At 36.2% G+C, this 60,948-nt stretch overlaps 1 protein-coding gene and 1 pseudogene across 1 annotated transcript; both read right to left on the bottom strand.

The window, feature by feature from the left end:
* Positions 1 to 5,872: 5,872 nt before the first annotated feature.
* On the bottom strand, positions 5,873 to 9,034 carry LOC143530038 (cytochrome P450 93B2-like; annotated as a pseudogene).
* A 16,201-nt stretch (positions 9,035 to 25,235) lies between these two features.
* On the bottom strand, positions 25,236 to 28,257 carry LOC143530037 (cytochrome P450 93B2-like). The gene is made up of 2 exons (XM_077025676.1): positions 27,329 to 28,257; positions 25,236 to 25,865 (listed from the first exon to the last, which is right to left on the bottom strand). The coding sequence occupies exons 1-2, from the start codon at positions 28,244 to 28,246 to the stop codon at positions 25,236 to 25,238; spliced, it is 1,548 nt and encodes a 515-aa protein (XP_076881791.1). The 5' UTR covers positions 28,247 to 28,257.
* Positions 28,258 to 60,948: the final 32,691 nt, after the last annotated feature.

Raw genomic sequence — 60,948 nt, 5'->3', positions numbered from 1 at the left:
TTTATGTCGACCGAATGCATGTCGCGTGATATGGAGTCGACGGTTTTGGTATTCTTGGCAGATGGTCGCTGGTATCCACTCATGGCTAACCCGTTGAAAGGGATATGCACTCATCGGGGTCCTTCGTCATCAACAAGTTACCTTCCGTAGTCGTGTCTAGCATGCTCTGCGTCGCGTATGTCACCCCATTATAGAAATTCTCAACAACTACCCACTCATTAAAATCGTGGTTCGGACATAAGGCTAGTAGAATTTTGAATCTCTCCCATGGACAACAAGATCAGCCAATCATCTCAAATGGGCAAAAACATATACTTAATAAAAAATTCATATTATTCATCCAAATCATAAGTAAACTCAATCCACAATCAAGTATAATCAAACACAACTTAATCCTTAACTTAATTGCAAAAGAATATGATTCCATGATCAAAAACAAAGTAAATATGAATCATAAACCAAACCAAAGTATATATTGATGTAAGATGATGATGATGATGATGATGATGGTTGATCTTGGCTGTGTAAACACTTGACAATTCTTCTAATCTTGGCTGCTAACACTCCTTCTTCTTCCTCATTGGCTGTTGCGATCGGATTCCACACCACCCTAGAGTTAGGGTTTATTATTTTTTTTCTTTTTCTTGGCTGCTAGCTGCTAATTTCGGCCAGAATAGTTTAGGGGCTGGTTAGGGTTTGTTTTCTTGTTGTTTATATATTATAACACATATGGGCGTCACAAAATGGATATGGGCCGGGCCTTTAACTTGATTCTTCAATAATAGTGAATAAAAGGCCTCCAAAACTCTTTCAAAGCTCGGTTCTTACTCTTTAAACCCGTAACCTACAATATACATATTCATGTAAGATCATACTAAAAGAAGTTAAAAACATTAAATATTAGATAAATAAGCGATTAAAACAATGATAAATAGCACGGAAAACTAGTGTGTTTTACAACACATTAGTATCCAACGTTTTCTTTAAACATTGCATATATTAAGTCATACTTTTGCCTTTGATACGTACAAGATCCATAGACCTTCTATATATCAAGTCGTACTCTTTCCCTTGATACGTACAAGATCTAAAAACCTTCCGTATATCAAGTCATACTCTTTCACGGTACGTTCAAGACCCGCCGACCTTCCATATACCGACTCTACTCTTCCTTCATATAGTAACTGCAAAGTTCCTTTGTCCTTTCCTATAGTGACACACTCTCTTTCAAAACACATGTAAGATCCATAGAGCTTTCACGTACCGACATGTACATATATTATATACAATTACGTATATATACACACTGGCATACAACATATATTAACTTACTTTCTTTATGAGTATGCACACAACTCTAAAACATTAAAATGAAAGGGGTTTAGAAAGTCGCGTGAGCTGCTTGACACGTTCCATACCAGTTAAACTTCTAACGGGTTGAACACTTGGACCACTGTACAAGGTTCGCCTAATAAATGTATCAATAAAAACTAGTTTCGCAAGAAACCTAAGAAGTTTTGCAGGAACTGCCAAGTGTCGCAAGAACCAACAGTTCCACAGTAACTTTCTCAAGAAGTTTCCATAACTGTTGCCTAACTTTTGTAAGGGCTTAGATTCGTATAAACTGCCCGGATTTGCAGGATGAACATGCTAGATTTGCAAGATGAACTTTAGAATCATACAGTTCTGATTTCATCTCAAAGTCCAAAATTTTTATGTCAAAAACTTGTATTCAACACTCAAAAGGTTGGAACCTCTCGGTCTCTAAGAAGATGTATACCTGCTTATTTTTATTAAATAACTCACTAAACAAAACCCTACAGTTGAATATACCGCAAACAAACCCTAAACACAAAGTCTAGAATCAAACATGCAAAAATCAATCATAACACAATCAATCAATCAAAGCATAAGGTTTATGAAGTAATATTAATAAAAACCCATAAAGTAAACACAACCTAATTGATATATAAAATCAAACTTTACAATAGCAATTCATGTTTTTTGATCAAACAATCCATAAAACTCATCAAACTATGATTTAAACACATATGTGATGTGTGGGTAAAAGTACACGCCTTAAGTGTTTTATATTGTGTGTTTTACTTGTTTATATGTATCAAACACAAATACTTTGAGAGGTTTAATGTTTACAGGTGTGTGGAGCTTAACGGAGCTTAAAGAAGCTAATTTGGAGCATTCATGATGGAGTGGAAATGAAAGTGATGATCTTTGAGGTGATAGAGAATTGAAATACGAACGTACCCGCAAACGGGGAGGAAAACGGAGTTGAAACGAAGATTCTATGAAGGAAACAGTGTTTTGGCCTAAAAGACCGTAAAGCAGATTGACCAGACCGTAGCTTACGGTCTGGTCTGACGGAAATTGTGATTTTGGTGATTTTTCTTCCATATTTAAGCCCCAAAAACCCTAATATCGAAGGCATTTAATAATTATCAGTAGAGGGACTTCTTGGAGGCCATATTCCACCATCATAACACACTTGAATCATCCAATTGATCCATGAAATCATTCCTCCACACAATCATCAAGAGCATGAAGATCAAGATGCAAGGCTAAAGGCTTCATAACCATCTCCGGGTGTAGGGTTGAGTTGCATAATTAGGTTTTGATATTCTAAACTTTAACTTTGATTTGGATTTGGTTAATCATTAGGTTGATCAATTCTTTGTGTTTGCTTTTGTGCTTAAACGGTTTTTATATATTGATTGCTTAATCTTTTGTCAGTTATTGATTTGTGGTCATCAACAATTAGGATTAAGTTCTTTCGTCATTGACCCGTTTATCATTAACCATATTATTAATTTTGTGTTTCAATGAGTAAATTCGATTATCAATTAGATTTTCATTAAGCCGTGTCAATTGTTTGGATTCAGTTCTGACGATCAACATAGCCAATAGTTAAGTCTTTTGATTTACATATTTTTAACAAGAAACCGTCCAAAGAAGTTTATCAATTCCTTAACTTGTTGCAAAACCCGAACCCTGGAGTTTGGTTATTTTCTCATTATTTTTTACAAACATTTCCAAGTAACCGTGTGTTTTTATTAAATCATCTTTTATAAACTGCTTGACATCGTTTGTCCACTTAGTTAATTAATTAATTATCATGAACTTTAATTGCACTTTCCACTAATTCCCTGTGGAGACGACCTTACTTACCCGTACTAGTTATAGGTATTTAAGCATCATAAATACTTGTTTTTGATTAGAGCACGACATCTACATCAATATACACATGTAAATATTGTACTTTTAGATGAAAACCCTAACTTTTGAAAAACCCCAAAACCCCATAACTTTGAGATCTCAACTAACAAGGTTTGAAGGTGTTTCTTACCTTGTTTTCATCATGAATTGATCCACAAACAAGCTTCTAACAATCCTTAGCTTGATTCAACTTTAAATTTCTAAGGTGGTGATGATTCTTGAACTTTTTCTCTCTAGGATGAAGGAGATGAAAATGGCTAGATATTTTCTTTGGGTGCTTATATAATAATTTAACTTTGATTAATATTATACCGACCCCCTCAATTTCCATTGCAAACACTTTGAGCTTAAACATAGAATACCCACTTTTATTTCATAAATCTTACTTTATTACAATTTTTAGTTCATTACAATAAACACACAACATAATAGACCTATGCGGTGGTTAATTTATTTTTGGGGGGAAGGTGTCCTAAGGTGTTGGCAGAGTTTGTTGCGTCTGCCCCACTTAAGCCGTTGCTTAAACCGGACAATGGGATTAGACCTATTGCCGTTGGGGCCATTTGGAGGCGGTTGGTCTCTAAGGTGGCTATGAGGGGTGTCGGGAAGGAGATGGTTAAATACCTCGGTGACTTTCAATTTGGGGTGGGAGTCCCCAGTGGGGCAGAGGCCGTGCTTCATAGCGCGAACAGGTTTCTAAATCAGTTTCATTCGGATGGGTCATTGGCTATGCTTACTGTTGATTTCTCCAATGCCTTCAACTTAGTAGATAGGACGACCCTTCTACATGAGGTTCGGAGTCGATGTCCTTCCATTTCTCTTTGGGTGGATTTTTTATATGGGCAGTCGGCTAGGTTATATGTGGGTGATACTTTCATTAAATCCACCACTGGGGTTCAACAGGGGGACCCTCTTGGGCCTCTCCTTTTTGCCTTAGCTTTGCACCCACTTGTTCACCAAATCAGAGATCGGTGCAAGCTTCTCTTTCATGCTTGGTACTTGGACGATGGCACGATTATCGGGGATACTAGAGAGGTAGCCAAAGCATTAGATATTATCAGGTCTGAGGGGCCTCGTCTGGGTCTTGAATTAAACGTTAAGAAAACAGAGTTATTTTGGCCAACATGCAATGGGGTGAAGGCACAGGAGGGGTTGTTCCCTTGCGAGATTGGAAGGCCGGTGCTTGGCGTGAAACTCCTTGGTGGTGCTGTAAGCCAGGATGCGGGGTTTATCAGCAGTTTGGCTATGAAAAGGGCATCTAGCGCTGTGGAACTGATGAGCTGTCTCCCAAGACTTCGGGATCCTCAATGCGAGCTTCTTTTGCTTCGCTTATGTATGGGAGTCGCCAAGCTTTTGTTCGGTTTGAGAACATGCCAACCTATGTATGTGGGGGAAGCTGTTTCTATATTTGACAATGGTCTTCGAAGGGCGATTGAGGACATCGTGGTTTGTGGAGGTCCGTTCTTTGGGGATCTCCAATGGAGGTTGGCGTCACTTCCGATCCGTTATGGGGGGTTGGGTCTCTGTTCGGCCGAGGATGTATCTACATATGCTTTTGTGGCTTCGAGAGCACAGTCGTGGTGTTTGCAAGACCATATTCTTCGGGATTGTGATATTTATGGGTTGGACTCTGATTATGGGTGTGCGATGGATCGTTTACGTACTTCACTTCCAGATTTTGATCTTAGCGGGTTCTCTAATAAGGACACCGCCCCCCCCCCTAAAGCCCAACATGTTGTGGCGAGTGCCTTATTTAGTGGAATCGTCAAGAGTTTAGAAGTGAAGTTTGATCTATCCCCTCGCCAAAAGGCTGTGTTTGAATGCCTTCGGGCTCCTCGGGCTCAGGATTTTCTAACGGCTATCCCCATTGAAGGATTAGGCCAACGTATGTCGGGTTTGGAGTATCGGGCTATCCTTAAGTACCGGTTAATGATCCCTATGTTCCCGACGGATGAGCCTTGCCCAATTTGTCGCAAGGTCTGTTTGGATTCTTTTGGTGACCATGCGGTGCATTGCAAAGAATTGTCTGGCTTTAAATACAGACATGATCTGGTTAGGGATGTTCTGTGTGATGTTCTTAAACGGGCAGGGATTTCTGCTAAAAAGGAGGCCCCTGTTAACTTTCTCACGGATCCTATTGAAGGGAGGTCTACTTTACGACCAGCTGATATTCTTGTGTTCGGGTGGGCAGGGGGGAAACACGCCTATGTGGATCTTACAGGAGTGTCTCCTCTTGTTGGGCTCAGGGACCGTGGGTTTGTTGTGGGTCAGGCTGCGTTGAAGGCTGAATCGGGCAAAGTTGTTAAACACGAGAAAGCTTGTTTAGATAATCAACATGTCTTTCTACCATTTGCCTTTGATACATTTGGTTTTCTGGCTCCAGAGGCTGTGAAATTTTTGAGTAGGGTTCAGCGCGTCGTACACGGAACCTCTTCAGCTTCTAGGTCCCAAAGCTTCGTTTTTAGCAGGATTGGCTTTGCTGTTCAAAAGGGGGTTGCGGCGCAGCTTGTTGCCCGTTTGCCTGCCACTTTATTGTAATCGTTTTATAGTAAATTATATAAAACAATTTGAAAAAAAAAAAAAAAAACATAATACAAACACACACATAAAAGTAAGATACAAACACTAACATTTAAGGCGCCATTAAGCATCGACCCTATTATTTAACACAATAAACAAAAGGCCATCACCAACAGTCATATCCGTTGGAATTTGGTTAATAAAATAGCTGCCATGCTATAGTAAACGTCAAATCTGGGGAGCGTTTTTGCGAAGAGAGGGAAAGCACACTAGATCTGTTGCTCTTGGTGCAGTGAGTCCAGCCCGTTCATCCATACTCAACATATGCTTATCCGTAACATTCCATTCAAAGCATTGTATGAGGGCAGCAATCAACGAAGGGACTTGTCTCATAACCATACTTACACCAGGACAACTTCTCCTCCCACTTCCAAAAGGCAAAAGTTGAAAATTTTGCCCCCTAATATCTAAAGAGGCTTTAAGAACACCACATTCTAAAAACCTGTCGGGTTTGAACTCCAATGGGCTTTCCCAATACTTTGGGTTTCTTCCAATTGACCAATTATTAACAAATAACATGGAGCCAGCAGTGATGTCATACCCAGCTTTAACACTCACAATTTCATTTGACTGTCGTATCACCAATGGAATCGGGGGATGAAGTCGAAAGGATTCTTTTAAGATTGCTTGAATGTATGGTAGGTTCGGTGCATCTGACTCATCGACTAACCTCGTATTCCGACGACGGTATCAATCTCTTGTCTTGCTTTTTCAACGACTTTAGGGTTGTTGATAAGTTCAGCCAATGTCCATTCGATGTTTGCAGCAGATGTATCTGTTCCAGCTGTAATAAAGTCATATAAAGTAGTTTAATTGAGTACTTATATGCCTTTTTATTATCGCAAGGTAATGAACATATTGTTATAAAGAGTATAATCTCGAAAAAAAAATACACACATGTAAACATAGTAAAAAAAACTTAATTTTTCCAATTAAACATCGCTGAAGAATCTATGGCCATAGTGATGTTGATAAAAGGCATGGGTGTGAATGTCTAACATGACACAAACCTATACAAAATTCTCGAGTTTGGGTTTCATCTAAATGAGTTTGTGTTGGTTTCGTGTCAAACCTGTGAGCATGTTAAGTAAAATGTCTTGTGTTCGTCTTAATTCGATATATTCATAGTTGACTCATTTAACTCATTTATATAACATTTTTAGTTTTTTAAAATATGTTTTACTTAATAATTAAAAGTCTTGGGGATTTTTAATGCTTTGAGTTAAAATATTATAAAAAAATATGACATAGTTTTAATAATTACTTCAAAAATAGAAAAAATAATATGTAATGCTAGAATTAAAGTATGTAAAAGAAAGTTAAAATATTAATTTATTTTTATAATTATTTTCATTGAAAATATTGTTAATAGTTTTTCATTTATAATAATATCAATATTAATATTGTATTGGTCTCTCTCATGCACTCTCTCTCATAAAAATATAGCTTTATAATTATAATAACGCATCGACATTAATAATAATATATATTACTATTATGATCAACAACAAGAAACATAAAAAAAGAGAAAATAAGAAAAATAAAATAAAATTTTATAGTTTTGTATTTAATATTTTTAAGAAAAACCATGAAATGGAAAAAAAATGCTAAATGTGTGTAATATGTCAAATAATTATTGTTAAATGAATTGAAAGTTTAAAGGAAATGGTATAAGACTAGACGTAGTGGAAGAAATTTATACGCTAAAACGCTTATGTGGCTGTGAACCTTTTGTTAAACACAACAATTCCTATTTTTTCGCTATCCTCATTGAGCGCCAATGTCTTAACGGGGTCCAAAGGTGACATTTGATGTAGAACTATTGGTGGGGGTGACTGGGTGAGGGGATTTTCCACGCTTCTTCAGCTATTAATTTCTTTTGAAAAAAGATTTATATAGAGAGATAAATTCCCTCTCTAATTCCCTCATATTTTATAAATGGATAAATGACCCAACAATTTTACTTATTGAGAGGTGGATGAGGCTTTGTAGGGGTGAAACATTTAGTCGAGCACGGACAAACATCATGACAAGATTCACGTGCTTAGATGACGACCGTCTGCTTTTATTTTGTTAAGGTGTTCTAGTAGTTTAACTAAACATTTAGCTAAAACTGCCACACATAGTCTAAGTAAGAGAGAGTATATTTAGCCTAACCCATAAATAAAACTTATCGGATCTATTTAAAAAAATCAGAATTTATGATTTAAAACCGTAATAAACTCCAATATATGACTAAACATCTGGTTGATATGTTTTAAAGCATCAAGGAGTAATTAAAGTTACCAAAATCAAGGCTTTGATGTGGTTTCTAGTAATCTTAATCTCAGCTTTCTCATCCTCCAAAACATCCAGCAACAAGTCTAGAAAATCTTTCCCTTTGCCAACTTTACCCTTCCCTTCGTTTCTTCGTCTCATTTCTTCCCTTTGAGATATGATCTTTTCAAGCAAAGCATCATACCTTTTACGTATATCCTCGTACCTCTTCTTAAACCCTTGCAAATCTAACTTCCTGCAAAACCATATGAAATCCGAAAGATTAAACTCTCCGAATATCGTTGTCACTTCCCGTACAAGGTTTTTAACTTCTTCCGCATCACTTTTGTTTAGAGAGTATCCGATTCCCATCATCATTTGACATATAACATTGCTTGATAGCTTTAACAACTCATTTGTCATATTCACACTCTCATTTTGTTTCGCTTTAACCGTTAACGTTCGTAAAAGCTCGTGTATTGCATGGGCTCAAATAGGGAGAAAATGACCGAGATTCTGGCTGCCTAGAAGCTCGACCGTAGACAATTTTTTTAAGAATCTCCAGTAAGGCCCATGCGGTGCGAACGCAAAGGCGACACCGTATGTAACATGTTCGACTGCTAACGTACGTGCTCTATTAGCAAATGCAAGGTCGCTTTTCTGGAGCAATTCTTGGACGACTTCTGGAGTGTCCACAATGACACACGACACCGAACCGAGGCGAATGTGGATTAGGGGGCCGTAGCGGGCGGACAGACGTTGGAACGACTGGTGGATGAGTGGACCGAGGTGGTGTAGGTGACTGATAACCGGTAACGATGGGGGGCTTGGTGGGAGACGATGGTTTGGTTTCCTTTTAGTGAATAATATTAATACGAGCAATGAGGAGATGAAGACTAAAGCTATCACTGCCGGTGTAACATGTGGCAACATTTGAAGTGTATTCATGGTAAGATAGTGATTGTATGAGTGAAATTGATGTTTTGTATTATTTATTTATAAGGTGAAAACTTAGGTTAGGTACCACCTTCCTTCCAAGCATTGAATTCCACATAAATGTAAAGGGCCACGTGCTTTTAATTCTAAACATTTAGTACGTTCAGGGTTTTTTTTTTTATTTTTTTAGAAGGAATTATAAAAAAAGATGATATTTCCGAATGTAGGTTTTCTTGTTTTGTATGATTTATTTATAAGGTGAATCCTCTTACCATATGGAGGTATATATAATAGCAGATAGAATCCTCTTACCCAACGTGGAATCGAAATGAGTCGGCACCTGGAGAAGTTCATCAAATGACTCGAACCCGGTCAAGTCCTAACCACACCACAAAGAGACATCCCTCCAAACCTCTTTAGCCCGAGCACGGTCAAGGAATACATGTACGGATGATTCAGGTATCAAAGAACACCAAGGACAAACCTCGGATCTCGAGGTCATACATTTAACAATTGAATTAACCGCGACCGGGATTCTATTTAAAAGCAGTCTCCAAACGAAACAATTCAATTTAATAGGAACCCAATTTTCCCACTCGCATATGCCCCCAAAGAATCACTGCCGTAAATCTAGTCGGCCATAACACTTATCAATACAGAACAACCAACATCAAAGACTATATATACTCTTACTTTACCGTCTGGAGGACGAAAACATCAATCGGAAATATGATGACTACATTAATTTATTCAGTAACATGAATAAGCAAAACTACAAACATATAACTAGAGGTGGCAATCTAACTGCTAGTATTTTATCTAGATTATGTTGTACCAAAAAAAGAATGCAACTTAGACAACCTGATCAATTGCTCTAGATCCTGTGTGTTTCTTTTTACCAGGGGCCGCACCTATAAGAATATGTAATATGTATTTGTAACTTGGGTTTGTATTTGATAAAAAATATATTTAATTAAATAAAAAAACAATTCTTTTTTATTAAAGATAACAACATTGATGGTGTGCTGTCATGAAAATGGAGTCGTAGGTTTAATAAGTTGTGTAGGCATATATACCACAATACTACGCACCTAAAAAAACCACAAAGTAACCATTTTGCAAAATTAATAAAACCAAACAAAATCGTTATCTAATATGCAATGATAGATCTGTAAAATCATATATCATGTACTTGTTCCGGAACTAAACTATTTATAAGCAATGTCTAACTAGAATTTTAGCCATCACGCGTTGCGCCGAGAGCACATTTTGGTAACAAAGCATATGCCAGATTTGTGTTGGATATTGCTGGTATGATAACACTCATTTGAAAAGTTAAGATAAAAACATGATAAGAATGTAAACCAACAACAATGATGTACATACTACTATTGTACAACTCTTTTTAACCAAACAAAACACCTAAAACAATTACACACCGCACTGTTGTTCATTTTCGAATGCAGCCCAACACCAGCGCAACTATGGAGCACCTGCACCTAAGTAAATGTAACTATATAATGTAAGATCAAAGGTTTGTTCATGAATCATGAAGATACTGTGTTTCACATAACTTTGATGTATATGTCCAAACACAAAGCTTCTCTTAAATCCATGTCCTCTTCTAAAGCAAAATATCAAAAGTCAAGTACAAAGTCTCTTTTTAAATTCATGTCCGTCTACTAATGCAATATATCATGTGGCAACTATGATGCATAAAGAAAAAAAAACTAAAAAACTCCTTAACCCATAACAAAACAAAAATAATAGAGAATAATGTTATAATTAATAGATATTAGAATATCATTTAAGGGTCAGAAACATCGCTGCAAGATTGGTTCCAAATGGTGTCACCAATTGCCATCCTATATAATTATGTGTACGCCAATCCAATTTTAAATCTGATTGTTGGTCAGATAACGTGCATTCATCACAGCCTAAAGTTTCAAGTGAAAATAAATCAAATGTAAATAACCTTGAAGGCCACTTAACTGATGAAGTAGTTGTCATATTGTATGTAAAAAAAACCTTTCTTCAAAGAAAGTACCAATCACAATCCTACGTATATATGAAAGTAAATTCTGAAAACAACCCCATGTGGAATTAAAATTAATTTCTCATTCGAACATAAGCATAACACTTGTTCTGAAACAAACTTGAACAATATTATGAACACCGAACCTGTAATCTTAATCGCAGAGCCATAATGTTTAACCGGCCTTTCTCGGCGATTATTATAGTTGGAGTTCGCATATCAGGGTTCGATTTTGCATATTAGAACGTAAATGGCTCAATCGAAACCTAGCCTGTAATATATCTGAATCGCCAACCCACAATCACACCTTAAGGCAAACAAAAACTAATATATTTGAGGTCATCTTAATTATAAAAATGACATATCAAGATACACTTTGCATCACAAATTTTGTTGATTCCAGTCTTACCTTCTTTTCCAATTAATGTAAGTTCATAAATTAATATAAAGACCAGGTTATTAATTATGCATTTTTTGTGAATGTTTTGCTTCATTATTATGTGCAATTACAATGAGCTGTACATGACATGCTATAACAGAAATAGAGTTTCACCCTAAATTTTATGTCAAATCGGCTGATGAAACCAAAATTTAACGACTTCTTCGATGAATCCCATTGTCTCTAAGTTAAATCAATCTTCTAACATTTCGATCCATTCAGATAAAAGCCAGTATAATTAAGAAAGCTTATTAATGGAGACACGTACCTGCAAGGCAAACGTGACTACATATTCTGTTTCTGGAGCTTCTAGTAACACGTACACCTGCAAAAAGAGACAACAACCAAAGAAAATAATAAGACAACACAAAACGAATAAGGATAAAGGATAATCATGAAACAACATAAAGATACACCATCGTCGATTATTAGGGCTGGATTTCATCAATTAGGGTTCCATGAATGTGAAGGGCTCAATCAATCGATTTAGTATTGATGTCTTAATTAGCAAGATGATAGTAACAAAGCCTCAAAAACCCAAGATTTAACAGCCATCAGTTCTCCAAACCGAAGCACTGCCACCACCACACGATTGCTGCCTAGGGTTGGTAGATTTAAACCCGGTAACAATCGACGACGATGGCAAAAACCGGTGGAAAACAAAGAGACACGGCCATAACCGGTAGAGAAAAACACAAAACCAAATGGAACAATCTGCAATGGCATTAAATGGAATGGGTTAATCGATAGAGTGCGCCTGTGATTTCAGAAAGAAGCGACACGCGTAGCCCTAGGCGGCAAGATGAAGACGCTATATAACTGCTTGTAACTCACGCATAAAAACAGTAACGAACTGAGTGTGGCAAGCAATTTGATAATTAATATATATAATACGTTTTGCAGCTTCATAAAGCAATCCGCCTGCTAGTATTAAAAAGAAAAAGTACCAATTGTTTAATGTTAATGTTACAAAAAAAAAGTCAAATGCATATATGATGGTTGGTCTAGATATGACTTGTGCAGGAATCAAATCGTTGAACCTGATTATTATACATGAGACAAATCGTTGGACCCATACCTATACTCTCCACTGTTTATCTTACCACACTTTTAACAAGCGTCTTGTCCCTTATCCACTTGCACTTGCCATCATCCATTTTTCCACAAGTCTTGCATGACTTTCTCTCCCAAACCTTAGGTTTCTTATCTTCGGGGTTCCAAATCTGACTATCGGACCGTTTAGCAGAGGCGGTCAATTTCTTATCCTTCTTCTCATCAAATTCGTCATTCTCAATGGCGAGGTTATCATAAACCGTCTCAGCCAGTAGCTGAATCAAATGTTGTTGGTTTATTATCCCTAACCAAGGTTCGAACGTTTGATGGCAAGCCTCTTATGTAGCACTTGATTCGTTTTGCTTTAGCATACCCCATGTCAGGCACCAACCTAGACGTGTGGTTGAACTCTATGGTATACTCTCAATGGGTTTTCTTACCTGCCTTCAGTTTTAGGGACTTCAGTTCTATTCTTTCAACCTCTACATTAGCACAAAAGTGTTTCATCACTAACTCCTTAAAACCGTCCCACCCCATATCCTTAACCTCCATGGGAGTCTTCCTTTGCTCAGTTGTCTCCCATCGGGTAGGGAGCCTCATCATCAAAAGATTGGGTAGCAAATCCCATTCCTTGATCGAGAAGACATTCACTAAGTCGGATGACTTTGTCGATAGCAGTTATCCATTGAAGATATCAGCAGCTACAACATCTCACATACAGTCAGCTTTGGTGGATCACAACTTTTGAATGACTTATAGTTGCACCCACCGACACCCTTCTTCTCTTTGTTAACTTTCACAGTCCTGACTACACTCAAGGAAATCCTTTCAGTCTCAGTATCATTCTCAGTATGCTCGGTGGTTTTAGTGTTGCCCTCACTAGGCTTCTTGGTGCTCTTTTTGTTACTTCTAGCAGACTTTTCTGGCTGCATGTTCTTTATTGCATTAGCCACGACTTGGGTAATGACAGCTTGAATAGCATGGTCGAGCTGGTACCCTTCGTTACTACTATGGTCTACCACGACGTCTAGTATGACCTTGAATTAGCAAACAATTCCTTAAAAGGCGACTAGTTAATAGATGGCCTACCACGACGTCCAGTATGACCTCCACGACCTCATATTTTCTTCACACCAGTCATTCGTATTCTAAAAGAAAACACAAACGTTATCACTATAGGAACCATTAGTACAAGAATATTAAGGTAAACAAGTTAATGACAATGGCTAGTTGTAATCAACTAATCACTTTATTCCATGTGTCATATACACTTCCCTTTATGACTTCACTTGTGTTTGGTTCTACAACTTAAACAGTCAAGTAATCAATCGACATATATGTTTGTAGCTTACAATCCTATTTTTAGCAAATAACTTAACAAATAAGCATTCATAGCTATCTCTAGCCTTAAAAGCTATCATACACATAATCTTTCCTCTTTCATATGAACTAAGTCATGTATCTTACCGTTCTCGAGCTTGCTTGAGTGACACATGACTTACTTGAACTGACATCTTCATTTCCTTTCTACTTTTTGTCTCATTATCTGTTCTAAGTTTAAGCGTGTAAGATGCTTATTTCTCTCAAAGTTATACTCTGATACCAACTTGTAAGGCCCTGAATCCCAACATCTTACCAAAAGTTGAACTTACTTATTAACACAGTTCTAAATACAAGAGTTAAATAAACCTTTCGCTTAAAACTTCAAACATTCTTTATAAACCCAATCAAATCTTAATTTAAACAAACATATGAAACTTGTCTTTTAAGTTCAAACATAAAAGAACATAGTAAACCTGTTCTTCCACAAAATTTCAAATCTCTTTATCCTTCTTCCATGTGTGCTCCTCAAGCCAACTATCTCATCCTATTTGTTTACGTGTATACTAAAAGTCAACTACGCTAAGTTATTTTTATTTTAGCAGGAAACATGTCATGCGTTCACATTCATTTACATATAAAATACTTTCTTACCATACTTATCTTACATAGCACTTACTCATTCAATGATTTTATAAGCATCTATAACCCAACATTCATTGATATTATACGAGTCTGCAGTCCTTCATTCACATATATTATAAGGGCATGTAACCCTACATTCACAAATATATAAGGGTCTGTAACCCTGATGTAACATCACAAAAATACCGGATAAATCGTTAAGTTTTCAAAGTATAAGGACCAATTTGAAAATTCTGCTTTCTTGAACCATCGTTATACGCGACGCCCTCATTACAACGTCATCGCGTATCGCTATGACGTGTTCTGACAGGCGATGACACATGCCTCCACGTGTCCCCACGTGGCACCGGGTGTCCAGCCACGTGGCACACGTGGCAAGTCTACTAGGTTACGCGACAATCCTAGTCACGATACGTGATGACCTCCGAATAGTCCCATCGCGTATCTCTATCTAGTAAAATAAATTATAAAGGATTCGTTAACCCATCGCTATACGTGATAGATCCTTGGTAAGACCCATCGCGTATCGCGATGGGTCAGCTGATCAGCGCCTATAAATAGGGCCACCAGTCCATTCTCTCCTCATGTCTCAAGTTATATTTCTCTATATAGAAATCTCTCCCTCTCACTACCTCGTTTTGTGTGCCACCGACCCGGCGTTCGTACCTCAAAATACGTGTCTGTAACATCCCGAAATTTCTAAAGTAATATTTAATATATTATTTTGTCGGGTGAAATAAACGAGTTAGTGGAACGATAATAATAATAGCAAAATATGAAGACTTAGTAGGATAATTAGATGGGATTAGATATAGACCAAAAGGAAATATGGGCCTTCGGTCCATGGCTTAATGGAGTATAAATACCCCCTTAAACCCCAATCCTTTCCATTCCATCCATTTATCCATCCTAATCTCTACACACTCCAAAACACATACGACCCGAACCAAGATCCAAAGGCAAGGACCCGAGCTCGTTGGTGCTAGATCGTCGTGACAAACCAAAGCAACAAGACCAGCTCGTGTTGGTAGTTCGACTCATTTACGGTACGTTTATATCGAGAACATGTTCGTTTAGGTTTGGATTAGTATAGAAATGATAGATCGGTGTTTGTATGGTAAAAACGAATCCTACAAAGCTAAACTTACTGAAAATGGTTAAGATTTGATGGGTTATCGATTGATAAAAGAACCTGTAACCTATATGCCTAAATCGCACCCCTTAAACATCGATGTTAGGCCGATTTGATGGTTGGGGTTTGTAGGCGCTGGTCAGACGATTCCGTGGATACCTAAATCGAGTTATTTGGTTAAGAAACGAAGATGATTAAGGACGAACAGTAGCTGCAGCCGACAACTTCGCCTGCAAGCTAAGTTCGCCTGATGAACTTCGCCTGCAAAGCTAAGTTCGCCTGATGACAACTTCTCCTAAAAGCTAAGTTCGCCTGATGACAACTTCGCCTAAAAGCTAAGTTCGCCTGATGACAACTTCGCCTAAAAGCTAAGTTCGCCTGATGAAAACTTCGCCTAAAGCTAAGTTCGCCTGATGACAACTTCGCCTAAAAGCTAAGTTCGCCTGATGACAACTTCGCCTAAAGCTAAGTTCGCCTAAGGTTTAACTTCGCATAAAGCTAAGTTCGCCTAAGGTTTAACTTCGCCTAAAGCTAAGTTCGCCTAAGGTTTAACTTCGCCTAGAGTCAAGTTCGATTAGAAAATAAATTAAAAACGATAAGTAAAAGTAAGCTAATACTAGGCCACCAGATTAAATCAGGCGAGTATTGATACGTGTAACTTATACAGTCAGCCGAGCTCAGTTAAAGAAGGGATTTACAACTATCGGAGGAAGAAGCAGAGTTCAGGTGAGTTTCTAGCCCCATTTCCTTGTTATGTTTTCGGGGCTGTGTGCATACTCGATGTGAAGTGTGAATACACTTACCTTAAGTGGTAAGTGTATGCTATAGATGTTATACGAGGTATATATTTGATAATGCTTGTCGGTACGTGAACGATCTTCGGATATTGCACGTATCGCCAAGGATAGTAAATTCCAAGTGGTTGATAGTGTGTATGAATGTTATGATGTGACTTGTTTATTACGTAAATACTGAACTGATATGAAGTGTGATATAGGCAGGTAGAGGTAGAGTGTGTTAGAAGTGGCAAGAGTCTAGTAAGGGTGTTAGTGGCATAACGTGAGCGCGTGATAGGGAAAGCCTGTACGTGCCATCGTTATTATGTGTGTATGATTGTTGATGTGACTTGCTTATTATGTAAATGATATGAAGCGTGTTGTAGACAAGTAGAGGTAGAGCGTGTTAGAAGTGGCAAGAGTCTAGTAAGAGTGTTAGTGGCATAACGATAGTACGTGGTAGGGTAAGCCTATACGTGCCTTCGTCATTAAAGTGGCAAAGTGGCATAACGTTATACGTTATTAAAGTGGCAAAGTGGCATAACGTTTGACGTTATTAAAGTGGCAAATGGCATAACGTTATACGTTATTAAAGTGGCAAAGTGGCATAACGTTATACGTTATTAAAGTGGCAAGGTGGCAAAGTGGTAGGCATAAATAAGAGGCTAAGTGGTAATGTAAGCAGGTTAGATAGTGGACTACGTGTCTGCGGATACGTATATGATGCATGTAGTGGTTGTATGATAAGTTGCTTGATTAACTAGAACTCACTCAGCGTAGCTGACTTTTAGTATGCACGCAGGTGATCAGACCAAAGAACTAGCATGAGGATGGCACATGGCATGGATTGAACGGCTGGCATCTTAAGATGGAAGAAAAGATGTTTTAAATATAATGATTTGTTTCATAGTATCAAAGAAGAGATTGAATGTTTTGTATCGAATGCTTCAAGTAAACGTTTCTGCGAAAGTTTTAATTAACTCTGATTGCAAGAACTGTGTTTATGAGTAAATCCGACGCTATAGTAGGGCTACCGGGTTCGGGGCCTTACAGTGTCCTAAGCCGACGCTGCCTCAAAGTACGTGCCAATCCAAGACGACCTGACACCCGCCTTGAAGTACATGCCAACGAAGACCAATGACCGATGTGCCTCAATTTGCGTGCAAGAGAATTATTGATTAAGATTCTCGATAAACATGAAAGCGTCGATGTGATGCCCGAAAGTCTAGGAAAATATAAGCCAAACAAGGTAGGGGGTATGCCAAAAGGTTTAGACCCTAGTCGAGGGTATACTCAATACCTCGAGAATATAACAAAGAAAATATAAATAAGAATTTGAATTTAAAATAATTCTTTGTTATAAATATTATTGTTATTTAAGTTTCTTAAATAATAAGTAAAGAAATAAAGTATACATTTCTTCGAGAAGAAGAAACGTAGTAAAACAGGTAAAAATTAAAGGTTTAAACATGTCAAATAAAGAAAAGATGTTTTGAACTAAAGGTTCATAAAGAAAATATACTAGAGGTAAAAATTATACAAAAAAAAGACTAAAGGTCTAAATCTAGATTATTGATCTAGTATTAACAAAAGGGTATACTCGTACTATAGGTCCAATATAGCTAAAGAAATATTAACCGATCAGTGAAGTGAAGCTGATCCTTTCAAGGTGAATACGCCCCAAACTTTTATATCTTGTTTAATCGAGTCAAAGTAAATTTATTACATGAGATTACGTATCTCTAAAACATTATGAACAAAAGTAATCACTGGCCCTCAGGCGGTCGTGTACATTTGTTTGGATCATTACATATGTGGCAGACGGTGGGCACACCGAACCACACCTGGTTATATGCCTCCGCCACGATGGGCCGGACCTAAGTTACATCCGAGAGAGGGTAATCATGTGTATACTGATGGTAGCTAAGTAATCTTGAAAGATGCGGTGTTTGCTAATTTGTTTCGAGTAGAGCTTAAGTTTATAATTGTGATTTAAGTTTTTAACTTGATTATTCCTAAGCCACGATGGGCCGAGACCTAAGTTATGTCTTGAGGGGTAATTAAGTAAATAAAATATTTTATGCGTCAGCTTATTCACCAGTATGTGTTGCTGATGTATTTTCAAACTGTTTTATAGGTAACGAAGGATAAGCACTTTGATGTGCGAAACGCGGTCTATAAAAACTTAACCTAACCTAGACACTCTAGTTTTAAATTTATAAATCTAGACTATCCTAATACTAGACCACTAGACATGCAAGTGTACCTATCAACTGTAGTAAAGCCTAATGAAGTCCGGATGTCGAACCCACGAGACACTAGCGACACCTAAACTAGACTCTAACTAATAACTTAAATAAATTGATTTTATTGATTTTTGTCTTTTTTATTATTAAATATAAAATAAATAATACTTACTCTAAACTAGACACGGACAAATCGGTTTAGAACTCAAATAGGGGAAACTACTACCTAGGCAAGGAATCCCACTAGTCAAGTCGTAAACTTTCAGAATTGGATTTATGATTGGTACCGTATTCTAAAAATATGAAATTTAAGGAATAACTAAAGTACGCTAGATCTCCTCCCGGTCTCACCAACAATACCTAAGAACCCTAAATATCATGTAAGCTCACGGTTTAATGGTTCGGATCACCTCCCGGTCTCACCTTGCCTAACTATGTTAAGGTACCCAAAGATTAAATCACATTCCGGTCTCTCTAATCACAAAACACCCTAAGGCGTAGAGGGGTATTTTTATTGAATTCGGCTATAACTCGGATCTGTAAAAATCTAAAGGAATCTAGGGTAACTTACTCCCGTGCAATCACTACCCAAACCCACAAAAAAAAAAAACAGACGACACTTAATTAGCTCCCGGTCTCTCAAGTGGCAGAATACTAGGTATCTCTACACTCTCGATTACCGTTCCTATGGAATACGTTAACAATATACCATAAACTAGTTGTAAACACACAGTAAACAATCTAATACGCATCCATACATGAAAGACATTCACAAAGACACATATGGAACAATAAATTGATTATAAATTAATACCAAATACGCATATGCTTCACAACCAAATAAAATAAAAACTTTACCAAAACATGAACCAATCAATAAATAATCCAAAACCAAAAATAAAACGAGTCTAAAAAGTATTCATCCAAACCCAGGCAGTATAACAGTTTAGCCAATCATAATAATCATCGATGAAACAAAGATATAACAAATAATACGGTTCATCGAAAAAGAAATAAACATAATTGAGCTAATAGCCTCTGAGCTTAAATTATTGAGTTGTGTGTCTGCTTGCTTAATTAATTCACTTTTTTTGAAACTTGCCGTGAGTCACTTTGACGTGTTTGCTTGCTTCTATTTTTTTCTTCTTCTCTGCTCGTTAAACACCCCCCCAACAGGGGCTGCCCCTCTTGTGCGTACTCCTCCTAGGGTTCTCCCAAAAATAAAGCCACGCTTGAATAATTATAATCCTATATCTTTTCCATTCTAGATCCACCGTCCTATTTTTTCTTCACACTCGTGGGCCCCTATCTTCATATGTAAATTGCAATTGACCATAATTAATTATTAAGCCTACATATTAAAATCCAACAATGTATACGTCAAATAAGTTGAACATAGAGAATATTAATTATTAATTAATTTAAATGAAATAACTTAAATAATTAACTAAACTTATTTTACGTGAGTAAGTCTAGAAAAACCTTAATTCAATTACTTTTCCTTATAACAAAATTTGAATTTTAAATACATAGTTTAAAATAACACTTGATGATCACAAGTTTATAAATTTAATCAATTTTAGCTCATCGTCTCGTGAAACCTTTAAAACTTTAATTATGAACCAATAAAAAATATTATTCCACAAAAACCAACTCAAAACAACTCAAAAGCGTAGGACATATTAATATAATTTATGTATATTTTAGACCACATCACACTTGAAGAATCGAAGTCTTCAATAAACGAGATGGATGGCTAAGATTATTTTGTTAAATGTTAAACTTAAATGGTGGTTTTGTTTAAACAAGTAATTTTTTTAAACATTAAACGGGTATTTTATAATCCCGTATTTTGTTATGTAAATATTAATATTTTAATCCACACTAATATATTTCTGCAATTAACCCTTAACTCTGATTTATTTATAAAAGCAGGTACCAATTGATGGTCACACGCCCAGGCATAAGATGAGGGTGTGACACCTACATTAATAGATATTATATGGGTTTATAACGCTTCATTCACAAATATTATAAGGGTTAAACCTAACGTTCACATACATACTCGTGATATTTTATTCAAAGACTAAATTGATTTGAGCATGGATTCGCTTGCTTGTGGTAGCAATGCCAAGAAAAGTTTGGCTTTGCTTGTGAAGTTGAAGCTTGCTTGAGAGGAATGTCTAGTTGTTGCCAAAAAGAAAAATGAAGGATTCAAGCATATTACTCAACTGATTTCATGGTACTATCTTAAAGATCGATTCATATACTAAATTCGAAAAATATTATTGAATTAAATTCATATTGAAAAAAATATATAACATTATCTTCCTAATATCTTAACAAATCATTTCATATAAACATATACTTATACATTATAGTTCAACAAATAGTTAATATTAATCATGACATCAGCAACCAACAAAACATGATAAAAATTACAAAGATCCACAAAAAATTCATCACCTTGGTATTCACTGCCATCGTCTTCTATTCACAAACCAAAAACAAGTTCTTTAACTTCCCAACATGAGAAAGAAATCATTCAATAAAACTTGTAACATCCGTTCCCTCACACCACCAATATTGTCTACTTTGCCCACGAAGAGCTCACGAATTTGTTTTTGTTTGCCCAGGTAGAGACTTCCCAGGAGGTCACCAATCCTGCTACTACTCCCATTTGAGCACGCTTAATAGTGGAGCTCTTCTCTTGTCCACTACCGTCAAGCTCAAAATGCGTTGGTGATTTAAGATGCAAGACATTTACTTATGAACCAAGGATTTCTTGTCAACAGCCAATATGGAATTTTCCTAGAATGTTACAAAACTCTTATTAGACATAGTCAATATGATAGTGAAAATAACTTTAAATGTCAACAAATAGTAACAAATTCTATGATATAGCATATAATACCAGATTTCCTATTGAACTAACTATTCTACTAACTTGGCAATTCTAATTGACAGCAAATCTATATCTCCTATTATGCTAACAATTCCATAATCTACCATGGAATTACACACAGAATATCCAAATCAATTTTACTAAACCCCAAATTGTTATACATATTCAAAAATTGTCCCTTCAAAATGATGGAGAACAATACAAACACCCAAAGAAGTGTTTAGATAAAAGAAAGTCAGTTTGATCATAATATTATATATGTATAAACAACAAAACAAATCCTTGCTTTTCCATAAGAAGCAACATATTTAATGAACATTCTAATTAGAACTACTAAACAAAACAGTACAACTAATTATGTGATTTTGTCATCAAAATGATGAAGAAGAATACAAACACCCAAAGAACACCTAAGATCAAAAAATAAAATTTGATCATAATGTTACATCTATATAAACAAAAAAACAAACACTAACTTTTCTAAAGAAGATAGATATTCAATTAACACTCTAATTAGATATACTAACTAAAAGAGAACAACAAATTATGTTATTATTTCTACTCATAACAATTTTACAACATTTATTTCCATCACACAGTTTCATTAACTGCAACAAATTAACAATTTTGAAAATACTCACCTTATGCTCTCTCTTTTCAAGACTTAACATACTTATCTCTTACAATGCTCATATACATTCAATTTCAAAAAAACTATTAAAAGTTTCGATTTAATATAATTTACATACCCAGAGCCCTGCTTGCGGTGCGCGCATATAATGTATATATGTGTGAACCCTCGGGTGGGCAAAAGTAAAATTGCACTAATTTTGACGTTAGTTTACTAATCTCGTGAAAATAACGTTAAAAGTGGCGGAAGGTCAATCAGGCATCATGTGGTGGCGTTGATAGCCGAAAGACAAGGGCACATGCACCAATCAGCCGGTGTCCCGATGATTGAGTGCTATGTGCCTTATATCCAAGGCTTGATGCAAAACTACTATCGAGCCGGGGGTCTCACCGGAAGCAGCCTCTCTATCCCTATGGGATAGAGGTAAGGCTGTCTACATCTTACCCTCCTCAGACCCTACCATAGCATTGCTATTGGTGGGATATACTGAGTACGATGATGATGATGATGATGATAATTTACATACCCAAGTAAATTTCGTTGATGATCTATAACTATGTAATCTAATATATTGATCCATATAATGAAAATCAATGCTGAAAATTATAAAATAAATTGAAGTTACCTTATTGTTCTTCATTATAATCCATATCATCAGGAAGATCATCAAAATCAGATTATGTGTTTAAAGGCCACTAATAATCACTTGACGCTTTTTACCGACTTCTTCCTCAAACTCATCTAATAAGTGCTCTGTCAATGTCTGGATTAAAAAAAATTACTCTCTAACATAAACAATCGGGCCCTCCTCTTCATTAATTGTTAGCTTCAATCATACCAGATATCCAGTATATCAATTCTCTTGCTAGATAAGAATATGATCGGATATGAGAATAGAGAGAAGATAGAGTTTCTTGAAAGAATTTTATCATGATAATACATGCACGAATTTCAAACGTCGGGTTGCAATTATCACATCTATTTTCCAATTAAAATAAATATTTTCCAATTAACATATTTAAAGTAAAACAAATAATCTTCATAAACATATGTTAAAACAAAACAAAAAGAAAACTATTTGAACTTGGAACGAGCATGAAGAGTATCACTCAAGATCTTTAATCTCTAACTGGACCGATAATAAGATCAAATTAACATTAACTAAATCTATATTGAGAATTCTAAAAGAAATATAAAAATATATGCAAAACCTATCACTCAAGATCTTTGATCTCCAAACAGACCCGATAATAAGATCAAATTAACATTAATTAGAAATATATTGAAGTTTTTAAAAGAAATATAAAAAATACATGCAAAACACTAAAACCAAGATCTTTCGTCTCTAACCAGAACATGATGAAATGGAAACATTGTTAAATTTGTTTGTAAAGAATAAAGTATATTTCACATTTAATAAACTTATATTGAAATATCTAAAAAAATATAAAAATATAACCAAAAGCTTAGCTTACATAAAATAATCTACCTCAATATCATTTTAATCATACACCGCTTATAGTAAAACCATTTATACAAATCTCCATAACTTGTACTATATAAGACAATTGATCTATAGCTAGTAGAAATGATATTGAATTACATTACTGTTTACTCTTTTGCTCATCCACATATGCCAATAAATAACTAAAATATAATACAAACACTTACAAGCATTATACAAGCAATATTAAAAAACATAAAAAATTAAAAGTAACCCGTATAACACGTGGACTATAAGCTAATATATATATATATATATGTATATATATATATATGAGACAATGTAAATTAAGACACTTGATTTTAAGAGTTCTACAAAGAGTTTTACAAGTGATAATGAATAAAGTACATTTGTTAGTAAGGGTAAACTTGTCTTTTAAACACAATCCATTCAACTTACAAGTTTGGCCCCTCATCTTTAACCATATTTTATTTTTAATTTAATTTTTAAATTAACTTACTACCCATAATATTTAAACGGCTATAACATTTTCATACATTGATAATTTAATAAAAAAAATTATATTATAAAAACGAGTATTTTATTCTCTTTAATTTGAATATGATATTGCAATAATTTTTTAAATTTAAATAAATTAGTATGTTATGTAAGGTGTTCAGTGTCGGTTTTGATGGTTTTGATGGTTTTGAAGTCGTTAAACTTGTGAGTCCAACCGTTAGTGACGATTTTTTTCGTCCAAAACCAAACTGAATCATTGATAGTCGAAACCGAATCGTTACCAACGATCTGGTTCCAGTTTGATTTTACAGTTTAAACTTTAATAATAAATTTAGTTTATAATGATTATTAATTTAACTATACCATAAATTTTAACTAAACACTAACATAATATGATACTTAAAAGGATCATAAATAAAGAATGATAATTTTAGCCACATAAATGATAAAGATTAATGGAAGACCTATGACACGAAATAATAAAAAAGATTAAAAAAATCATATTGCAATTAGGTTAATTTAAAGTTGTAATAGCAAAGAAATTTGTATTAAAAAGATTATATTCAATTGCATTTTAACTATATCTAATATATATATATATATATATATATAACAAAACATATCTAATAATTAATAATAAAAAAGATTAAAATGCATTCAACATTTACAGTTTGGTTTGGTTTCATATGGCCGGTTTTCAGTATAAACCGCGAACCAACCGAACCAACCGTTCACTACGTTTTGAAAATTTGAATCCGACCAACTAACCAAAAGTAGAAAAAAGAAAAGAAAAGAGAAGCCATACCAATGCACGGTTTAAACAATTTCAAGGTTTTAACCGAACCATAAACAATCATATTCATGATTAACGGGGTCTGTGTTCAAACACCTAGTGCATCGCGCGGGCACCCATCTAATATATATATATATATATATATATATATATATATATAAGAAAGATATTGTCACTACCAATATTGAAGTAGCCATTAAGCATAGGCCCCACAAGAAACAATATATTATTACAAACTAGAATCATATATATCATCATTTCGTTGGTAAAATAACAGCCATGCTAAAGTAAACGTCAGATTTGAGGAGAGTTCTTGCGAAGGGATGGAAAACAGATCAGATCCGTCGCTCTTGGAGCGGTGAGTCCACCCCGTTCATCCATACTCAACATTTGTTTATCGTTTACATTCCATTCAAAGCATTGTACAAGTGCAGAAATCATCCTTGGGAGTTGTCTCATAGCCATATTTATACCGGGACAACTTCTTCTTCCACTTCCAAAAGGCAAAAGTTGAAAATTTTGCCCCCTAATATCTAAAGAGGCTTTAAGAACACCACCGTCTAAAAACCTATCAGGTTTGAACTCTAACGGATTTTTCCAGTACTTTGGGTTTCTTCCAATTGACCAATTATTGACAAATAACAAGGAGCCAGCAGGGATGTCGTACCCAGCTTTAACACTCACGATTTCGTTTGACCGTCGTGTTAGCATTGGAATCGGTGGATGAAGTCGGAAGGATTCTTTTATGATTGCTTGTGTATATGGCAGGTTTGGTGCATCCGACTCATCGACTAACCTCGTGTTTCCGATGACTGCATCAATCTCTTTTCTTGCTTTTTCAGCGACTTTAGGGTTATTAATAAGTTCGACTAATGTCCATTCGATGATTGCAGTTGACGTATCTGTTCCAGCCGTAATAAAGTCCTACGAAACAAGTTCCTTCAGTAATTTGAGTTTTTCATATTCCTTTTTATATTCTCAAAGTAGCGGAACATGTTATTATAAATAGTACAATCTTGGGAAAAATATTCTTTAAAAAAAGGGATATTGGTTTTTAATACTCTCAACTTTCACCCGTTGGTTAATATTACTCCCAACTTTCACTTTGTCTCCCACAACTCCCAACTTTCACTTTGTTCAACCTGTTTGTATTTATCACTCCCCGTTAACCAACGACTAACGTCGTTAGTGAAGATGCTGACGTGGCTTTTTAAAACTTTTTTTTAGTTAAGCCAGACATAAGGTGGCATGCCTACTTGGAAATTACCGTTTTTTATATTAAACATTTTTATATATATCAAACATCAATAACAATATTTAAACAAAGCATGAGATTCAACAATCTGCAAATCAACCTCATCATCACCAACATCATCATCATCCCACTCGTCACCATCGGATTCTGAAACCCAAGCTCCGGATTCCGATAGCCCTGGAATCACAAAACCCACCTCCTATCATCTTCAATTCCAAAATTCTCATTCAAAATCTCACCAATTAGGGTTTCATCTAAAACCCTAACTCCTGTATCCACCAATGAAAACACATTATGGGTTTCAATTCACATTTATTCACAACCAAATTCAACTTCTTATCATCCAACTTTGAGCCTTATAGAATCTCATCATCTCATCATCATAGCTTGGAACCTAACGGTATCAATCAAACGAATATCTGGCGACGTCGATGACTTTACCAGCGGGACGACATCGACCGGAGTATAGATCGCCGAACTCATCGTCTTCTACTGGATTATGAAGCTAGTGTGAAAAAAACGGTGAAATTGGATTCCGGTGGTGAGTCATATGTGTTATGTGGGTTGAATCATGATTGGTGTGATGGTTTGAAGGTGAATGATAATGTGGATTATGTTGATTTTGATTTGAATTTAGGGTCTGATGGTTTTTAGGGTTTGAAGATGAATGATAATGTGAATTGTGTTATTGATGTTTGTTACAAAAAAAAAAAAGATAATTTCCAAGTATGCATGCCACCTCTTGTCTGGCTTAATTTCTTGCTTAATTGAAAAAATTAAATAAAAAAAAGCCACGTCAGCGTCTTTACTAACGAAGTTAGTCGTCGGTTAACGAGGGAGTGATATAAACAAATAGGTTGAAAATTAGGAGTGATGGTAGACAAAATGAAAGTTGAGAATGATATTAACCAACGGGTGAAAGTTGAGAGTATTAAAAACCAATATCCATTAAAAAAACACCTATAAAAACTAAATAGTAAGAAAACATAATTTGTTCCAATGAACGCCCGTGAAGAATATATGCTCATAGCGACGTCGATAAGAGACATGAGTGTCGATTTCTGGCACGAGACGAACCCATACAAAAACACTCATATTATTTTAAAAAAAAACAAATAGTAATTAGACTTACCAAAATCAAGGCTTTGATGTGGTTTCTGGTAATCTTAATCTCAGCTTTCTCATCCTCAAAAACATCTAGCAACAAGTCTATAAAATCTCTACCTTTGCCATCTTTACCCTTCTTCCCTTCTCTGCTTCTCATTTCTTCCCTCTCAGATATGATCTTTTCAAGCAAAGCATCATACCTTGTACGTATATCCTCGTATCGCTTCTTAAAGCCTTGCAAATCTAACTTCTTGCAAAACCATATAAAATCCGAAACATTAAACTCTCCAAATATCTTTGTCACTTCCCGTACAAGATTTTTTACTTCTTCTGCGTCACTTCTGTTTAGAGAGTATCCAATACCCATCATCATTTGACATATAACATTGCTTGAAATCTTCAACAACTCATTTGTCATATTCACACTCTCATTTTGTTTCGATTTCACCGTTAACGTTCGTAGAAGCTCGTGTAATTCACGGGTTCGAATAGGGAGGAAATGGCCGAGATTCTGGCTGCCTAGAAGCTCGACCGTCGACATTTTCTTTACAAGTCTCCAGTATGGCCCATACGGTGCGAATGCAAAGGCGACACCGTAAGTAATATGTTCAATGGCTAATGTGTGTTCTCTATAAGAGAAGGTGAGGTCATGTTTTTGGAGCAGTTCTTGGGCTAGTTCTGGAGTGTCCACGATGACACATGAGACCGAACCGAGACGGAGGTGGATTAGGGGGCCGTAGCGGGCGGAGAGGCGTTGGAACGACTGGTGGATGAGTGGACCGAGGTGGTGTAGGTGACCGATGATTGGTAACGATGGTGGGCTTGGCGGGAGACGATGGTTTGGCTTCCTTTTAGTGAATAATAACACGAACAATGAGGAGATGATCAAGACTAAAGCAATTACTACTGGAAAAACACTTTGGACCACTTCTAGTGTATTCATGGTTAGATACTAACATGAAGAGAGATGTGAGTGAAATTAAGAAGATATGAAGGAAGGGAGATGAGAGATTGATAACAAACAAAAAGGTAACAAATATCTCATTTTTTCATACTCTTGCAGAGGAGGACACATATGCTAATAACTGGCAACATAAACTCTTGCAAGAAGAGGACACGTATGCTAATAGCTGGCAACAATAGAATGTTATAGGTACTTGTAACTTAAGCATAAAAATTGATAGGGGGTATAAAGTAGCAAAATATGAGAGACCAGCAACTTTTAAATTAATATTTATATAATTAGTAAGACGCAGGGTACAAAATTAGCTTCTTCAATTATAATTATCCAGACATTATTTAATATATGCTATTGGCCTCACTAAATAAATTTAATGGACTTTATTAAAAACTTGATTGGGCCAACATGCATATGCATCCTTCCCATATAAAGCTGATCCTTCTCACCATATATATTTTCTCACATTCACTCACATCTATTTTCAAATTTAAAAAATAATTTTTGTATTTTATCATAATATTTTTTCTCTCATTCACTCACATCCATTTTCAACAAATATTTAAATTTGTAGTTTATAAATAGTGACTTGTCAAATATACAGAAAATTCACTATAATTATATTTTTTTCAATCATAACACCCTAAGTCACTTTATAGATTATAAGAAAGTAAAAAAACACCTCACAGAATATGTTGGATAGGAAGTGAATGCTTTCACGGATTAACGTTAGTTGATGAACTCACAAGACTAAATATTGTTCTCCGAAATGGCCAGGAAAGAGCTAATTAATTGGGCTATGGGATCAAAGAAAATACATATGGTCTGAAAATAAATATATAAAAATATAGACAATTAAACTTTGTTAAATAAACTTACATGGTCAACCGAATAGACTTACTTGGTCAACCAAAATTGTCTTTTTCTTTATTGAAAAACATTACAAAGGACTCAAAAATGATTGTTAGGAACCATAAACAAAAGTAAGAAAGCATCGGTAGTCGACTGGTAACAACCATCAGTCATAGTAACCGAATTCCTTGGCGGTATCATAACCACTTAATCAACCTTCACAAATACATAGAAGGTGATGCGTGCGTGTGAAATGCAAATGCGCTATCAAAACAATACATTACGCTTATAATATCACGACGTACTTAATCAACCTTCACAAATACATAGAAGGTGATGCGTGCGTGTGAAATACAAATGCGCTATCAAAACAATACATTACGCTTGTAATATCACGACGTGTACTTCGCACCCTTTTGGCTCCTACCATCTTCAATATTGCTATGGAAGTAATACCCAAGATATACTCCCACGTATACACCAATCTAAGGTTTACTCACTCACCTATGTTGGGCACGTGTTATCCATTACCTCCTTTCATGTTTCTTATCAAACTGATCACTAATTTGAACATCGGCCTCATCATATTAGCTCAACTTGACAACTTTTGACATATTTTGTCATACTCCCATCTACAGCCTAGGCGTGTGATCCATAGTTTGTACCGTTTTTTTAAATAAACCAGAGTTAAGGTTTATTAGCGGAAATATAGCATGGATATAATATATATATATATATATTTCAAAACACGGGATTATAAAAATGCCCGTTTAAAGTTTACAAAAGCTTTCTTGTCTGTTAAACCACCATTTACATTTATATGTATCAAAAGATTTATCTGAGCCAACAGATCGCCTAATAGCTACTTCGTTCCCAAGCACATATTATTCATTACCTGTAAAACAGTTTAAAAATACGTCAGCAACACATGATGATGAATAAGCTGACGTAAAAATATTTTATTTACTTAATTACCCTTGAGACATAACTTGGGTTTCGGCCCATCCTGACTTAGGAATAATCTAGTTAAAAAATCTAAATCACAATTATAAACTTAAGCTCAATTGAAACCGCTCAGTAAAAAACACCACATCGTTCGAGATTGGTTAGCTATCATCAGTATACACGTGATTACCATATCCCGGACATTACTTAGGTCCGACTCGTCATGGCGGAGGCATAACCAGGTGTGGCGCAGTGTGCCCAACGTCTAACCACATATGAAAGGATCATGACAAACGTACATGACAGCCTGAGGGCCATGATTACATTTGTTTATAACGTTTTAGATATATGTAATCTCATGTAATCAATTTAATTGACTTGATTAAACTAGTTATAAAATTTTGGGGTGTATTCAGCTTTTGTTTTATCAGCTTCACTTCATTAATTTTCTTTATCTTTCTTGTTACCTCGGACCTATTAACAATCTAGCTTTAGATCTTTAGTCTCTAATCGCATAATATTTACCTCGATTATCATTTCTTTCAAACCTTTAGTTAAAATTATCTTTTATTTATTAAACATGTTCGAACCTCTTGTTCGACTATTTATCTTTCAAAATACTACGTTTCTTCTTCTTGAAGAAACGTACATTTTATTTCTTATTTATTTAAGAAACTTAAATAATGTCTTTATTAATAACAAGAAATTATTTATATCAATATCTTTTATCAAATAATATTTTTCTTTTATATTTTCAAGATATCGGTATACCCTCGACTAGTGTCACACCCCAAACTACGATGGAATGTCGGGGCGTAACTGATTGCACAATAGCTCTTAAGACACTATTAATGAGATAGTGACAATAACTAATTATTAAATTTCAAAATAATCAAGTACATCACAAATTGAAATAAACATTGTCCAAGTAAAACGTAACTTAAAACAAATAAATTTCAAGATAAACGTTCGTTGATATCCTAATGGTATCAAATCTACTTGCTTCAACTTCTTTCATCAGATATATGTACCTGCAACATGCGTAAAATTATATATAGTTTGTCAACACAACAGTTGGTATAAACCCTAGTTTGATTTTGATCCCAATTGAGGATCAATTACCCTAAATTTATATAAAACCTAGTTTGATTTTAATCCCAATTGAGGATTAATTACCCTATGTCAGTAGAAATTGACTTAGGGCTTTTAATCCTTGTTTAATTCCATTTAAGAAGCATAATAAATTACTAGAAAATTATTTGAATTGACAGTGAATGATATGTTAGGGTTTCAGACAAGAACACGAACTCAATCTTGGTTTTAAACAATTCCTGGAATGAAACTGATATAAGGGATATGTTAGCGCTAATTAATTGAGTTTTGGACGTGTATATATAGCCTAACCATGACGATTTAACCGTGATTTGAGAAGGTCGAATATTTAAATCAAGTTTGCTGATATATGTCACACCCCCAACTTAGGCCTAGGCGTGTGACTCACAGTTGGTACCGATTTTGTAAATAAATTAGAGTTATGGATTAATGCGAAAATATTTGCGTGAATTAAAATATTAATATTTACATATCAAAATACAGGAATATAAAATACCTGTTTAATGTTTACAAAAGATTCAATGTTTATATAAAAACCACCATTCAAATTTAATATTTAACAAAATGATCTAAGCCATCAGATCGCCTAGTAACGACTTCGATTCTTCAAGCGCTTATCCTTCGTTACCTGTTAAACAGTTTGAAAATACGTCAGCAACACGTGCAGATGAATAAGCTGACACAAAAATATTTTATTTACTTAATTACCCCTCGAGACATAACTTAGGTCTCGACTCATCGTGGCTTAGAAATAAGCAAGTTAAAAACTTAAAACACAATTACAAACTTAAGCTCAAATCGAAACCGCTCAGCAAACACCGCAACGTTCGAGATTACTTAGCTACCATCAGTATACATATGATTACCCTCTCTCGGGCATAACTTAGGTCCGGCTCGTCATCGCGGAGGCATATAACCAGGTGTGGCGCGGTGTGCCCATTGTTTAACCACATATGTAAGGATCCAAACAAACGTACACGACATCCTGAGGGCCAACGATTACTTTTGTTCATAATGTTTTAGAGATATCTAATCTCATGTAATCAATTTACTTTGACTCGGTTAAACAAGTTATAAAAGTTTGGGGCGGATTCACCTTTAAAAGGATCAACTTCACTTCACTAATCGAGTTGTCTTTGCTATCTCGGACCTATAGTACGAGTAGAACCATTTGCTATTACTAGATCAAAAATCTAGCTTTAAACCTATAGTCAATTTTGTATAATTTTTACCTAGATTATATTTGCTTTTCGAACCTTTAGTTCAAAATATTATTCCTTTATCATATATACTCAAACATTTAGCTTGATCATTTTATATTTCTAAATACTACGTGTCTTCTTCTCAAAGAAAACGTATATTTTATTTCTTTACTTTAATATTTAAGAATCTTTAAATAATATTTTGTTACTAACAAAGAATTACATCTATATCCTTATCTTTTATATATATTTTCTTTGTTTTATATCTTCTTCATTTATTTTCTCGAGGTATCCAGTATACTCTCAACTAGGGTGCAAGCCTATTTTAATATTATAATATTATTTTACTTGGGAAGAACCCCTACCTTGATTGGCTTATATTTTCTAGACTCTCGGGCAGCACCTCTACGCTTGCACGTTTATCGAGGAATCTTGGGCAACACTTCTTTTGGCACGCAAATCGAGGTATGTCGATCGTCAATCTTCATCTGCACGCACTTCGAGACAGGGTCTCGGCTCGTCGCGTGGTGGAACGTACTTCGAGGCAACTTTGGTATTTGGGCACGGTTTACGAGGTATGAACGTCGGGTCGGTGGCACACTTATTGAGGTAGAGAGTAGTATTTCGAGAGAGAGAGAGAGAGAGAGAGAGTGAGTGAGTGAAAGGTGTGAGTATGAATGAAGGGCCGATGGCCCTATTTATAGGATGATCGAGCTAACCCATCGCTGCACGCGATGGGTCTTTGCCTTGGGTCCATCATGTTTGGAGATGAATCATCGGCAGATTTATTATTATTCTATTTCATAGCGATACACGATGGAACCTTTATAGGCTATCGCGTATTGTGACTAGCCTTGTCGCGTAACCAGTAGGCTTTCCACGTGTGTCACATGGCTAAACACGTAGTGCCACTTGGAGACACGTGGCGGGGCATGTGTCATCGTCTGTTAGACCACGTCATCGCGAAACGCGATGACGTTGAGGCTTAGGGGAATCGCGTATCGTGAAACCTCTTATTATGGGGTTCTGTGACATACCCATCATTATACGCGATGGGTTATCTTTTTGATCCATTGAGCATCGCGATGGGTCAATTGATAAGATTTTTCATTTCTGGTCCTTTAACTTTGAACACTTGATGAATTTGGATCAAAATTTTCATGATGTTACAATATATCTAAAGATAAATGATGTGATAAACGTGTTTTTGTTAGATAATGGTGAAAGATTGTTTCATAAGTTTTAAATTTGAATCATAGCTCGAATTGGATAGAGATTTGAAGATAAAAAGAACCTAGATGGGCTAAACAAGTCATAAACGAGCAGACGCAGCTGCGAAACGAACCAGAAGCTGAAAACCGGGTTAAACGAGCTGAACACGAACCAACTGAACCTGCTGCAATTTATACATTTGCTTATAATTGCTAAAACTTGATTTTTAACGTACAACATAACGAATCGTAACGATACTAACAAACAATAAATAAATAAACTTCCATTAATAATACCAAGGCCCGATTTATAATACGGGTCGGGTACAACGAAAACGAAAAAAACGAATGCTACAACTAGGGTCTAAGCCAATTTAATAATAATATAATAATGTTTTATTTGAGCAGAACCCCTACTCTCGGGCAGTATTTTCACACTTGCACATTTATCGAGGTATTCAATCATACCAGAAATCCAGTTAATCTATTCTCTTTCTGCAACAGATGAAAAATCTTTCTTAATCCAATAGAATGGATATGTGAGATGTAACATCCTACTTTTGGTTATATTAATAAAATAAATTTCGTCTAATTTATAGTGGGTCGTTATCGGTTTAAATAAATAGAATATGAGTTGGGCTAGTGTTGGGTAAATGGATATGGGTTATGGACTTGGGTTATGAAAGAAAGAACGAAAGGCCATGGGCTTAAGCCCATGATCCATAAATATGTAAACCATTTAATCCTCATTTAATCTTCATTCACACATATTCCATACACCACCAAAACACACGCTTAAGCATTCTCTCTAGTTCTCTCCCTATCTAAACTGAAACCAAAAAGGAAACCGAGCACCGACCCGAGGTAATGATAGTATGATGTTGTTTTAGCTTAAACCCGTTAGATATAGTCACGAAACGATAAGTTGACACCGTTAAACCATTTAAGTCACGAGATCCGGGTGGAATCGGATATAAACCGAACCTATGATGAACTTAGGAGTCACCCTAGCTCAGATCTGGATCAAACGGGATGAAAAACGGTGAAAAACGAGTTAAAACTCATTTTTCCGGCGTGTTCGCGGTTTTCCGGCGGCGGCGCCAGAAAGACGGCGCCGGAAAGGCGGCTGAGTATTTTAAGGATGTAAGAGAATGTTTTTGACATTCTCTGACAAACCCTAACCCTGATTCGTTAACGAACCAGGGGTGATTCGCCAAGTGATTCGCTAAAGAAAGCATAGCGAACTAGCCTTAGTTTGCGTCCAGATTCGTTAAAGGAAAAGAACAACGAACTAGCCCATTTCGCTAAGGTCTGGTTCGTATAAGGTTCAGTTCGCTATATGGACCAGTTTGTGAAAGGGTCCAATTCGTCACAAGCACCAGTTCGTTATAATGCTCGATTCGTTACAAAGCCAGATTCGTTATAATGGTTAATTCGCTATGAACTTCCATTCGTTAAGGAATGAATAGCGAATTAGAACTTTGAAAGAATGACAGAACAGTCCCTTGACTTAGAAAAGATTAAATTAATTACAAATAAGTCCTTGAACTTTGAGTTAACGAATTAAATAATAATTTAAAATCCTAATGGAAAATATGTTACGACAGTTAATGGAAATAAAATTTTTCCAAGCTGACCTGTCAGCTCGACCCCAGCCAGGGGCTCTGCCCCTTGGACCCTACTAGGGGCTGCCGCCCCTAGACCCCAATGCCAGGGGCGCTGCCCCCGGACCCCCTGTTCGTGTGGGTTATAATTAGACTAGAAACACGAGATTAGTAGTGATAGTAATTGATGCATGTAATTATTATACAGTTAGCCGTGTCCAACTGAGGAAAGGAATAACAATTAACGGTGAACGTAACCGACTTCAGGTGAGTTTCTAGCCCCATTCCTTGTTATGTTTTCAGGGCTGTGTGCATACTTGATGTGATTAGTTAATACACTTATCCTAAATGATAAGTGTATGCCATATATGTATTATGTGAAATGTATGAATGATTTCTTGTCGGTACATGAACGATCTTCGGAATTGCATGTACTGTCAGGAAATGGTTGATGTTATACGTATGATGTAATATGAAGAATAATTGATGTATGAACGTACGAAACTTACGATTTCGTATATAGAAAAGTATGTTAAAAAGGTATGGAAGAAAGGGTACCAGACCCTAATAATATCCGAGGATGAAGGGTGACCGGACCCTAATAATATCCGAGGATGGAGAATACCAGACCCTAATAATATCCGAGGTATGTAGGGCGAATGCTCTTTATAACGTAAGGTTAGTTATGTATGTGTATAAAAGAATGATGGACAGGTTAAGTATGGAATGCGTACCTACGGGCACGTATATGTGTATGTAAAGTAAGTTATGTGATTAACTAGAACTCACTCAGCATAGCTGACTTTTAGTATGCATGCAGGCAAATAGATTGAGGCAGCTCGCGTGATTGAAGACACATGGCATGGAATCGAAGATACTGGCATCTCGAAGAAATGTTGTGATGTTTTAAAGACTATGTTTATGTTTAAATAAATTTAAATATTTGTTAAGACAAGATTTGACAGTTTTGTAATATGTTATGGTTGAAGTTATATTCCGCGTAAAGTTTTAATTAACTCTGATATTTAGAACTGTGTTTATGAGTAAATCCAACACCAAGGTAGGGCTACCGGTAACGGGGCCTTACATTAGACAGAATAGATCGCTTAAAGAGGCAATTTCAACAACATTTTCTTCACAATGATAGAGCGATCACTGAGAACAAAGACATATAAATTCACCAACTTACAAAATCCCCATAAAACTATATTCGCCATGATAGTTTGACCCCAAATTACTCTTAATTGAAGACAATTTTGAAGTTAGAGTTTTATAAGAATATGATCGAATATGAGAATAGAGAGAAGATAAGGTTTCTTGAAAAAAGTTTATCATGATAATACATGCGTGAATTTTAAACGACAGCTTGAAATTATCATATCTATTTTGCAATTAAAAACAATATTTTTCAATGAAAATATTTAAAATAAAGCAAATAATCTTTATAAACATATGTTAAAACAAAACAAACGAGCATGAAGAGTACTATTCAAGATCTTTGATCGCTAACTAGACCCGATATAAGATCAAATTAACCTTAACTAAAACTATATTGAGATTTTTAAAAGAAATAAAAAAAAATATGCAAAACCTATCACTCAAGAACTTTGATCTCTAACCAGGCCCGATAATAAGATCAAACTAACATTAATATAAAATATATTGAAATTTCTAAAAGAAATATAAAAATACATGCAAATCATTAAAACCAAGATCGTTCGTCTCTAACCAAAACATGATGAAATGGAAACATTGTTAAATTTGTACGTGAAGGATAAAATCTATTTCACATTCAATAAAAATAAATTGAAATACCTAAAACAAATATAAAAATACAACAAAAGCTTAGCTTAAATAAAATAATCTACCTCAACACCATTTTAATCATACACTGCTTATAGTAGAACCATTTATACGAATCATCATAATTTATAATATGTAAGACAATTGTTCTATGCTAAAAATGATATAGAATTATATTACTATTATTTTCTCATCCACATATTTAAATTAACAACATCAAAAGATAATACGAACACTTACAAACATTATTCAAGCAAAATTAAAAACAAAAGTGGCCCGCATAACATATGGACTACAAGCTAGTTTATAAGAAAGATACAATAACTAACATTTAAGGCGCTATTAAGCACTGACACCACTATTTAACATTATAAACAATATATTATCACCAAGAATCATATTTATGATCATTTCGTCGTTAAAATAACAGCAATGCTAAAGTAAACGTTATATTGGAGGAGAGTTAAGAATATGATCAGATATGTGAATAGAGAGAAGATGTGGTTTCAAGTTTATCTTGATTATAAACGCGCGAATTTCAAAAGACGGCATGCAATTATCACATCTATTTTCCAATACAAAAATAATATTTTTCAATTAAAATATTTAAAATAAAACAAATAATCTTGATAAACATATGTTAAAACAAAAAAAAAAAACTATTCGAACTTGGAACGAGCATGACGAGTATCACTCAAGATCTTTGATCTCTAACTAGACCCGATAATAAGATCAAATTAACATTAACTAACATTATATTGAAATTTCTAAAAGAAATATAAAAATATATGCAAAACCTATCACTCAATATCTTTGATCTCTAGTCTGACTGATAATAAGAGATCAAATTAACATTAATTAAAAATATATAAAAATTGCTAAAAGAAATACGAAAATACATGCAAAACTGTAAAACTAACATCTTTCGTCTCTAACCAGAACATGATGGAAAAAAAAATGGAAACATTGATAAATTTGTTTGTGATGAATCAAAATCTATTTCATATTAAATAAACATAAACTGAAATATCTAAAAAATATATAAAATTACAACCAAAAGCTTAGCTTACATAAAATAATCTACCTCAACATCATTTTAGTCGTATATACTCCGCTTATAGTAGAACTATTTATACGAATCATCATAACTTATACTATATAAGACAATTGTTCTATAAAAAAATGATATTGAATTATATTACTGTTAGTTACTCTTTTACTGTAAGGCCCCGTTACCGGTGACTCATTTTGGACGTTGGATTTGCTTATAAACAAAGTTCTAAATATCATAGCTAATTAAAACTTTACGCTGAATATAAAACTTTCATTAAATATTCATAACATTTCATAGCTTGTCGAAATCAAACATCCTTGTCTTTCAATTATAAAACATTAATCATAAAAACATCTTGAATCTTAAGATGCCAGCCTCTTGTTCTACCACCATGTGTCCCTCTCTCAAGCCAACCGTCTCATTCTACTTACCTGCGTGCATACTAAAAGTCAGCTACGTTGAGTGAGTTCTAGTTAATTAGCTAACATACATTACATTCTCATACATTACATCACGTATCCGAAGACACGTATTAATACATTAACCTTGTATAAAGATCCATAAGAGGAATGACACGTAATATCTATAAAAAGACCATTACTATTACCAATACTATATATATTCTCAATAGAATGTGTGACATTCGTCAATTTCGGGTCTCGATTCGTATCCTTTTTGTAAACTTTATTTATGTAAACCGACCCGTTTTGTAAACCGAAACTTTGGATATAATAAAAATGATGGATTTTATGTTACAATATTGTTTTACACTTGTTGAGAATTGAAAACATTCATTTCGGTCTTTAAAACGCTTAAAAATCACTTAAAACGAACTTCGGGGGCCAAAACTGCCATTTTTGAAAATATTGAAAAATCAGGAAATCCACCCCGTCGCGCCGCGCGATGGGGGACACCTATGCCGGTGGCGTAGCGTGACGGTCCCTGCGGACCTGCACTCGTTTTTGTTGTTTTGTGTTCGTTTTTGACCCTTTTTGCATGACATTTCTTGTGTTTAACACCCATCTTTGACCCAACTCCTTCCCCTGTATACACACACTCTTTCCCCCTCATTTACACCTGCTACAACTCCAAATTTCTCTCTCAAACATCAAAGATTCAAAGTTGTTTATTAGTGTTCTTGAAGGTTTGACTTCTAAAAGTCAAACTGAGTTTAATCTTTCTTTCTAACTTGTTAATCTAACCTTATTAATACTTTTTTATGGTGGCACAACATATGTATAATAGAATACCCCTTGTTACCTTTGGTAGTTACTTCTCCTGCTCCGGTCGGTGAGGTTTCAGACCTTGTAAGGCAAGGCTTCATGGAGAACTTCGTATTCTTGATATATATATATATATATATATATATATATATATATATATATATATATATATATATATATTTATCTAACTTATTATTGCTTACTAACCATGCTTAACTTCTACTCATTTTAGTTTTTTAGTCACATGTACAAGTCTTGGGTATGTGGAAACCATATATGAACTTACTGTGAGATGGAAACCGAACCAAACCGAACTTTTGTTAAAAAGACTTGTTGTTGATCTTTTTAGTTGTAGAACTTAAATATTTTCATTTGTACATTATTATACAAGATCTATGACATATGGGTATGTGGAATCCATCTATGAACTTAATGCGAGATGGAAACCGAACCAATCCGATTTTACTCGCTTAAAAGACACAAGTGTGTTTCTAGCTATCAAGACTTATATATTTCTTTAAAAATAGTTTACAAACTGATTTTAATTATTTTCTTAAGTACTTGAGATGTTGGATCCAACTTGATCTCATAAAAAAGTTTGCCCCGACAAAACGAACACTCGCTTAACGTACGTTGTTAGTTCTAAAACAATAGATCTACATACTTGGTTAAGTCTTATAAAGTTTTTGTGAGTTATCTCATATACTTGGTTAAGTCTTATAAAGTTTTTGTGATTTTAATTATTTTCTTAAGTACTTGGAGATGTTGGATCCAACTTGATCTCATAAAAAAGTTTGCCCCGACAAAACGAACACTCGCTTAACGTACGTTGTTAGTTCTAAAACAATAGATCTACATACTTGGTTAAGTCTTATAAAGTTTTTGTGAGTGATGTCATAACAATTAATATTTTTGAAAGTTGATTTTGGGTTTGACCATTCGTCAAGACCCGAACCAACAACCCGAACACTTGTTAAAGACCCGTTTTAGTATCTGATATACGTCTATTTATACATCTTGAATCCTTGTAAAGTTTTGTTTCTTTAATTTTTTGAGTTCGGTTTAGTTCGTGTTTCGTTTATCTTAAATTTAATTAGGTTTTGAGTCAAGTTTATTATATGTTTACATGTTTTTAATCGTTTGGTGTCTTGCATGTTAAACTTAATTCTTTCGATCTTTTCATGCGAAGTTTAAGTTCATTTTGCTCATCATTTGTTACATGATTACTTCACTTACAAGTTTTGATTTATGTTCATGTAGATGGTGGCTTGGTGATCAAGGGAAAGAAGGCCTAGAAGGTTCCTATCGTTGCTTGGAGTTCAAGGAAGAAATCTAGCATGATTTAGCAATAAATATAACAAAATAATAAAAAATCAGAGAAAATCCCTCCTGGAGGGCGCCGCCGCGCGCGACCGGGGGAGGCATTTCCCTTCGCGCGGCGCCTAGGCCTTCTGTTCAATCGTTTTTTGCAAGTCCAAGCCCGTTATTCGCTTATATATATACTATTGTAAACCTAGCCGGACATGAGCTTATTGGCAGCCAATTTTGAGAGGTTTTCCAAGGGTTTGAAGGAGTCTTGGAGCTAGGAATCAAAGAGGATCAAGAAGGCTTTCGCGGAGGTGTTCGAGGATCAATTGCAAAGGGTTTTATCGCTCTAACTTTGATTCCTTGTTCATTGTTTTTATCATGTCTTTCCTCTTTGTTTTCAATACTTGTTTAGGATTGTTTTTAATAATGATTCTAGGCTAGACTTCATGTCTACCTAGGTTTGATGAACATGTTTGATGCATGATTCTTGCTTTGGACTAATGATTTGATTATGGTTTCGTTATTTAATAGTAAAAGACTTGATTTTGTTTTCATGATGCATATGAGTGTTTATTATCTTGATTGATTGTTAACTATTGCTTCACATGGATCTTGTTTTCTATTGATTGTGTTCTTTAGATATTAGGGTTCATGTTTAATCATTTACTTGGTGTTTTGATTATTATGGTTGAATAGGCCTATTAGATCATAGAAGCTTGTTGATAGTTGGTTAGGATTTTGAATGTTTTGCTAAATTCCAATAGATGTAAGGTGAAAAGTTGTTCATGTGTCTTGGTCAATTGCATGCTAGGATAGTAGTAACAATATTCTCACTTATTGTGTTGATCCTTGTTCATGATGTCATGTTAGTTTATCAAGTTATCTAGAGTTTTGTGTTTCGTAAGATTGCTTGCTTTAGATACTATTAATTAACCCTATTTGATAACCGTAAGGAAGTCAATACAACTGATTGCTTAATAATCTAATATTCATTCTTTGGGATTTCGTTTGATTCAGTCAATGGTCCTTAGGGTTTGTTAGATGAATACGTTTAGAAATCAGTTTCCATAATCATGTTATTTGTCCATTGCTTCATGATTGTTGATACATGGGATTCTTACCTAGGTAGATTCCTTCTCTGATTGCTTTCGATCTTGTGTTTAATTGCTTATTTCTTGTTTACTTGTTTATTTGCTTTCTTAGTTAAATCCTAGTTTAAAAACCCCCTTTAAACATTAATAATAAATAGTCGTGTCGTAAGTCGAGTCTAGTTAGCTAATTAACGTAATTTATAGAGTCCCGTGGGTTCGATATTCCGGACTTACTTAGCTATAGTACAATTGACCGGTTCACTTGCCGGTGTTTTATGTAGTTGAGTCTTAAGTCTAGTTTTTATTACTTGTTTAGTTTAGTTAATATTTAATTGACTGTTTCCACCACATCAGTATCTTTAGCCCAGTGGAACTTGCATTTTAGCATTTTTATCACCTTATTACTTAACATTGGTAAGTAAATATTAAGGTTAGATACTTTGACCCGGTTTCAAACAAACTTACATTTTTAAAGGGTTATTATTATAAATTCTTAAATAGTTACATTTTAAACCTTGAACTTTAAATTGTTTACTTTTTGCAACAATTATTTCATTTAAATATATTTAAGGCAACCTTTCTAAACCCGAAACTTCTTTTCTTTTAGGCCGTGTTCGTTAAACTCGTTGTTCCGGCAAATCTCAAAATAATCAATCTTTCAAGTTTATTACTTGAACGTGAGTACTTTCATACCCCGTTTTCTATCTTTTATTTTAGGGGTGACATTTCATCTTATTTAAACTAAATATTTTATACTTGGGTCTTAAACCACAAACGTTATTGTATACTTTACTTGAATAATTGCTCGATTTGGTGTTCTATGCTTAAATGTCTATGTGTTTATCGATTTTGGACGGTGGAACTATAAATCCTAGACCATTTGGCAACCCCTATGGCAAGGTGTCGTTAACGTAATGCAATTAACGATAACTATAAATCCTAGACTATTTGGCATCCCCTTATAGCTAGATGTCGCTAACTTGTTTAGCGATAACTATTTATCCAAGTTTATAGCTTTTTTTTATTGTTTCGTATACTAGTTTTGTGGATCTTTTATACTATATATCTATATGTTCAAACTTATGAATTGCTCACCAACCTTTGTGTTGACAAACTTTATTTTATGAAATGTTACAGGTCTACATCTTGGTTGATTTTGGATGCTTGAAGAAAACGTCTCAAATACCATTAGGATATTAGAAAAAATGAACAATATTTGATTTGCTATATTTTGTTATATTTTGTTGTGACTTGTTATGAATATTGTGACATTTTCGATGTTGTGAAATAAAATGAGTTTATTAAATATTGTCGCTTTAATAGTGTCATGTGCTTATGGGCAATCGTTACACCTCGGCATGTTCCGCCGCCTTTGGTCGAGGTGTGACAGATTGGTATCAGAGCCATGACAATAAGATAGGTGGTTAGACGTAACGACCTAGAATTGTTATGCTTAGGTCCTATACGTACGTGTGCTTATACGTGTTTACTCTATAATTGATTGTTCATATAGCATGTTACTTATAAACTTGTTTAAAATTCACCAATATCCTAAATGTTTACATACACACACTTTCATAGTATTTCCAAGGTATCCTTACCTTAAAACGCAAAAAGTAGTTTTTCATTGTGTTTTATGGATTACAAGATTAACTTGGATCCTGTTGTTTCAAATCCCTTAAATGTAACAACTCAGACTTTTCAGAATTTATATTCTTTATTAAAAACTGACCCGTTTCAATGTTCGAGAACTTTTATTGCGTTCATTGGTTAAATTAACTATTATTATTTAATTAGTTATATAATATATATATTTATAATTTGCAAAATATGAAAAATCTAGCCCTTAACTAAGGTTTTACCTAAAATGTATCCATCTTAAACATTAAGGGGCTGAAAGGAAAATACGTTATAATCAATTTACTCTAACGGGTCACCATAACACGTATCTTGATCAAAAACCCATACCCGCTATCCAATTATCATACCCGATTAGAATTCATTTACTTGCACCTTGATTCTCGACGTTTATTTGGAAATTGAATCAATCAATGCATTACACATACCATATACACCCTAACCGACATTCTAATTATGTTATACCAATTGATATTGATTCGTAATTCCTGTTTAAATGACTGACACTAACCCGTTTCTTATTATACAAGCAAACGAACATATTAATTCAATTAATCACTCCCAGACAACCCTCTTTGCAGCGACATCATAAACCCTATGTCTAATTTGATTAAAACGTACTGAAAATAGTTGTTCATCACCATTGTTGGCCGCGAATGGGTATTCCTCGTTCACCATCGATCCATAAGTGTTTCGGGTAATTAAATACTTTTTTAGGATCGCGAGTTTATGCTTATCAATAGCCCCAATATCAATTCGATTGATTGTGTTGGGATGAATCGAATTTGTAAGGCCTCGTTACCGGTGCCTCACTTTTGACGTTGGATTTACTCATAAACGCGATTCTAAATATCAGAGTTAATAAAAACTTTCACGGAATAATAAAAAAGTCAACCATTCATTACAAACATTTATAACTTGTCTTTCAAAAACATAACATAAAACATAGTATTTCAACATCACGAAAAATCTCCATATGCCAGCCTCTTCGGATCCTGCCATGTGTCTTCCTCAAGCCAACTGTCTCAGTCGATTAGCCTGCGTGCATACTAAAAGTTAGCTACGCTGAGTGAGTTCTAGTTAATCATACAACATTCAATACATTCATAACTACGTACTTCATACTTTCATAATTCGTTCATAATATACATACTTAACTTCATACTTTATTATACATTCTACTTTACATTATTCTATTCTGCCTCAGATATTATAAGGGTCCGGTACCCTTTTCTGCCTCGGATATTATTAGGGTCCTGTCCCTTTTCTGCCTTGAGTATTATTAGGGCTCAGTCCCTTTCTGTCTCGAGATTTTTAAAGGGCTCGGTCCCTTTTCTGCCTCGGATATTGTTAGGGCCCGGTCCCTCCTTACCTTGAGTATTATTAGGGCTCAGTCCCTTTCCTCTGTACCTGACTATCTCTTACCTTCATTCATAACATGCATACATATCATTCGTACATTATACATAACATTATACCTTGACAGTACGTGCAATATCCGAAGATCGTTCACGTATCGACAAGCAATCATTCATACCTTATATACATATCACTCATATCTTCAACTATCACCCAATGGTACATGCAATATCCGAAGATCGTTCGCACACCGTCAAGCATTCATTTATACATAATCATATAAGGCATACACTTACCACTTAAGGTAAGTGTATTAACTAATCACATCAAGTATGCACACAGCCCTGAACATAACAAGGAAAGGGGCTAGAAACTCACCTGAACTCGATTACGTTCATCGTTAATTGTTATTCCTTTCCTTAGCTGTGTTCGACTAACTGTATAACAATTACACGTATCAATTTAACTATCACTACTCACATCGCGTTTCTAGTCTAGTTATAACCCTCAACGAACGGGGGTCCGGGGGCAGCGCCCCTGCCCCAAGCACGAACTTCAAAATCTCGAGGAGGAATTTTGGAACCTCAAGCAAGAAAGTGGTGATAACGCCGGTTACTCACTCCGCTTCCACGAGTTGAGCATCCTTGTTCCTCATTTGGTTACCCCAACCAAACGTGAAATTGATAAATACATTGGGGGTCTACCCATGCAAATCCGGGACTCTATTATGAGTAGCAAACCCGTGACCCTCGAGGATGCCATCACTTTAGCCGGCGCGCTGTCAGAAAATCATGTGAAAGCGGGTACCCTCACCATTAAGAAAACGACCGAGAACGCCAAAGCCAAGCCCGCTGCCCAAGCCAAGGTTGAACCCGTACCACAAGCCATCAACTACTTCAACTCATCCCATCACAACAACAACAACAACAAAAAGAAACCCAAAACCAACTACCGAAACTATGCCGTCACCCAACCTCAACCACAACAACAAGCCCAAACTCTTCCCCAGAACCGAAAACCTTATGTTGGTATCTCCCCGCTATGTAACACTTGCCAACTTCACCACCCAACAAACTCGCCGTGTCGCCATTGTACAATTGGTAACCGATTTGGCCATCTCCACACCACATGCCGATCCACCCAACGAACTCAACCTAACCAAACTAATCAACCAAGAACTTTTCCCCAAAATTCCCAAATCCGTTATGCACCCTACCCATCAAACCAACCCCAAAAACTTCGAGCTTGCTTTAATTGTGGCGATCCAAACCATTTCCGCAACAATTGCCCACGCCGAACCTTTTCAAACCAAGCCCAAACCATGACCATACCTTATTACCAAACCCAAGCCTACCAAGCCCAAACCTATCAACCCCAACTCCCCCAATATTACTACTACTGTTTTTATTAGTACCATCACCGTCATCATTGTTATTATTTCTATTACGGTTGTTATCAATAGTATTATTATTAAAAATTTTATTATTATTATACTTTTATTATCATTATGATTAGTAATACTACTATTACTAGTATTATCGTCACCACTAATAATAATGTAATTATTATTTCAAACCATATTTAAAATAAAATTTTTGTTTCAAACAAGTCTTAAGCCCTTTAAGGCAATTTTTCATTCAAAAAGACGGATACCTTGACACTCATTTCTGTAGGCTCCTTGACGGATCGTACACGGGATGTCGCTAACAACGCAGGTGCGGAATCCCTGCGTAGGTAGATACGAGTGTAGAGTATGTAGAGATCGAACACGCAAGCAATAAACCAAACACGTTATATTGATAACAAACACGTGACCCGAGGTCACTATTACAGACAATGACACGTAACTCGGTTACTGAATAACTGAAACAAAACCCTAAACGACCAACACAAACTGTTTCGGCTGAAACAGTATATAAACACGACAACTTCGCCACAGGCGAAGTTGTCAATAACTTCGCTGATTCAACAAGTTCGCCAGAGCGAACTTGTTGACAACTTCGCGTATTACAAAAATAAACATAATCAAAACATAATTGCATTACAGACTCGATTACAAATGCTAGACTATGAACTACTGACACACATGTACCAACAGACTCCCCCTTGGCAGTAGCTTCATATCTTGATCTTCAAATCTTGAGTCTTGTAATCTTGCATCTCTACGCATGCGCCCCTTCTCTAACACATACCGACACCACCCGTTGATATTTCCTAGCTTGATCCTTCCAAGCAGGAATGTAGAAGATCTTCTTCTCGTTGAGCACTTTCAGATCAGCCTGCGATAGATTAACAAGATGCATCGGGTCGTAAACCCGAAGTACTTCTTGTTCATCCTCATCTTCCATTACCGCCTCAGCTGTCTCACAATCCACGTACCACCATTTTAGATCTTTGAGCACGTCCTTGGGCATGAACTTCATCGGTACTTCTTTAAGGCACCGGATCGGTTTGTATTTCATGACCATCCAAGGTTTTCCATCAACTCTCAGACCTCTATCCTTGTCTTCGACAAGTTTCCCCTTTTGTGGTTTCAGTAGCTCAAACTTTTTCTCTTTAACGCACTCTTTCCACACGATCTTCGCAATGATTCTAGCCATGTTGTCTTCACTTCTGTTTATCAATCCCAATCTGGCTAAATCTTTTACTTCACATTCTGGCAGTGTGTTTAGAGATCTCAACTTTCTCTGGAAGTACTGAATGCCATCGTATCTCTTTATCACGAAGAGCCGCAGCTGCTCGTCGTATAACCAGCAGATAATACCTTTCTTGGCTTCCGCGTATCCCTTAATATTGTAACTTTTTCTGAACATCTTAGGGACCGCCGGCTTCTTCGTCTTTACGAACCAGTGGGCACAACCCTCCTTCCATTTCGGTTGTTCCTCCCACTCAGCATCTTCCTCCACGTTCTCATCACCCAAACCTGGTCTCTTAACCTCCGGAATCTCGTGTTCCACGGAGTCATCAACAATCTCACCCTCCTCTATCACGTTTTCAACCGTAATCTGCTCTCCAATCCTCTCGATCTCATCAACTGGCAGCACATCATCTTCCATCATAAACTCATCATCCTCCTCATCCAACTCTTTCAATGCGTCGATAACATCTTCAACATCAGCATCATCATCAACTGCTACCACGTCGTCACCAGCTGCATTTGTAGACTCCCCCTCAGCTGTGGAAGCCCCAAGAGCCTGAGAGGTTCTTGGCAGCTCACCACCTGCACCTTCCGGTGCATTGGGATCATCGTCATGATCTTCTCTCCGTTTCGTCCTCAACTCATCACCCCTACACGTCTTCTCCCCCTGAGATGCCAAGAATGCCTTGAAGGCATCTATTACTTTTCCGTGTTCAACCAGGAGGGCTGCTTGTAGTCGATTGGATTCCACTAGGCTTTGAATGGTCTTTGTCTGATCAGCAACAATCTGCTCTAGTGATGTAATCCTCTCGGAATCTGAAGTAGGCGTTGAAGTTGGCGGGACATCAGCAGCAGAAGTGACCGCAGGTGGTACACTTGGTAGCCCTGCAGTAGTAGTGATGGTCGACTCCACAATTCGTGCAACTACCACCGGTGGATTAAGCGGTTGGGGTGGTAGGGACACAATTGCTGGGGTCGACGTCTCGACAGCAGTAACCTGTGCTGTGGAAGGAATAAGAGACATACCAGACAAGGCAGGTGGAGCAAAACGTACCAGCCTTGAAGATTCTCCAGTTCCGGAACCCATACCTGTCCGTTCTCTTCGTGAACGTCTGAGCACAATCTGCACTGCCTCCTCTTCATCAACTTCGTCCTCATCCTCGTCTACAGTTCTCGGCCTCTTTCCCGTAGTTCTCTCCCGAGACACCATAAGTCGTCTCGCTTCAGCAAACGTTTCGTCTAGATCGGAGTCAGCTACCGAAGTAACTGCTCTAGTAACATCCACGAACTGAGGACCCGAGACATCCATATCAAACACACCATGTACGCCAAAGGCAGCATTAAGATCAACGTCTTCAGCAGTAGACACAGCAGGAGATACCGCAGCTGGCACAGCAGCAGAGGCAACAGTAGATACAACAGGCGCAGCTGATACAGCATGTGGTGCTGCCGCCTGATGTGGTTGCGGGTCTCTGAACTCGTCCCCTCCTGCAGGAACATACTCCGGATTGATGAGATATCCGAATAATGGAGTATGCCTGGGACGCAGCTCAGGCTTGCTACGAGTGCTCGAAGTGCGGCACTGAGCAAAGATACGTTTCGTCACGCATTCGACGTATCTAATCGGGCGTCTCTGCGGTAGCGACGGAGCGACATGATTCAAAATCATCTGTAAGAAACGAGGATACATAGTGAATCGCTCGCGCGCCACAGCCCTTCTCTGACGATCGATCTCGTAGAATATCAGCTGACTAAAAGAATATCGGCGGTTGTAAGTCAGCGCTATCATGGCTGACTGCATCGTCGCGCCCATCCCATCTGTTCCCGCCTTCCTGCCGGACATGCATACGATCAATACATGCATCAGGAAGCGCCATTGATCCAGCAAAAACCCTTTCCTCCTCTGCGAGTCCCCCAGCGGACCCGAATAACCCATCCTCAAATAAGCTCCATCACGGAAAGGAGCTACGAATTCCGTTGGGTCATCTCTTGTTTCTTTACCGAACTGCAGAGCCAACCGTATATCTTCCGAGGAAAACTGTATGTTATGACCATTTACGGTTGCTCGCATCACCGGAGGCTCAGGCCTGCAATCATAGTACACTGTCTGCCAAAAGTCTTCAATGTTAGGCAGAGAAATGGGCAGTGTATTTGTGAGCGCGTGAAAGACTCTTGATCGCAGGAGAAACGTGATAATCTCCCTGTAGTCTTCTACGCCTCGTGCGTCTGGATCTAAAGTGATGTACTGGTTATGGGCTGGAAAGAATTGTCGTTGATCATCACCGTCGTCACCACCAGCACCTCCAACAGCAGCCATATCTGCACAAAACAAAACAAGTTAGAGAACAGTTAAGCAACTCACAAGTTCGCTTTGTACAACATGCGAAGTTGTGATTAAACCTGTACAGGCGAACTTAAAGGTGAGGCGAAGTTGGGAACAACTTCGCTTCAACTGTAATTTTGTCTAAAAACTTTTAAATATATTGGTATAGGCGAAGTTGATGATAACTTCGCCTTATCACAACATCGCCTCAGGCGAACTTGAGTTCAAGGCGAAGTTACGGATAACTTCGCCACATGCGATATTAATCTCCTGGCGAAGTTGAGGATAACTTCGCCTAAACCTTCACTTCGCCTGAATCTGAAACGGCGACTGTTCAGATTCAAAGGTTTGGAACCGATGTTTTCGCAACGATTTGACGATTTAGGAGTGGAGAACAGCATAGATTAATGATTTTGAGACGTAAAGGTCGTCCATGAACACGTAATACACGGTTGAAAAACTAGGTTTTGAAGGTTCGACGACCCGAGGTCTCGAACCGGGTAAAACTATAACGAACGAGTGAGTTTGGGAAAGATATTGACAACACATACCGTCAACGAACACTAGAAACTGAAATCAAAGATCGAAATCGGAACGTAAACAAGATCGCCGGAAAACTGTTTTTGATATTGAGTATAAGTTCGCCGGAGTTATGAAAATAATGATACTGTTCAGATTTTAAAAAGCCTTATATAGGGCAGAGTTGGTTCAGGCGAAGTTACGCTTAACTTCGCCTAGGCGAAGTTAAGCACAACTTCGCCGAATTCAACAACTTCGCCCGTAATTTCAAAATCAGCCCTTTAAGTTTGAAGAATCTTGCACTTAACATTAGAAGTTTCCAAAAAGAGTTGAACAAAAATGATCATGTCCAAGTAACCAGTTATACAATAATACAACTACAAAAATAGAAAAACTTATAAAAATTTACGAAATAAGGGATCAAATTTCAGTCTAGTCAGGGACCACTACGTTTTTAGAAAAGATCCTTACAGGAATCATACTAATTACGTGACTGTCACTTGGATCCGTGTTTAGCTGTATTATGACATAGAGAAACAGGTTGTAAGCATGTAAATAACTTAAATGGTTTTCATCGTTTCTGTGATACGGATTAAGGTTCAGTTAAGCTCAAAATTTAAGTAGGCAACAACTCAGAGATAATGATGTCTTCTATCTATTCTCAAAGCGTATTTGGCTATACCCAAGTCACCCCGAATTGACTTCGACCCATAGTGTCTGATTAACTTGTATATACTCGTTGTCTGCTTCCCGTTCTCTTCTTACTCCAGAATTGAGAAGTCTTGATTGTTACTATGTCTCATAAGTACTAAAAATATATACATGTATATCCATAATTTTTTTTTTTTTTTTTTTTTTAACCATACATTCTTATTGACTTCGGAGTACTAAACCACTGCAAGTCCCGAATCTGGATCACTGCAGTGTCTTGAAATGCTTTCTTCACGGGAATCAGAACACTCACGGGCTCGTGTATGACTGGGTAGTTGCTTTTCTGCCTATCCTTCGAAAAGATATGTATGAAGACATACAAAACTCTTAAGGAGTTTCCACGTAAATTCGAGTAGTTTAAGTTAGTATCACATACACTTTTACGCACCATAAAAATTACCATGACATACAATGACTGTTCTAAAGCCTTTTAAGCCTAATAACTTCACTAGTTAAGCACACACAATCAGTATATATATCATTTTCCAAGGTTGGATCAATTTTCTGTTAAACACAGCAAAGAACACACGTCATAACTGCCCCGGTCACTTTCAGTCTTCCGGTTAATGGCTATCCTCATTCTCTAAGTGGAAACGAGGACCAAAACATATCCGAGGATATGTCCATCAAACTGAGGTAACCGACTAATTTTAAGCAATAATGACACAATTTTTTTTTTAAACCAAACACGTTATATTGATAACAAACACGTGACCCGAGGTCACTATTACAGACAATGACACGTAACTCGGTTACTGAATAACTGAAACAAAACCCTAAACGACCAACCCAAACTGTTTCGGCTGAAACAGTACATAAACACGACAACTTCGCCACAGGCGAAGTTGTCAATAACTTCGCTGATTCAACAAGTTCGCCAGAGCGAACTTGTTGACAACTTCGCGTATTACAAAAATAAACATAATCAAAACATAATTGCATTACAGACTCGATTACAAATGCTAGACTATGAACTACTGACACACATGTACCAACAATTTCTTTTCTTTCTACCTAGGTCGCGGGCCAAAAGAAAACATTTGTTTTTATGTGAAAGTTTCATAAAATTTGCAAGTCTTTGCGATAACTAAAACCTTTTGTCAAAAAAAATTTTATTTCGCCATTAGATTTAAAAGCATCACGATTTACATCCGATTTTCGTAGATTAAAGTTCTCCTTTCTTTCCCCTTATTTAACGCCAAGAGTTTCGGCTAAGAAATCATGGCACCATCTCCCATGTCAACCTCTCATACCTCAAATAAACCAACATTCGAGATGACAAGCGTCGCAAGCTACATTTTCTTTTCTTTAACTTCTCTTTCACGTATTTTTTTGGACTTACCCAAAGTGATCTTTATATCCACTTCTTTAGAATATTGTTTATGAAGTTTTTCGATTGTTCATTAATCTTTGATCCATATTCATTTTTTATTTTTTTTTTCTTTGTTTTACAAAACGCAAATTTGTACATCATCCTTAGTCGCATGTTGTGAATCTATTTACGTTTGCTACCTCAAGATCTCTGACCAATTTCCCATCAACGTAATCGTTAAATGGAAATTGGGACTATGAACATGTATGTGTACATTGTTACCTAATAGAAACCGTATTTTCATTTTTATTTCTACATTTTACTATCGGCGACCGTTTCTCTCCAAATGAATTCGTTTACTTAGAAACTGGACTGTGTCCCATTTACATGCCGAGTTTATCTAATGTTATATTTTTACACAAATTATTTTGTTTATTCTTGTACTTCTCTTCCACTCGATGTTTTATTTGAACCATTTTATTGTTCTTGATTTCATCAATCTAAGACAAATAATTTATTTTAATTTCAAAGTTCTAATCATATACTTGATAAGCACAAAGTTACTATTGGAAAATTTTCTTTTCACAAACTTAATCGATTTCAATATTTTAATATTAAAATTTTTGTTTATCCATTTCATTTCAAGTTATTATCAATTTACATGTTTGTAAGATATAATTGTTTATTCACCTCAACGTTGCCATTGGTCACGTCGATGTTCCATTGGAGATTTTCACTTTTTTCTAAACATCATGATATTTTGATACTTAAAAGTTTCGTTCAAATAAGCTATTCTCGAACCCAATGCGTTATCAAATTACATATTCATATTTCGTTGGTTAAATGCTATGTTTACATGTCACGTTATTTTCGACTCCATTATTTCAATTACATGTTACGATGTTTATAATTCTAAATGTTTCATTCTTTAATTTCATTATCTCGTTTATTTTGTTTTCAACATCGTTTACTTGCTTTAGACACGATGATTTTATTTACTTGACTTATTGTTTTTCGCGTTGTCCTTGGCCTGAATGGTCTATCAATGTGTTTTGTAATGTTACCCTTTAAATTCATTATTTTTTATTTTCAACGTTATGTACAATAATTTTATTATTTATTTAAGTTCTATGTCCTAAAACTACACAATAGAGCAAGTTATATGGACCATCTGACGATAGAGGTAATTATGGGTCGACACGTAATTATCAAAGTCCTCGCATGGAAAATATAAATAAGTCCGGTTTTGTGAAATAACTCGGAACTTCGAATGATTTTGGGGAACGGGGCAAATACAATATGATAAGGGCATGGTGGATACGCCGATGGTACATCCTATATATAAGTGTCCTTGTCATATTTCCTATTTGTGGCGTTCTTTCGGGTCATTCAAAGACTTGGCGTTATTTTATTTTAATATATAAAATTGTTACAATTTCTAACAACTCTGTAAATTAGTTGTTCTCTTTTAAATTTTATTTTTATTCTAATTTCGAGACGAAATTTCTAAAAGTTGTAAGTCCTGTAACATTCGTTACTTTCAAACCCGAAAACCCGACCCATTTTAAATTTTCAGTTTTGTTCTATATATATATATATATATATATATATATTTCAAATTCGTTTATGTATTTTTATACTGAATTCGTTTAACCGACCCGTTTTGTCAGTTCAATGTATTTGTTTTTGAAAGTTTTCAATTTATATCCTGTTCAATGATTTATAGTTCATATCCGTTTACTCTATATTCGTATTGTTCGATTAACGAATCATCGAGCCTTGAAATTTTATAAAATAATCAAGTTCAAAGTATTCGGGTATAAAACGCAAACAATCCAAGGATGTTAAAAATATAACAAGTTTTAAGCTAGTTGTGTATATCGACAAAGTTCAAGGTTCAAGAAATAAATAAAGCTTAAAACCAAATTACAAAGTCATTGATTGTTCATGGGGCTAATACGTAAATAGAATATAATAATAAAAATACACAGCAGCCCAGCCCCACCCTTGACTCCTTCTTCGTTTTTCCGGCGGCCGGAATCCGGCGACGAGTTTTCCAGCGAAAACGATTAAACAACGTTTTAATCACCCAACGATTCGTTAACTCGTACTAAATGCTATCTCCAGTAATATTAAACATTAACATAGGATTAATTGCACCATTAACACCCTCATTAACACCCATTAATCCCAAACCGATCGGATTATAACCAAAATCGTAATATCACGAAATAAACACTAATCGCTCCACTTGGTAATATAGATAGGACCATAAACATAAACTAAACCTACTGCAACCGTAACATCAAACTGATATGCTCTCTAAACCCCACAAATTGTTCATCAAAGACCCGATTCCGGCCACATTCGTTCATCGTCGATTATCAACACTACCAGGTAATTAATACATGTGTTTGAATCATTTTAATCCTATTAACAAAACCTCTATCAAATATTAAACAAACAAAGAACGGATTAAAGGAATTGAAATCCTAGGGTTTTGATGAGGAAGATGAACCTGTAACATGTTTTATAAATTTTTGTTTTTGAGATTTTAACAAACAAACATTCTAGTCTAGTGGTTAGTTCATCTGTGTGTGAGCGTAAGGACCCGGGTTCGAACCCGGGTCAGGCCGTTTTGTTTTGTTTTATTTTCTCTTTAAACATTTTTGATTACATAACAAACCAAATAAAAATTTGTAAAAATTATATAAATCAAATAAAACTATTTTAAGTGAGTTAAATTTATTATAAATTATATTTATCATTTTCACTTAAAACCTAACATTCTATTCCGTCAAAACTTTGTGTAAATCTGATTAATATTATATTAAAATACCATTGTTTCGTTAAACTCTATATTACACTAACATAATTATTTTCAAGCTAAAATTTCGATAAAGATCCATAATTCATAATCTTTATAAGTTTTCAAACTCTTCAAGTCTTGTGTAAACTCGTGAAATATATTTTATTTATATGTATATATACTTTCGTTCATAAACTTTAAACTTTGTTAACATATTCGTTGTTCAAAATAAAATATACCGTTAACATCAAAATCCTATAAATGTTATAATATTCAAACTCGATATTAACCTCATAATTTATTATTAAAATATTAATTCGTTAACGTATAAAAATCATATTTCCAACTCCATAATAAAACATACATTAAAATTCCCGACAACCCGATTTATTTACTTTATAAATTATTAGTTAATATTTTATTATGTATATTCAATTCTAGTTCGCGAAGTTCAATTGCTTGGTTTCATTTACACGCTTTTGGTTTTATTTCCAGTTTGTCTTCGACTTCAAGGTAAGTTTCTCACACCCCCTTTTTACTCTTTTATTACTTTTGGGGGTAGCATATATATCATATCCAAATTTCAGTTTCGTTTATTCATTATTTACAAACTACAATTCGCTACATGGACTTGTGTGTTTACTTGGTACTTGCTCAAAACTACTTGCACATGGATTACTTCAATATATTATGATCATACGCCCCCTCCCCCCTTTGCACTCAATACATTTGTTGTTATGAGTGGAAAAGGGCCTCATTATCCGAGTACGTTGGTGCACAATCCCAACTGGAAAGGACCTTACTTGCGCTTATCTGAGTACGCTGGTGCACAATCCCAGTTGGAAAGGACATTACTTGCTCATTTACACTTGTTCATAGAATTGTAGATTTTTATGTACTTATTCAAAACTTGTGTGAACTCACCAACTATTCATATAGTTGACCTTTATTTCATATATATGCTACAGGTACCTTATTTAGAAGATGTTGCCATGACAAAGACATTAGTACTTAGGTTATGTTAATAAATGGTCAAGATGTTAACTGTTCTTGTATTTTCTTGTACTTCTTGTTAAAACTTGTGTACTTGGTGTTTAAATTAATTAATGATTATATTGTCATTTAATAGTGTCACATGTCATTTGGGCAATCTATACGTCACACTCGGGCGTATTCCGCTTTAGCCGGGGTGTTAAAGAAGTTCTGCCCCCAGCACGAACTTCAAAAGCTCGAGGAGGAATTTTGGAACCTCAAGCAAGAAAGTGGTGAAACGCCGCTTACTCACTCCGCTTCCACGAGTTGATCATCCTTGTTCCTCATTTGGTTACCCCAACCGAACATGAAATTGATAAATACATTGGGGGTCTACCCATGCAAATCCGGGACTTTGTTATGAGTAGCAAAACCGTGACCCTCGAGGATGCCATCACTTTGGCCGACGCGCTGTCAGAAAATCATGTGAAAGCGGGTACACTCACCATTAAGAAAACGACCGAGAACGCCAAAGCTGAGCCCGCTCCCCAAGCCAAGGTTGAACCCGCACCACAAGCCATCAACTACTTCAACTCATCCCCTCACAACAACAACAACAACAAAAAGAAACCCAAAACCAACTACCGAAACTATGCCGTCACCCAACCTAAACCACAACAACAAGCCCAAACTCTTCCCCAGAACTGAAAACCTTATGTTGGTAACTCCCCGCTATGTAACACTTGCCAACTTCACCACCCAACAAACTCGTCGTGTCGCCATTGTACAATTGGTAACCGATTTGGCCATCTCCACACCACATGCCGATCCACCCAACGAACTCAACCTAACCAAACTAATCAACAAAGAACTTTTCCCCAAAATTCCCAAAACCGTTATACACCCTACCCACCAAACCAACCCCAACAACTTCGAGCTTGCTTTAATTGTGGCGATCCAAACCATTTCCGCAACAATTGCCCACGCCTAACCTTTGCCAACCAAGCCCAAACCATGACCATACCTTATTACCAAACCCAAGCCTACCAAGCCCAAACCTATCAACCCCAACTCCCCCAATATTACTACTACTGTTTTTATTAGTACCATCACCGTCATCATTGTTATTATTATTATTACGGTTGTTATCAATAGTATTATTATTAAAAATTTTATTATTATTATATTTTTATTATCATTATGATTAGTAATACTACTATTACTAGTATTATCGTCACCACTAATAATAATGTAATTATTATTTCAAACCATATTTAAAGTAAACTTTTTGTTTCAAACAAGTCTTAAGCCCTTTAAGGCAATTTTTCATTCAAAAAGACGGATACCTTGACAATCATTTCTTTTCTTTCTACCTAGGTCGCGGCCAAAAGAAAACATTTGTTTTTATGTGAAAGTTTCATAAAATTTGCAAGTCTTTGCGATAACTAAAACCTTTTGTCAAAAAAAATTTTATTTCGCCATTAGATTTAAAAGCATCACGATTTACAACCGATTTTCGTAGATTAAAGTTCTCCTTTCTTTCCCCTTCTTTAACACCAAGAGTTTCGGCTAAGAAATCATGGCACGATCTCCCATGTAAATCAAGCTCAAGTGGCGAATGATATCGTGAACGGTATGTTTTTGGTGAACTATCATTTGGCTTCTATTTTATTTGATACGGTGCCGATAGAAGTTTTATTTCTTTGAAATTTGAGTTGAAACTTGCGATGCCTCGAACTAAGCTTTCCCGACCGTTCTCTGTTGAAGTCGCCAATGGAAATTCTATTATCATGAACTCCGTCGTCCGCGATTGTACTCTCATCCTTGCTAATCATAAATTCTCCATCGAGCTCATCCTGATGCAAATGGGAAGTTTTGATTTCATAGTAGGCATGGACTGGTTATCTTTGCACCGTGCCGAAGCCGTTTGTTTCGATAAATTCATTCGCATTCTGCTCGTCAACGGCAAAATTCTTAAAGTTATTGGAAACGCTACTTTATAGAAGACTAAATCGTATGTCGTGTTCTCAATCGCAAAAGTACTTACGCCAAAAGTACGTTCCGTTTCTAGCTCTCTCGGTGACAAAAGACAAAAAGGAAAGGAAAATCCTGATATTTCCATCGTTCATGATTTCCCGGTGTCTTTCCCGATGATGTTACTGGTCTTTCGCCCGTTCGTCCGATTGAATTCCGACTTGATCTTGTGCCCGGTGCGATGCCCGTGGCCAAGGCTCCTTACCGTCTAGCCCCATCGGAAATTCAAGAATTGTCGAACCAACTCAAAGAACTTTCCGACAAAGGTTTCAGTCGTCCTAGCTCTTCTCCTTGGGGCGCTCCCGTCTTATTCGTGAAAAAGAAGGATGACTCGTTTCGTATGCGCATCGATTACCGAGAACTTAACAAACTCACCATCAAAAATCGATATCCCTTGCCACGTATCGACAACCTATTCTACCAACTCCAAGGCGCAACTTGTTTCTCCAAAATCGATCTTCGATCGGGTTATCATCAATTGAGTGTTCGCGAAGAAGCATTCCTAAAATCGCATTCCGTACTCGATATGGACATTTCGAATTTTTGGTTATGCCCTTCGGTTTAAAAAATGCACCCGCGGTATTTATGGACCTCATGAACCGCATTTGCAAACCATTCCTCGATAAATTCGTTATTGTTTTTATTGATGAGATTCTCATCTTCTCTAAATCCAAAGCCAAACATGAACATCATTTGAGTTCCATTCTCGAGCTACTTAGAATCGAAAAACTCTATGTCAAATTCTCCAAATGTGAATTTTGGCTCGAGGAAGTTCAATTTTTAGGACATATCGTAAACGACAAAGGTATTCATGTTGATCCCGCAAAAATCGAGGCCGTTAAGGATTGGAAAACTCCAACGACCCCCACGGAAATACGATCCTTTCTCGGTTTGGCCAGATATTATTGGTGTTTCATTAGGAATTTCTTCAAGTTCTCTTTGCCTCTTACCTCCCTTACTCATAAAGGGAAACCATTCGAATGGGGTTCGAAGCAAGAGGAAGCTTTTTGTACTCTCAAGGACATGCTTTGCAATGCACCTGTCCTAACCCTTCCCGATGGAAACGACGATTTCGTTGTATTTTGCGATGCCTCTCATCAAGGACTTGGTTGTGTTCTCATGCAACGAGGTCAAGTCATCGCTTACGCGTCAAGACAACTTAAGGTCAACGAGATGAACTACACGACTCATGATCTCGAACTTGGTGCCGTCGTTTTCGCTCTCAAAATCTGGAGACATTACCTTTATGGTACGAAATGTGTCGTTTTTACCGATCATAAAAGCCTTCAACATATTTTTGACCAAAAAGATGTCAACATGAGACAACGACGATGGGCAGAATTATTTAGTGATTACGATTACGAGATTCGCTACCACCCCGGTAAAGCGAATGTTGTCGCCGACGCCCTAAGTCGAAAGGTTAATGTTAAATCCGTTCTGCTTCGAAGCGTCGTTGTTCAAACCGATCTTCAAATTCGTATCTTCCAAGCTCAACGTCCTTCCGTTGAAGAAGGTAACATGTATGACGAAATGTCATGTGGAGCCGAACTTCAACTCGAAACCAAACCTGATGGTCATTTGTACTTTCTCAATCGTTTGTGGGTTCCCGATCGCGATGATCTTCGTACTTGTATACTCGACGAAGCTCAAAACTCTCGGTATTTCATTCATCCTGGTGCGGATAAGATGTATTTTGATCTTTGTGCTACCATTTGGTGGCTGGGTATGAAAAAGGACGTAGCGTTGTTTGTATCTAAATGTCTTACTTTCTCAAAAGTCAAAGCCGAACATAAAAAACCTTTTGGTCTACTCGAGCAACCACTGATTCCCGTTTAGAAATGGGAAGACATTGCTATGGACTTTATCACCAAATTACCCAACACTCAAAAAGGCAACGATAGCATTTGGGTGATCATCGATCGTTTGACCAAATCTGCTCATTTCATTCCAATCCGCGAGAAGTATTCTGTCGAGCAGCTTGCTCAAATCTCTGTTCGGGAAATTGTGTGCCGACACGGTTTGCCATTGTCTATCATCTCCGATCGTGATGCTTGTTTTACCTCTCATTTTTGGCGATCTCTTCAAGAAGCCTTGGGAACTCGTCTCGATCTTAGCACCGCTTATCATCCTCAAACGGACGGTCAATCTGAACGTACAATCCAAACACTCGAGGATATGCTACGAGCATGTGTTCTTGATTTCGATGGAAATTGGGATTCTCATATTCCATTCATCGAGTTCTCCTATAACAATAGCTACCATTCTAGAATTGATGTGGCTCCTTTTCAAGCTCTTTACGGTTGTAAATGTCGATCTCCAATTAGTTGGAACGAGATCAGTGAAGCTCAAATCACGGGACCCGAAATGGTCCAATAAGCTACCGATGTGATCGATCAAATCCGTAAGAATCTCCTAGCCGCTAGAAGTCGTCAAAAGAGTTACGCTGACAAACGGCGAAACCGATCGAATTTAATGTTGACTATCTTGTCCTTCTAAAAGTATCTCCTTGGAATGGGGTAGTCTGTTTCGGAAATAAGGGTAAGCTAGCTCCTCGTTTCGTTGGTCCTTTCAAAATTCATGAACGTGTTGGGAAGGTGGCTTATCGACTCGAACTACGGGAAGAACTTTTTGGTGTTCATCCGACTTTTCATGTATCAAATCTTAAAAAGTTATTAGCCGAGGATAATCTCCATATACCTCTCGATGAAGTACATGTCGATGAGTCGATGATTATGGTTGAACGACCCGTTGAAATCATGGATCGCAATGAGAAGAAAACCAAGCGAAATCGTATTCGGTTAGTCAAAGTTCGATGGGAATCACGGCGTGGCGCAGAATTCACTTGGGAAGGATAAGACACTATGAAAGAGAAATATCCATATTTGTTTGCATCGTCATCTTCATCTTAATTCGGGACGAAATTTCCAAAAGTAGGGGATACTGTTACATTCGTCAATTTCGGGTCT

Source organism: Bidens hawaiensis, unplaced genomic scaffold, assembly GCF_021521415.1.
Source record: "Bidens hawaiensis isolate Kalapana, Puna unplaced genomic scaffold, B.hawaiensis_p1.1 tig00008819_1, whole genome shotgun sequence".
Classification (NCBI taxonomy): domain Eukaryota; kingdom Viridiplantae; phylum Streptophyta; class Magnoliopsida; order Asterales; family Asteraceae; genus Bidens; species Bidens hawaiensis.
This window is presented reverse-complemented; position numbering and strand designations above follow the sequence as displayed.

Excerpts from the sequence above, each read along its gene's own strand:
- LOC143530037 (XM_077025676.1), bottom strand. The coding sequence starts at position 28,246 with ATGAATACACTAGAAGTGGTCCAAAGTGTTTTTCCAGTAGTAATTGCT. Across the intron at positions 25,866-27,328 it reads ACATCAAAGCCTTGATTTTG|GACTTTATTACGGCTGGAAC; the intron begins GTAAGTCTAATT and ends CTTGTTTCGTAG.